At 42.5% G+C, this 72,089-nt stretch overlaps 1 protein-coding gene across 1 annotated transcript; it reads left to right on the top strand.

The window, feature by feature from the left end:
• Positions 1 to 17,155: 17,155 nt before the first annotated feature.
• LOC146606979 (NACHT, LRR and PYD domains-containing protein 12-like) lies at positions 17,156 to 59,081 on the top strand. Its single transcript, XM_085349143.1, has 10 exons — positions 17,156 to 17,198; positions 24,379 to 24,660; positions 27,188 to 28,958; positions 29,038 to 29,211; positions 35,616 to 35,816; positions 43,577 to 43,771; positions 51,762 to 51,938; positions 54,046 to 54,243; positions 56,351 to 56,527; positions 58,892 to 59,081. The coding sequence occupies exons 2-10, from the start codon at positions 24,387 to 24,389 to the stop codon at positions 59,079 to 59,081; spliced, it is 3,357 nt and encodes a 1,118-aa protein (XP_085205269.1). The 5' UTR covers positions 17,156 to 17,198; positions 24,379 to 24,386.
• Positions 59,082 to 72,089: the final 13,008 nt, after the last annotated feature.

Below are 72,089 nucleotides of genomic sequence, written 5' to 3'. Positions count from 1 at the left end.
CAGTCTGTTTGCATCCGTTGGTGCTGCTGCTCAAAGTTCTGTCCATACTGGTTCTGGCCCCAATTGAGGCAGTGCTTTTCTCCAGTGTCCTGCAACTTCTCCCTGTTCCACTCCTCCTTAACTTGACCCTTTTTCTTCTGTAGCTCCTTCAGGGCTTGCTCCTGCTGTTGGAGCTTCTTCGTCAGGTTTGGCGACCTCCTGCTCCAGCAAGCTCCGGCCTGATTCCAAGTCCTGTGTCTGGGACTCCAAGCCTGATGGGTTCGATTATCAGCCAGCTCCTCCTGAGCCATGGTCAGTTTCTGCTCTGATGCCTTGAGCTCTTACTGAGGGCAGAAACCTCAGAATCTTTTCCGTCCACTTCAGATTGAAGTCCATCGATGTTTTCCTTGCTTTGCTCCACGGCCTTTTGTGGCTCTGCTGTTCGGCTCTTCTCAGAGGTCAGCTCCTGGCCAAGCCCCGACACCTGTGCCTTCAGCTTATTTTCTCCTGGTGTTTTGTCCATTCTGAGGTGCCTCCTGACCTCAGTTACTCCTCCTGTCTCTGGCACGCCCTTTTTGCTGCCCGACGATCATTGTTGGTCCGTCACTGTCCTGCACAGTTTTAATGCAGAGTGGTTAAGGTCAGCATTGTTTTGCTCGGCCTCACTTTTCATCTGGGCTTAATGGGCGTCTCATCACAGCTCTGTCAGCTGAAGCTGTCTTTTTCCATATGGCAAGAGTGTGAAGAGTGTGTGAGAGGGGTGTGTCCGATCAGGCACAATGCTGTTGGCTTTGCGAATGCCTCGTTTTCCAAATCCAGATGTTTATTTGTCACGTACACAGCAACAGAGAGAACAGTCTGTTGTTGGGATGGCTGAGGTCCTTCACGATCTTCCTGGTCTTGGTCCAGCACCGCCTGCTGTAGATTGAGTGCAGGTCAGGGTGCTCAGAGCGGATGGTGCGCTCAGCTGATTGCACAACCCTCTGTAGAGCTTGTCTGTCCGGCATGGTGCTGTTCCTGAACCAGACAGTGATACAGCTGCTCAGGATGCTCTCGATAGTTCCTCTATAGAAGGTGGTCAGAATCGGTGGTGGGAGCCGGGCCTTTCTCAGTCTTCTCAGAAAGAAGAGACGCTGACGGAAATCTCCCCGTGTAGTGAAACGGGCCTTGGATTTAACGCTCTCCGTCTCCGCTGCATGAGATCGTTTTCCTGCAGCACTGTTGACATTTTCAAGTTGTTGTTGTGGGTCCAGCTGCTTTAGCATTTGGTCAGGGTCACATCAAAGATGGTAGAGGAGAGAGCAAAGATGGTAGAGGGGAGAGCAGGAGTCCAGGGTCAGCTTCGGCTTTCAGGGCCGACAAAGCAGCCTGTAATCAAGCATAAAGAGAAAAAACAAAACAAAAACAAAACAAAAACAGATGAACAGGAAAATGATGTTATTTTGGCTGCGTTATTCAGAGAGGGGAGAAACAACGGGACCAGGCCCTGTGTCAGCCTTCTCTCCCCCTTTTTTGTTTTTTCTCACCATATAATCCACTCATGACCCACCAAGCTGACAGGACATCACAGGTACATGTTAAAATTCTTAAGATCGTGTTTAAAAGCACAAAAATTGGAATTTTCTTTCATCTGGTAATCACTTGTATTAATCAATCAGCAGAAAACATGTCACAATTTGACTTTTCTAACCACTAAATTTGTCGTGTTATCACTGGTTGGTCAGACCAGTGCCTTTTTTTTTTTTTGAAGTTAAGTTGTTGTCCTGCAACCCAGAGAGTTTATTTGTTAGTAGTGGATAAACTTTATTATTTAACGGCGGGTGTATGTTAAGTTTCACTGCTTTAAACTTGCTGGAAAATCTTCACGTGTTCATGAGTGTAAGCTGTTTCTTCATTGCGTGTATGTGCGTTTGTAGGTGGGCTAATTTAACGTTTTTTCCTCAAACAAGGCATTTCTCTAACATGTGCCTCTCTCTCACATTACTCTGCTTGTGTGTGTTTTTGTTTCACCTTTTGTTGTGATGCTCCGGAAGCCTTCCCAACCTCCACAAGTCTGTTGGCCCCAATTTTATGTGTTAAAGCTTTTCTTAATTTCTCCTTTAATTCTCTGCTAGCTGCTGTCTTTTCCACAGCTGCTGATTCTTGCTGAGTGTGGTTTCCATTACTATAATTTGCTTCGGCCGCTGTGCTTGTGGGGGCAGTTGGTCCAGGCCCGTAGCCACCTGTATCAACACACTGAGAGATTTATTTAATATCATTTTCCTCACAATCTTACTCTGCCGGCTGACGTGCCGGTCTTAATCATGCTCGATTTGTCTCTTCTATATCAAAACCCAGCCGAACATCAAACATTCAGCGTAGTCATTCAAAACCTTATCTGTAGTATTATAATCAGCAAAATCAGCGTTTTAATTACAGGCATGTATCATTATTTGCAAATCATAATTATAAAACTCAAAAACACGCTAAACAGCAACAAAAGTCCTCTGTGCGCTCCACAGCTCATTTGCATGTTCACACACAGTCTAAAAATAGCTCGCAGCGCTGCAGTGCGCTGTCGTCACACACAGGGTCACACAAAGCTCAGACAAAACTCTTTTATTTTATATTACAAAGACGTCTTATATTTACAACCACTGACAGGCCTGACAGATTCAGCGCCTAACAATTTCGACAAATTTAAGTTAACGGGTCCAACCGAAGAAAGTCCAACTTTTTTGTAATCAATCAAACAGTATCTGTTACTTCTGGAACAGTTTCTGACCTAATTTCTAAAGAGCACCTACACAATTTCGACAAATTTAACCATAACGGGTCCAACCGAAGAAAGTCCAACTTTTTTGTAATCAATTAACCAGTATCAGACTCTAACTTTATCTGGCCTAATCCCTAAGGTCCCTAACTCAATTTAACAGTATTCAAAAAAGCACATCACACCGTTCCAAACGGTGAGGAGACTCTAACTCCTAGCTTATTTCAGGATGCCCTGTACCCCACAGATAAGCCAAACTGAACTGACCCTGTTCGCCGACAGGTCAAGACCGCGCGTCCACGGCCAGGAGGGAGCGTAACCTCCGGGCTATGCGCTTCTTAGCGGACTCTAACCGCCGTTCTATAATAATTTATAACAATTTGAAACACCAGTCAACGCCCTAAAACAAGAGTATGACTAAGGCAAGTGCCACCTAGAGGTCAATGGGGACTCGAACCCACAAACTGACCACTCAGGTCCACTCTATAACCAATTTGGACTCTAACCAACAAAATGACCAATTCCCTATCAAACTACTTGAGACTCTAACTCAATTCCTTGGGACTCGAACCCAGCATTTCTTTCAATTCCTTTTTCAACTTCATTAAAGACTCTTAGCCGACTTTAACTGCATAACACACACGGATCCTCATCAAAATCAAAACAGACCCTCTACCAGTAATTTCAGTGAGTAGACTTTCATTTAGTCATATCCAATTTGGCACACTTTGGAAATAATTCAACAGGTAGTGCCTTACCTTTAGATAAGCCGGCTTATGCCCACTCACATAAGACCACTGGCTCGTGCCTGTCCGTTCGACAACCTCGGACCGTCCAAACTTTTAAATTCCACCCCAATACCACAGGACGAGCCCCCAAAATGTTATGGTTCAAAATATTGGGGATGGAGACAAGAGAAAAAACCACAATAACAACACTGGTCCGGTCGGGTTGAGTCAAACGATGATTTTAATGATCACACGCGTGGGAGATGGACACTGATGCAGACAGCCTCAGATCTCAAAATGGTGGAGCATTGCTCAAACTCTTATAGCCTCTGGTGCCTCCACCTTATCATAAAAAGCCTAAACATTCACATGCTTTCTCTCACACAGCGCCTAAGCTACGACCTTGGCTCCCCGTCTATCTGCTCCTGCTGAGATGGGGCAGAAAACTCCAGTATATTCTGTTCTCTTCTAATCAGACAAATAAGACAATAACTTTCTGCGAACAGTATTTCTTATAACTCAGCAGTATAATGCATCATAAAACAATATCATTCATTCACAACAAGTCAGCAGTTTAATGTAATGCAAATCAGTTTAACTAATGCAATAGTTATCAGCTTCTTCTAATTCAGGAGAATAATGCCAACTAAAACTACATAATAATTCACCATCTTTAATTAGGGGTCTAACATGGCATAAAATAATATTATAATCTAATACGTGTTACGTCATCAAACCGCTTCATCCAATCACTCAGATACTTACAAAGTTTTGACTGCATTACCTTTAAAATTTGTACGAAGATGAGCATAAAATGAATAAAACTGACATGCTTGCATTTGTTGTGTAGTGCAACAGGTGTATGTGGCTGAGGGATTCCCATGATGCAATGCGTATTTCTTCTTCAGTCACCTTTCCTACTCACTGTGTGTTAATGCAGCTCTCTGCATTGAATCATACCTGTTATTAACCTCTGTCTCTCTTCCACAGCGTGTCTTTATCCTGTCTTCCTTCTCTCATCCCAACCAGTCGCAGCAGATGGCCCCGCCCCTCCCTGAGTCTGGTTCTGCTGGAGGGATTTTCCTTCCCACTGTCTCCAGACTGCTCACTCATAGGGAGTCATATGATTGTTGGGCTTTTTCTCTGTATGTATTATTGTAGGGTCTGCCTTATAATATTGTTGTGATTTGTCGCTGAGAAAATAAAATTGAATTGAAAATTGAATTGTGAAGGCCACACCAGAAGCCACACAATTGGGAAGTCAGTAACGTCAGACACCAGCATCTTTATTTTAATTTTAATGCACATTTCCACAAACATAAATAACGACACATGTCCCATAAACAATTTCTGGTTAATGTTTTACTGGTGCTGGAGGTCTGTTGGACTGCTGAGGGTAACTGGAGAGAAAATGATGTGTTGTTTTCACTGGACGTTAAGGTGTCTGGGAAGGGATCTCAGACCATTTACATCCTGGGCCATCTGACCTCAGGAAATCACATGATAAGGTGGGGCCAGGTTTCACAATGAGCTCACCCGAAACCCTGGCTGATTAGGACCCACATCCGCTTTCACATCTTGGCTCGTGTGATTAGGTAGAGGATCATCAGGGGTCCTTTGTCCCTCTTTGGGGCGAAACTCCCACTGGTTTTAAATCTGGGACTCCCCACCATTGACCCTTAGAACTGAAGAAGCTTCTCGGATGAGAGGTGAAACGTCTTCAAGCAACTCAAGAAGTCCAGACGCTTTTCCTTCCAAGCTCCTTAGACTACGATGACCTGGATGACTGAGAACCTTCACAGACTTAAGTATTAAATTAATAGTTGGTTTTCATTCTTTGTTTTTAGATATTTTTTTTCTATTCGTATCCCCTCGTGTATTTAACTGGCCAGTTCAGTCCAATTTACTTTGGGAAATATTTAATCTGAGGTAGGGTTGCACCGATACCGGTATCTGGTATCGGCCTCGATACCACATTTTCTAAAGTACTCGTGAAAAGTTCCCCGATACCGAGGACCGATACCACGGTCTGAGCCCTGTCTATGTTTGAGCGGCATGTAAGGGGTTAATCACAGGCGCCGAGTGCCTGCCCCACAGGCCCCGGCTGCATCTCAGAGCTGGGAGAAAGCGAGGCGAGACAAGTCAGCCGTGTGGAACTATTTCAAAGTGAACGAAGACACGAAAACAAAGGCGGACTGCAAATTGTGCTCATCGAAATTGTCCAGAGGAGGCTCAAAAGGTAGCGCATTTAACACAAGTAATTTAATCAAGCACCTAAAATCCCAACACGACAACGAGTACAAAGAGTTTGCCCACGCTTATTTACCCACGCTTATTAGCACAGAGGAGCATAGCTGATGCTAAAGCAGTGGGACGGAAAATAGTTGGGCATTTTAAACATTCCGCCTTAGCCTACTCCCGCCTCGAGGACATTCAGGGACAGCTCAACCAGCCAATAAAGAGACTGCAGCAGGACATACAGACACGCTGGAACAGCACGTATTACATGACATCAGTCCTATTTTTCCACATATTAATACATTTATGAATTTTGTGCAGGTATAAAGATCGCTTCTTCTCCAACAACACTGCTCCAGAGGCCAAGCTGCACCTGAAGCAGGAGCTTCTAGAGGTGAGGCAGAGGGGAGTCGGGCAGAAGCTGCAGAACCTCCTACTAAACTGTTCCTCAAGGCCCAGGCTGCCGCTGGCAGCAGGTGCTGCCATTGAGCTCGACACATACCTCGGAGAGGCCCCAAGCCCTCGTGAAGACAGTCCTCTGAAGTACTGGGGTGTCAACAAAATCAGGTTCCCCACTTTGGCTAAAATAGCCTGTAAATAGCTCTCAGCCCCATGTAGCAGTGTGGACAGTGAAAGGCTTTTTAGCTCAGTGTCACACATTATAGATGAAAACAGAAACAGTCTGACTGCTGATGATGCAGAAAAGCTACTTTTCTTAAAAAACCCTGCCACTCACTGTTTCTCTCCATTTAGTGAGTCATCTTAGACTCGATGTTAATACCTACCTCAGTTGCACTGACTGCCACAGTTCTATGTCAGTGGATGTTGTTAGTTTATTCACATATTGTGCACTAAATGGCAAAGATGTTTATTAATGCCCCTTGTGTTGTCCAAAGCGGCAGAGTTTAAAATAAACTGAAAAATACTTGAGTTGCACTGTCACTGTTTACATTTTTTTATAATTATTTATTCGGTAATATGTTGCATACAACATGCTTTTATTTTAAATAAATGTTCTTAATTCCAAACCAGTCCCTTGTTTTTTTGTTGTTAAATTATAGGACTAAAGCTGTTACCTGTAAATTTAAATCATGTTTTTATTAAGTACTCGGTATCGGCGAGTACTGAAATGCAAGTACTCGTACTCGTTTCCAAAAAAGTGGTATCGGTGCATCCCTTATCTGAGGTAAACATTTTGCTTTTCATTTGACCCCTGACCTGTCTGCTGTAATGCAGGAGGCAGGTTTATGACCTATACTGCAGCCAGACACCACAGGAAGCCTTCCTCCATGTTTTCTTTACAGTAATTGATTCAGCCAGTTTAAGTCTCCTTTGTTTTTGTGCATTAGATCACTGTGTGGGTTGTGTTGAGTGCTTATGTATTTGTAAGTAGCCATTATGACTTGACTAGTGGTGTTTATCTCTTTTAAGGGTCTAGTATCATCAGTTAATTAGTTTTTACACTTTGCAGGCACTTTGCTGTAAATACAACAACACTGCTGAAAACTCTAATTTAAATAATTACTACTGATGCACCTATCAAATAAACTAACATTTGCACAGGTGTTGAAATGCTGGACTCTTCCTCTCCTAAATCTGTGGCAGAGAAAAAATGTTGCAGGAGTGTTTTTTTTACATGATATGTAAGAAAAATAAGAAAAAGAAAGAAACCCTGTGATTTTAATGTGAATACATTACTGACATCTTATCCAAACACACATTGTGCACACCACTTTATCCCCTATTACAACTGCAGCTTTTATTAGTGCATGTTCACGGGACTTCTGATTCTATAGGGTCTTGACAAAAGTCTCTGCAATCAATTGATTACAATCAAGTGATTCAATTGAAACATGGAAATCAGCATTTCACCATTTTATACTATACATACATGTTTTGCTTTCAAGACTGGACAGGAGTGGCATGTGGGCGGCATTGTAGAGTGTGTTGACAGGAGGAAAACTTACACGCTCAGTAAATCACCCCCGTCACTACCTAAACCTCAAAGTCTCTAAACAGGAAGTGCATCTGCATGAAAGCTTCTGTTTTATATGCAGACAGATGACCTTTTGATGTAAAACCTTTCTCTGTATCTAGAGAAACACTTTAACTATATATTCAACTATATAGTTTAACATTTGGTCCGTAACTATCATTTAAAAACAATAAAAAGGTTTAAAAGAATATACATAGGCGGCTATAAAGACTGCAGGTCAAACATCGTGCAGATACAGAAGGACCTCCTGGGGTCCAAAATGTCGCACTATTACAGAGCAATGCTTGCAATAGTCTTGCATGGTTAGCCAGTTAGACAGATGCAAATGTTAAAGTGCTAAAACAGACATGTAAATAAAATACAACATCATGTTAGCAGCTTTTTGGTATTAATGTCTCTTAAAGCTCTCCATGACCTAGCTGCATCTTAACTCTCTGAGCTGCCACAGTCTTATAAACCCACCCGCTGTCTCAGGTCAGCTGATCAGCTGTTCCTGAATGTTCCCAGGACTGAGCGTAAACTTAGAGGACATCGTGCTTTTGCTGCAGCATCTCTGAAACTGTGACACGATCTGCCTTTAGAGATTAGACAGGCTTCTTCTCTGCCTGTTCTTAAATCACTCCTGAAAACTCATCTCTTCACCCTGACCTTTGACACCTTGTAAGATGTTGGTTTTTAGTTTGAGTTTTTTAGTTTATTTTTGCTGTTTTATCTTGTTTTGAAATATAGGGCTGTTTACATTTTTTATGTATTATGTGTTTTATTTTTTTACTGTTATGTTTTATTCTATTGTTCTTAACTCATTTACTGTACAGCACTTTGGTTTTGTCCTGGGTTTTTTAAAGTGCTTTCTCAATAAAGATGGATTGGATTGGACTGGAAGATAAACACTTTAGTTTGCAGTACTGTGGTGAGTTCACAGTAAAGCACTGTGTTGGACTGGCGCACAGTGATTGTGGCGTTCATGGTCAGTGTTAGGTTACCTCAAGTACAGTGGATTCATTTGCATTTAAGCTGATGATGCTTCGATTAAGTCATCAAATTTCACCTTTATATCAGCTCTATAAGCCAATTCTCAGGATACTGTTAGTGTAGGAAATGGAAAGACAACCAAGATATCTGTGAAACGTCTGCTTACATCTTGAATTCAGCTCCGGCGTATGTGGTAAGTTGTTAATGAGTGACTTTAATTTATTATTTGTTCACATGTGGCTATACACTCTACTGAGAATAAGCATACTGTCACGATATGAGTGGATCTTCAAAATAGACATCGAAATAGGTCATGGAGAAAATAAGTAGAAAAAGTAAAGATCTTATTAGGAATAATACTTTTTGGATAATTATAACCATCATAAGCAACCGAATCATCTCAACACGTATTTGCTCAAAAATGTATTTATTACCACAAACATGTATTTAATTATCAACAAAAGGAAAATCAACAGTTTCTAGAACTCCAACAGGGGCAGGACTTGGAGGTACTGGGATTTCAGGAGGCAGCAGAATGGTACACTGGTCAGTGTCATTATTATTGACCTGTGATGGTGGATGGCCTTGGAGGGAGCTGAGAGGTAACTCAGACCTCTTGTCTTCAGGACACGTAAAGCAAACATACTCCTTCTCAGCAGCTGGAGACTTAGAGACATCCCAACTCATCAGTCTCATGCGTTTGGGCATCAAATGTTCCTCTTCATCCTCCACAGAAAAAGCAGTAGAATATCTGCGCTTTCTGCAGAGACCTACCTCTGCAGTGGGTGGAGGTCTCGGAGGAAGAGGAACATCGCTAGGACACATGAAAAATGTCACTTCACCATCCAGGGATGAACGATCATTTTTCAAATCTGGATTAATGATCTTGTCTGTGTCCTTTGCATGAAAGCTGGCATCAGCAGGTGGAGGATTTGAAGAAACTGGTACATCAGAACTCATCAGTCTCATGCGTTTGGGCATCAAATGTTCCTCTTCATCCTCCACAGAAAAAGCAGTAGAATATCTGCGCTTTCTGCAGAGACCTAACTCTGCAGTGGGTGGAGGTCTCGGAGGCAGAGGAACATCAGTAGGACACATGAAAAATGTCACGTCATCATCCAGGGATGAACCATCGTTTTTCAAATCTGGATGCATGATCTTGTCTGTGTCCTTTGCATGAAAGCTGGCATCAGCAGGTGGAGGATTTGAAGAAACTGGTACATCAGAACTCATCAGCCTCATGCGTTTGGGCATCAAATGTTCCTCTTCATCCTCCACAGAAAAAGCAGTAGAATACCTGCGCTTTCTGCAGAGACCTACCTCTGCAGTGGGTGGAGGTCTCGGAGGCAGAGGAACATCGCTAGGACACATGAAAAATGTCACGTCATCATCCAGGGATGAACGATCATTTTTCAAATCTGGATGCATGATCTTGTCTGTGTCCTTCGAATGAAAGCTGGCATCAGCAGGTGGTGGACTTAGGAGCTCACATGCAGGTGCGCTGATAGGTCGGAACATGAAAGCGGGAACTTCATTGTCCAGAGCACAACGGTCTGCACTGGATGAGCGTGGGAGCTTCTCCTTTGCCTGTGGAGGAGGCAGACTTTGACTTTGTGTTGCAGAGGAACATTTAAGTCATCTGACGTTTTGCTCTGTTACATATTATTATTGTTGTTGTTGGATTTTTCTTTAAAAATTCACACGATTTAATGTTTAGAAACAGACACAGTGAAGGGTAACTTACCACAGCTCGAGCCATTTTAGGCGTCTGTCAAGGCAAAGATGCAGGATTTGGTTTCTCTGTGTAAGATTACAGGACAGTTGTCAGTTTCAGTTTCAAGTCAGTTGGATAAATTCATATCAAACTTCTCAAACTGTATCATTAAAGCATTGTTTAGGTGGACAAATATGAAAGATATGAAGATAAAAACAGTAACAGCTGGCAATCAAGGGAAAACAACCTTACGAAAAAGGTCTTAATCATTGTTGTTTTAAAGTAAATCTTTCAGTCCTTACTTCAGTGATTGTTTGAAGTCTCTGTGCTTGTTGTCAGTCGCAGATTTGTGTAAAATATTTGCAGTTTGTGAATAAAGTTTGCAGGAGCTCCAAAGTTTGTCTGTTCAATACCAAAGTAATGAGGAGACTGAGTGCAGGTTTGGAATCCTCAGTGACAGAAGAATGCAGCAATGTTTGAATTTGAATTTGTTATTGTTTTATTAACAACAACTACCAGGATCATACCATAGCAACACAGTGATGCCCAATCAAATGCCAGGTACAAGGGATAGCCCACATACACATCCAACAGCACAGTAAAGCAATGGGCACCAATGCCACCAGTCAGGCCTTAAAAATACCTGAGTTATATAACAGCACACTGACAGTGTCTCATCCAAAAATATAAAATGTATAAATACAGTTAATATCATTTTCATTTAAATTTTATTTAATTCTCTTCATATAGTGCCAAACAGATGTCTCAAGTCGTCACTGTTACAACATAGATAAACATGAACATGAAATCCATTATTTAATTCTCTTCCATTCACTCCAGTTCAATTCAATAGCTATATAGATAGATAGACAGATACTGTATTATATACTATATTGATTCCAAATGGAGAATTAATGTGTTATATCACCAGGATAATGAATTCAAGTAGTACAATCTCCAATAAACAGACAACACAGTTCAAGTTCAAAGTGCAATATGTGCAGGATCCAGGCTTTATATTGTAAGATGCAAAATGTTTATATATACATAATATTGTTGAAAAAATAAAGAAAGTTAAAAATCAAAATAAGTTTATTGTCACTGTGGCTGATGTGATTGCAATATGAACCCGGAAGCAGACAAGGGAGAGATGGAACTGAATCTTAACAAAAAAACAAACCATTTATTAGGTTGAAAAACACGAACACAAAACAAGGCCCAGCAAACAGGAGCGGAAACTAAAACTAAAACCTATCCTGGGAATAACTCGGTATGACTATGACAACTATGACAAGAAAAACATGAACATGAATCCGAGGAGGTGCATGCGAGAAACTCTGATGAAAAAACATGAACATGAACATGGACCTAAACAGAATCAGGAGATAACCTGAAACCCGGAATAACGTGAACGGAGGAAAACGCACCAACACTGCCCAGAGGAAGACAGCAGACTTAAATACACAGAAGAGAAAGGAGGGAAGTGGAAACACAGCTGACACAAATGAACCTGACACCACAGGGGAAGCAAAATGAAACACACTGAACATGGAAACACAACCCTTTCATAATAAAAGACGAAACAAGGAGAGACGTGGACGTGTGATGGGCTGAGTTGCCAAATGGCTGGTAGGCTTTTAGCTAGGCTTTAGCTTCAGCCAAGTGGAAGCTAAATTGGCTAGTCATTCATATGTAAATTAGGTTGTTACCTGAGAATTCTGGAGGGGAGTGGGGGTGTGTGAATGATTGCTGATTTCTAACTGCCAACTGCCTCTTTGTTTGTCTGGGGGGGAGCTGCTAAAAGCGGTGAACTTCCTTTTGTGTTCGTCTTGATGCATTCTCAATCATCCAGGAAAATAAATCTCCAAAAGTCACCAACTTGGAGTGGTTAGTTTCCTGAGCCACAAGGAAACTTGTGTTTCAGTTTGCCATCTTAGGGAGAAGGAGGATCATCACAGTTTTGGTGGTTGTATAAACTAATAATTTGTTTTAATTAAAAAACTTTCCCTCTGTCATTTCCTGAGTGTTTCAAAATAAAAGTCCTCTCTTTCATGTTTTGAATGTGAGGCTGTTCCTGTGATGCCTTCAAATCTGTTTCAGTCTGCAGATTTTTACATTTCAGACCCAAAGTGACTCAAACATTTACTTAAAAGAGGTTTTTGTTCGTCTGGGTTTTCCTGCTCAGCAGCTCTAAACAGGCAAAAGCAGAAACACACAAACAGAAAGAAACAGGAAAATATGTGTTTCTGTGAACAATGCAGCAGCAAAATGAAAGACCAGGACTTATTTTTAATGATTGACCAGTGTTGGGTAAGTTACTTTAAATTAGTAACTTAGTTACATTACTAGTTACTTCTATCAAAAGTAACTCAGTTACTTCAAGTTACTCGTTACTTTCAAAGTAACTAGTTACTAGGGAAAGTAACTTTGGTTTTACTCAGAATTCTCTTGTTAATGTGTTGCTTCCATAACTTTGCCAGTCTTCTAGCTTGCTTACCTGCCACAAGTGCACTGTGCCACCTACCAATAGAAAGGAAAAGATAATGTGCATATTTCCACGAGAGAAATCCCACGCCTGGACCGCCGTTGACCGCCACCATGATTCTAGCCTACGTCACAGCATCATGTGCGCCTTTTACATCCAACACAAAAACTGCAGTCGTGGTGCTGTCGATTGTACTCAGAACTCGGAAATTCTGCCTTCTGAATAGGAAGATGTAGGTAACACCAGACTGCAGATGAGCTGCATACAGGGCTGGACTGGGACAAAAAAATCAGCCTGGGCATTGTGACTAGAGACCGGCCCACCATTATAGCAAAAATCCTAAAGCCTTTGAATGAAAACAAACGCTGCTGTGACAGTGATGCTCACTGTCTTGATGGTATATATGTATCAATCTATCAATCGTTTGTTGTAAGATTCAGATAATTATTTTTTAAAAGCGAGACATTTTAAACGAGAATAAGAAAGAAAAGTATTTCTTTGTGCCCCCCTCTCCCTTTTAATGCCCTACCTGGCCCCCCTGCCAACACTTTGCTAGACCCGCCCCTGCACAGTTACCAGCTGTCAGCTACATAAAAAAGGATGCTGGTGTTATTTGTCTCTCAGAAACAGTTCATAACTTCCCTTCAACTCATTCATGTCACCTAAAAGGTAAACCTGTTTCTCCATCACAGCTCTGATGATTCAGTAAGGACATCTCCTGGTTTCATCTTCATGTTTCCCTCTCACCAGATAACCAAACCGACATCATGACCAGCAGCTTTTTTGCAGCTGTGGCTCCAGCAAACATCAGCTGATACTAGAAATTAATATTAAATAAATTCTAACAACAGCTGATCAAGCTTAAACGTGCTGCTGTTGTTTAACGTGAACTCCGCTGGTTTCCTCTTTCTGATGCAAAGTGGGCGATAAACAAACAACAGAGACGATCAGCTGATCATTGATCAGTTTTCATGATTGAAGTAGAAACGGGAGAGGGAGGGGGAGAGAATGAGAGAAGAAGAGGCAGCTGTGCAGCAAAGACACAGAATAAATCCAGCTTTGTGCCTTTTTCATTGTAGCTGAATTACGGGACTAACTGTTCCTTTTCACCTCAATAAGAAATGCGTAATATTTTCTCTGAATACCAGATGAGACGGTTGGCAATTCTAATAACTTATGAACAAAATAAAGTTCAACATCATTAACTTCATAGCACCCACCCAGCTGTATAGAAACTCTGTCATGCTAGCTAGTATGCAGTACGGAAAAAGTCAGAATAACAAAAATAAACTCCACCTAAACTTGGTTCATATCTGACCCAGAGAGACTGCAGGTCATAACTTCTTACCTGAAGTTCAGTTCACACTTGGACCGGCGGCCGCCTCGGGTCTCTTTTCCTTCTGCATCCCCCTTTCCCTCCTCCACCTGCTGGCTTCCACCACTTGCTAATGTTACTGAATCTGTGGAAGCTCCGCGACAGCCACCACACGAAGTAACGAGTAACGAGCCTATCTAAATCCCAGTAACGACTAACGCGTTCCTGATTTTAGCATAATAACTAGTTACCGTGCTCGTTACCACAATAATAACGTAGTTACTGTAACGTGTTACTTAATAACGCGTTAGTCCCAACACTGTGATTGACAAAAACATTAAATGATCATGTTTATTTTCACATAAATGTTCCATCGGTCCTTCTTTTACAATAAGTTTAGAAATGAAAAATACTAATAACACACCAGGAAAAAGCCAACAGCACGAGTCCTGAAAGGCTTAAAGAGAAAATAAACGCACAAAGAATGAAACAAAAAGGCACAAAACCTCAAAACAAGAGTGAATTAAATCTGAGCGACACACAAAGATGCTAAAAGCCCCAAACATGAACCTGTGAGGTCATTAATACCTGTGTGTGTGCATGTTTACATGTCTTTGTGGGGACCAAAATGCCCGTCCCCACAAGTTTGAAGACATTTGTGAGACTCAGAATGTGGTTTTAGTGTCAGGGACAGTCAGGTCAGGGTTAGGCATTCAGTCTTAATGGTTAGAGTAAAAGGCTGAGGAGAGCATGATGTCAAATAGATGTCCCCACAAGGATATGAAAACACAACCGTGTGTGTGTGTTACTGTGAATTTGTGAAACAAGTGAAGATTTCAGAATCAGTGAGAAATGTTTCACTTCCTGTTGGTGAAGAAGAGCAGACTCCTCTTCAGCCACAGAAATGAAGAAGCTTTTATTTTGTCAGCCTGACAAACACGAGCTCAGCCACGAGCAGAGGCGACCCTGCAGAGGTGAAGGTCACAGTCAGAATCAGCGCCAGAGAACCACACAAGGACGGCCTCATTGGTCACGGCTGAGTTCATTATGTGATGGTAACAAGCTGATTATTACAGAACAGGAAACACACGTCTGCTCATCAAACACCAGCTGCTGCTGCTTTTATCAGTCTGACAACAAAACCTCACAAGAAAGAAGTTTTTGTGAGTTTGCAGCGTTCCTCTAAACTGAAAACTAAAACAGACTGAAAATGGGAACACGCACCCACACTCGAGAGTCAGGCAGCTTAAATGTGTTTGTCTTCATCTGTAGTTACGTTTCATTGGCTGGAAATGTGCTAACTGGAATCATTCATGAGTCCAGATGAACAAAAACAAGTGTTTACTGCTCCACGCTGCACGAATCTGAATCAAAATCACTCAGACGCGCCCACGTAGGCATTCCACTAAAACCATGTGACCACCTTCACCTTTAAACCTGTCGTGAATATAATTTTAGATTCTTCACTTTATTTTGAAAGAACAGATTTGCAGGAAGTGCGGCTGCTGCAGAAACTCTTCACTTTTCACTGGCTTTAATCTTGAAGGTTTCTCCAGATGTGGAACTTTCATGCTAAACATTCAACATCTGACGACCGTCTCCGTGTAAAACACTGACAAACTCAAACTTTATACGGTAACTGACAGATTTATTCCTCCATTTTCAGGCATTTCACAATGAACTTGGATTAGTTTGATGATTTTATTCACGTTGGTGAATAAAACCAGCAAAGAGGCTGATTCCTGCAGAGGAGGAGGCAGAGTGGAGGAATCTGCAGGTTCTGTCTCTAACACACAACCAGAGCTTCAATCATAACGAGCACATAATAAAACCATGATCCCCCCTGATCGACTCTTTTAGCCTGTTTCCTCTGGATCGAACAGGATCTAACAAACGCCAGCTTCTGCTGGGACACTGGTCATCATGGGAGGAAAAAGATGGCTGCCATGTTGCTGTTTCCTGTCTTACACCAGCGTTATACTTCCTGTATCTGTGGGTCTGAGTTTTTAATCAGAGGATGAACTTAAAGCTTTCAGTCTGCTCTACAACCCACCACCTATCCACACGTCTGCTAAGTGGACTGGAAATCAGTAAAACTTCTACCAGACTTTAGTAAATATTGCATTAAGATGAGCAGACAGATTTTAATCTCAGCATCGTGCACACAGATTTTTCAGGACACTGGAAGAGTTCCTGCCGTGGATTTAGATGTTAGTGTTGTGTGGATGATCCCATTCTGTGATCTTTGTGTTACTAACACTGATGCTTTTACACTTTAGGACCCTCGAGACCTCTGCTGCTCAGCCGTCCTGATCGCTGCCTCCACTTTAACCAGAGGCTGTAACCTCTGATCATTTCACCTGCACCGGCAGTAAAACTCTTCTCCAGAACCAAACGTGCCATAAACCCGTCACAGCTTCATCATCAGCTCAGTCTCAGCAACATGCAGACGACCGAGCAGCAGAAACTCTGCAGGGAACGTCTGAAGTCTGTTCTTCAGTTTTCCCAGCTCACTGTTTATTGAACATGAGACAGAAAAATAACTTCACCTTTAATGTGAAACTTTTATCGCCTGTGACATGTTTGCAGGAAGTTTTCATGCTGTGATTTAGTGTCACAGCCATAAATATCACACAAGGTAAAAACTACAAGTCCCAGCATCCTCTGTGTTTAGGGAGGAGCAGTGAAACAATGTACATTTCAAATTCCTTTAATTTTAAATATGTTTATATTGTCTATCCTGTAAAATAGTCAGATGTCTATTCATATTAATGTACAGAATTCACCTGCTTGCTGCTACTACTGTACATTCACCCAATATATATATATATAATGTTCTTCCTCTACCCCCCCCAATTTTTGCACATGTCGAGGAGCGTGTCAGGCTACATTTCACTGTGTGTTATACTTATATAACTATGCATGTGGCAAATAAAGAACCTTGAACCTTGAACCTTGAAAGTGAAAGTGTTGATCCTCCGTTCAGAGCAGCAGGAGGAGGAAGGTGGAGCTGAGGCAGGTGAGTGTTAACATGAATATGTTTCTTCTTATGACATAAAATAATTCCACGCTGTTCGTGTCTGTGGATGAAACGTGAGGCCGGTCGGCTCCTCTGAGCGCTGGTTTCCTGTAAGTAGAGAGGAAGTGAGTTTAGCTGAGAGAGCAGGAGGAGAGTGAGAGCTGTGCTGAGGCAGGTGAGTGTTAACACCGCTCTGACATTACTGTGTCTCTGTGGCGGGAACAACAGGCTCCGTCAGTGGAGGCAAAAATAATAAGACTTTGGTTTTTCAAAGGAAACTACTTTATGTTGGGAGAAGCCGCGCGCTCATTGGATAACGACTTGTCAATCTCAAGTTATTAGCCAATGAGCGCGCAGGTTCACAGTAAGACCCGCCCTTATCTCGACATTTTTAAAAACTAAACGTCCTACCGAGGACCCGGCCTTCGCGGTCTACGTGGGCTGGGTCCTCAGAAGGTCGGGTATGCCGGAAGTAAACAGCTGGGGAAATTGGACGGTCTAGCCTTCTGATTAGCGTCACCGCTGTCTCGGTGGAGTTTAATAAACTCAGCCGTCTGCTCCTTGCTATCTGCAATATAACAGGACACTGGAGTAAATTCTCGACCGTCTCATACTTCTGTTTAATCCGTTTTCTGTTTGATGTTTATTCAGCTGTGTGAAAACCAAGGAGGAACCCACCCGGGGGATTAATAAAGTTTTATTTTATCTAACCTAATCTAATAACTTTAATCTCAGCCAAACCGATTTACTCACGAACAAACCAAACACTGAAAAAAGCCAAACACTAACATTTTTAGGTTGTCTAAGTCACGTTTAACCTGAGTAGCGAAAGTCCGCGGTGATCTGAAAATGATGTGCCGGGAGTTGTGCCGTTCTCGGCGGCTTCAGTGACCCTCGAGCTCCCGGCTGGCTATAGAGCTGGTGGGTAGCAGACGTCTCCGAAAACGTCGAAGCACTTTTGCAAATATGCGGTATCTTGATAAACCGAGCAGATATTTGATGTTTACACAGCTACTTTCTCGCCTGAAAATATGTTAAAAGTTTATTTTGTGACCCAGAAAGATTAGTATGAGTAATTTTAAAACTTAGTAGCGGCCGCCAAATTGAGGAACTGGATTTGGTGGTCATGAAAATGGCATTAAACAAGTCCCCAGGGACAGATGGACTCACTACTAATTTTTATCAATTCTTCTGGAAGGACCTAAGAACTTTGTTGTTTGATGCATTAAAGGAATCGATAGAGAAAAAAAGAACTGATGCCGAGCATGAAACAAGCGCTGATAACCCTGATCCCTAAATCGGGTAAGGATAAAAGAATTTTAGACAATTTAAGACCCATCACCTTAAACACTGACTATAAGATCCTGTCTGGAGCTGTAGCTGAGAGGCTAAAGAAAGGCATCTCAAACATTATCAGTGAAACGCAATCAGGTTTTTTGAAAGGAAGACTAATTCATAACAATATTGGGCTGGTTTTGGACCTCCTTGAGTACAGTGAAATAATCCAAGATGTCACGGTCCTGAGTCTGTGGACTCAGTGTTTTTCTGTTTGTATTAGTTATCTTTGATTTCATGATGTGTTTTGATTCTCTTAGGTTTGATTTTTGTCGCTAGTATTCCTAACTCCCTAGGTCCTTGGCATTTCTTGTGTTCTCCTTCTTAGGTCGTGGTTCTGTGTTACTTCTGTTAGTATACAGTCATCTCTGTCAGTGTGTTTCTTGTTCTATCACTGTATCCCCTAGTTTAGTCCACGTCTGTTCAGTTTCCTGTTTTACTTTGAAAGTCTGTGTACTATGTCAATGTGTTGAGTTTTGCCGCCCCTTGTCTTGTCATGTCTGATGAGTCCCAGCTGTGTTCTCCTCCTGTTTCACATTCCCTAATCACCTCAGTATGTATTTAAGCCCTGTGTTTTTCTCTGCCAGTTGTTGCGTCCTCCACGTTTGTTGTGTGTGTATTCGTTGTCGTCTACCTTCATCATCTCCAGTCTAGTTAGTTTAAGTTGTTGTTTATGTATCGCCAAGGGTGACTCACCAGCAAATAAAGCTGTCGTTTAAGTTAATGTTTTGTCTCCGAGTCCTGCACGTGGGTCCAGCCACTGACAGCCACACAACTCATCGTGACACAAGAGAGAGGATACATCCTGTTCTTAGATTTTTACAAAGCATTTGACTCAGTTGAACATACGTTCATATTAAAAACTCTGCAGTCTTTTGGTTTTGGAGAGGAATTTATCAATGTTATAGAGATGCTATATAATGACATTAACAGCTCTGTTTTGCTAGAACATGGTACATGTTCAAGGTTTGAGGTTAATAGAGGGATAAGGCAGGGATGTAGCAGCTCACCACTTCTGTTCATCATGGTTGCTGAGTTATCTATTTTGATTAAAAACAGTCACATTGAGGGGTTAACTGTGATGGGTGAACAGATAATAATCAGTCAGCTCGCAGATGATACCACCCTGTTTCTAAAAAATGAGGACCAGATTCCTTTAGCCTTACAGGTGATCAACCACTTCTCCAAAGCTTCTGGCCTACAGCTGAATATTAATGAATAAGAAATTCTAGCTCTGCATGAGTGTCCCCTGCAAGCAATAAATAATATACAGATCAAAAAAGAGGTTAAGTATCTGGGCATTGTAATTTGCAAGGATAAGACATCAACAGAAAATAAGAATATCTGTGCCAATATAGAAAAGTGTAAGTCAATTTTAAACAGGTGGCTGCAAAGGGACATAACTCTGTTTGGGAGAATCTTGCTAACCAAAATGGACAGTCTGTCCAGACTAATCTATCCAGCCTTTTCTCTGCCCATATCTCCAAAACTAATTAAATCTATAAATAATCTTAATTTTAGGTTCATATGGAGGAACAAATGTCATTATATAAAGAAAAATGATATGATTAAGAATTATGAAGAGGGTGGGGCTAATGCCATTGACTTTGATGTTATGAATGGTGTACTAAAACTGAAATGGTTAAGATCTTTCATTAGGAACAAAAATTCCTTTTGGAACATTATTCCCAATGTGATTTTTGGCAAAATGGGTGGAATAGACTTTTTGTTACGTTGTGACTTTGATTGCAGTTCGTTACCTGTTAAACTTTCAGCTTTCCATCAGCAGGTCCTTCTCTACTGGAAGATCTTAAGGGATTTGGGCTGTAGCTCATTTTATGGATGATAATGGGGTCTTATTAAAACATGATACGTTTTGTGAGAAATTTGATGTAAGATGTACTGCTAAGAGATATAAATCCCTAGTGAAAGCCATCCCAGTCCCTTTGAGATCAATGATAAAAGAAGACATTGTGCACTCTAAAATTTCTCCTGGACTGAGGCAGCTCTGCATAGCTGGAGTTGAATTTGGTGACAGCAGATTTACAAACAAGGTGATCAGGAATATTTTGATCAACGACATTTGCCCTAATCCGGTTAAAAGAAATTATATCCTTAAAGAATTTGAGACCATGGAGGTTAAGGCGATAAGAAAAAAGTATATTTCACTTCCTCTTTCCCCTAAAGTAAAAGAGGTTCACTTTAAAATCATTAATGAGGTTTATCCAACCAATGAATTCTTAAGACGGAAATTTAACTTAGATGTGAACGCCTGCACATTTTGTGAAAATGATATTGAAAGTCTGGATCACTTGTTTTTCTACTGTGAATCAGTGCACTCCTTCTGGACTGACATGTGGAGCTGGCTACAGTCCAGGAGAATTCAGTTACCACATTTGACGGTGACAGTAATAAAATTTGGAATACTTGCTGAGAATGCAGATTTTGACCTGTTGATTAGGACGATTTTGTTAATGGGAAAAATTTTTCTTCACAAATGCAGATACTTTAAAGCTAAACCATGTATAAACAGATGGCTGAATGACTTTAGACTCTGGGCTAAATCGCTGAAACTTGTGAATAACAAGAAAGCCCATAAACTTGTTGTTTTATTTAACGAGTTTAATCTATGTTAAAAAAAAAGAAACCTCCCTATTTTATAATCATGACTGCCATTTTTTGCTCATGGTATTTTTTGCCTTTGGTTCAAATCCTTCAAAATACATACAAAATCAGTATTGATACTGACGTAAATTAATAGAAATAGAGATGGACCGATACGTAATATCGCATCAGTCCATCTCCATTTCCCTTTCTGGATTAAGGAAGGTTGTAAAAGCAGCTCGATGTACAACCTGTTCTTTGGATCCTCTACCAGCCTGGGCTATAAAGGAACTGTGGTCAGCATTAGGACCCTACAACCTGTTTCTTTTAAATACTTCATTGAGTCTTTCCTGAATGTTTTAAATCAGCTGTGGTAGTACCAATCTTGAAAAAGCCTGGACTGGATGTTGACATGGTCGCAAATAGGGCAGGGTATCGTCACTGAATTCTAGAATCGATTTGATTCCGATTCACAAGGTCCTGAATCAATTCGATCCACGATTCGATTCAATTCGATTTGAATCTGGGAAATTTTGCCTCAGACAGTCAGAAATATTATAATTCAGATCAGTACATTTACATATTTTTGTATCTATAAAAAGGAAGCTGACACTCGCAAGACTTTATCAAAGGTGTGAGCATCACAGCAGAGGCCTTTGTGTCAAAGTAGCTGAAGATAAAACAGAAAAACATGAAGGTGGTTTTATAAAAATATTCTACAGTAGATCAAAAACGAAAGAAAACCATTAATCGACATATGAACATTACCTCTGAAGTTACAGCGGTTTTATGACAGACACAGCGTTTTGCAATTTGCATAATTTTAAAAAGTTTAAATTTGTTCAGAAGCCTGTTGAACGGCAGAAATGAGGTTTTCTTTTCGGAAGTAAGTAAAAGGAAAAAAACAGCGGCCGACAGCGCTGTAAACAACGGTAGACTTGTGCGTAACAAGCAAGCGAATAATGCAGAAAACAGATTTTTAGACAGGAAACTGTGTGTGAGAGAGAGAGAGAGAGAGAGAGAGAGAGAGAGAGAGAGCTGTGCATGACGTGTGATTTTATCCTGGTGGAAGCAAAACAGCAAAAGTCAGAGTGAGTTCATGACGATGTTTATGTGAAGCGTAGTTTGGATCTTCTTTTGCTGCTGGTTCAGTCAATATTGTTTGGAGAGAGATAAAACTAACAGCTTTAGAATCAGCGTAAAAAGGACGTAAACACAAAGCTCGGAGCCGCCGAAACATCAGAATCAGCGAGCTGTCGGCTTTCAGCCCCGACCGTGTCCGTGCCATCGGGTGAGAAAGGCGACATCTCACTGATTCTGATGTGTCGGCGGCTCTGAGCTTTGTGTTTACGTCTTTGTGCAGAATTCGTGTTCCTGCTCTCATTTACTGTTTCAGCTGTTTGGTGGTTGTTAAAGTTTTGTGAGGTTTAACCTGAGATTCTGGCGTTGGTGCAAAATGCAGCTGCTCGCATTTTAACAAGAACTGGGAAATTTGAGCACATTACCCCTGTTCTGAGATCTCTTCACTGGCTACCTTGTCAGGTTCGAGCAGATTTTAAGGTCCTGCTGCTCACCTACAAGGCTTTAAACGGATTGGCACCTTCATACCTCTCCGACCTTTTACACCTTTATGTTCCATCTCGTGCTCTCCGATCTCAGGACTCTGGTCTTCCAAAAGTTCTTAGAGCCAGAAAAAAGTCAATTGGAGAGCTTTTTCTTTTCATGCCCCGTTTCTGTGGAACAACCTCCCACAAGATATTCGGCAGGCTGCTCTGTGGAGGTTTTTAAAACCAAGTTGAAGACACATTTGTTCACCCGATCCTACATGTCTTAATTCTATGGCTTTTAGTTTTTACATTTTTATTGTTTTTAACTTGTATTGTGTCTTTTACCTGTATTGCTATGTATCGCTTTTATTTTATTAATCTCTTTAGTTGTACAGCACTTTGTTTGAAAGCGCTTTATAAATAAATTATTATTATTATTATTATTACAAGGTCCACGTTTACGGGAACATCTGCTACAGATATGGGAGAATATTTGATTTCTATTGTAGACAGAAGCCACGGGTGTGTTCAGTCAGACGTTTAGAATAAACTTTGGTCTATAAATGTGTTTCATGATTTATTTTTAACTCCAACTGCTTATTTGTACTATGCTTTCATTTCAGAGTGCAATGAGAAATAAAAAGGATATTTTCAATAAAACTGTCACGATCCTGGGTCTGTGACTCAGTGTTTTCTGTTTTGTATTGTTAATCTTTGATTTCATGATGTATCTTTGTTTATTCTTACGTTTTGGTTCTGTGTTTTGTTGTACCTCTAAGTTCAGTCTTTGTATTTCCTGCTTTGTTGTGAAGGTCCGTGTCTCATGTCAGTGTGTTTAGTTTGCGTTTCCTCTGTCTCGTCTTGTCAATCACTCCCAGCTGTGTCCTCCTTCTGTGTCTCATTCCCTCGTTATCCCTCTGTGTATTTAAACCTTGTGTTTGCCTCTGTTAGTTGCTGGTTTGTCTGTGTATCTGTCAGGGTCCTGGGTCTCCTGATCTAGTGGTTTCAGTTCTTTGTGATTTTTGTGTTATGCCAGTTTAGTTTGTGAGTTATTCTATGCTTCCTAGGTTTTGATTCCCTGCCCCCCTTGTTTCTCTGTGCACTCTGTTCTGTGTTTAGTCTTCTCTGTCCATTTGTTCCGCCCTGTGTTGTTGCCTTCTGTGTCTCCCTCTGTGTAACTGTCTATATAGTGATGTGTTGTGGTGCTTTGCTCCCACCCCTTGTGTTCCGTGTTTTCGTCTTCCCTTCGTGTACTTCTTCATATTCGTGTACTATTAGTTTTTAGGTTTTTGCTTAGTTTCCATGCTCACCTTCGCCATTTCTGTTTGTATCACCATGTGATGAATAAACTCACTTGCATCTGAGCTGCCTGCATAAAGGGTCCTTTGATAATTTACACACGGCTCGCAAACCGTGACAAAAACACTGGAAAAATTGGGCTGTTCTAAAACGTTTGACGGGTAGTGTATATATTTAGTTTATATATTTTCTTTATTTATAATAGTTTGTTTTATATTGTAGCAAAGTGTTACTTGGATACTTCTCTATGTGCTTCTTCATGTGCAATTTTGTTGCATTCTGAGCCTAAGAAATTTATTGTGATGAACTGCTGTTAGAATCAAGTTAAATTCTGATAAATCAGACAATTACCTCTCCAGCTGTTGTTACAGTCTTTGTTTATCGGGTCCTTACAGGGTAAAAGATGACGACACCTAAAGAAATCCTTCTGGGGACTTTGAAGGATTTGGGACGTGATGACTTTGAAGAATTTAAGTGGCATCTGAAGAACGGGTCTGTAGAAGGTTTACCAGCAATCCCAGTGAGTAAACTGGAGAATGCAGAGAGGACGGACATAGTGGATCTGATGTTTGATACCTACTCTATCAACACTTTTGAAGTTGCTAAAAATCTTTTGGGGAGGATAAACAGGAATGATCTGTTGGAGAATTTAAATAAAACCATCCCAGAACCCACAGGTAAGTCAGGGAATGACTAAACAAAAAATACATAAACAATAAAAACATTAGTTAACATTACACAGGTGCCATTAAAATCCATATAAATAATAAATCCAAAACACTTGCCAACACTTTCAGGAGTGAGAGACTGCAGAAAGCCAACAGTTTGTTTTATGCATCTGCACAAATAACCTCCTGTGTACACATGAATATCTGCTCTTTGGGTTGGTTTGATTAAAATGGGACCAGCAGCAGGTTTTCTGCCCATTTTACAGATTTATATTGTCAGATTGGTTTTAGAGCTGTTTTATCAACATAAATGAGGCGACAACAACAGTTTGGGACACGTCACAAATATGATCAAAGTGCTTTTTCTTAAATCTATTTACCAGTTGAAGGTAAAGTTAAAAAAAATGGCTGCCATTTCTTTCTGCTGTTTGGAGACCCAAACAAAAAAATGCCCACACAGTAAATGCTTTTTATTATGGTTGATAAACAGGACACTAAGGTGATTGGTCAAAGGTTGGAGGAAAGCCACAGTTCTCCTTATATGACTAAAATCCACCATTTCAGCTCATGTTTTTTCTTCTGCAGCTTTCTTGGAGATTCCACTTCAGCCTTCTGCTGGCAACGCTCCCGTTACCAAGCTTCCCTTAGGTAGTGTCATTAGAAGACATAGCATACATTTACACTGCTATGCAGATGACACCCAGCTCCATCTGTCCATGAAGTCAGATAACACACACCAATGAGTTAAACTGCAGGAACGTCTTAAAGACATAAAGACCTGGATGGCCGCTAACTTTCTGCTTCTTAATACAGATAAAACTGAGGTTATTGTACTCGGCCCTGAAAATCTTAGAAATATGGTATCTAAGCAGATTCTTACTCTGGATGGCATTACCTTGGCCTCCAGTAACGCTGTGAGGAACCTTGGAGTCATTTTTGACCAGGACATGTCCTTCAACGCACATATTAAACAAACATGTAAGACTGCTTTCTTCCATTTGTGCAACATCTCTAAAGTTAGAAATATCCTGTCTCAGAGTGACACTGAAGAACTAGTTCATGCATTTATTACTTCCAGGCTGGACGACTGTAATTCATTATTATCAGGAAGTCCAAAAAACTCGCTGAAAAGCCTTCAGCTAATCCAAAATGCTGCAGCAAGAGTCCTGACAGGGACTAGAAAGAGAGAGCAGATTTCTCCTGTTTTGGCTTCCCTTCATTGGCTTCCTGTTAAATCCAGAATTCAAAATCCTGCTCCTCACATACAAGGTCTTAAATAATCAGGCCCCATCTTATCTTAATGACCTTGTAGTACCATATGACCCTGTTAGAGTACTTCGCTCTCGCTCTGCAGGCCTACTTGTTGTTCACAGGGTATTTAAAAGTAGAATGGGAGGCAGAGCCTTCAGTTTTCAGGACCCAAAAAGATAGTTGGGGTTTTTTCTGTTGTATTATTGTAGGTTCTTTATCTTACAATATAAAGCACATTGGGGTGACTGTTGTTGTTATTTGGAGGAATTAATAAAAAAAACTTTTATACTTGAAATTCTTTCATTTATTCTACATATTTATTCATTACTGGCTCCATAGTGTTGTTTATGTAATATGTGAAATGTTGCTAGTATTGATTTGGTGCTGTATAAATAAACATAATTAAATCAAATGTGTCTCTATAAAACCTGCCCTCAGTTATAACCCAAGTGTCAGGGCTCAATGGCTCATGAAAAGGAATGGAGTCAAGCACAGAACCAAAAAACGGAGGCTGAGTGACTTTTAACAGAAATGTATTTTACTAGATTTCTTGACGGAGAAAGCTGAATCACGGCTAAATTCAACAGCAAGCGAGGTATTATGAGAAGTGCAGAGCTGAGGCCAGAACATAAGCTGAGGCAGGTCAAAGGAACAACAGGGGCAGAAACGGGCGAATAGAAACTATCCAGGATCACTGGAACAAAGGAGATAATAATCAGAGTGGTCCACAGTGTAGTGAATGAGTCCAAGATTTAAAAACTAAGAGGTGTTACGTGGCTGCAGGTGGAGATCAGCTGGAGGAGGAGATGAATTAAATCTGGGTACAGAGTGAGATGTGGGTGCACAGGGAGGCAGGCAGCTGAGGATGGCAGTTTGCAAGAGTGAGTTTTCCCAGCAGTGGCAGGCCAGAATCCTGAGGCGTGACTTATGGCGAGAGTTGGAAGATATATCCAGGTGCCGACTAGGGAACAGGAAAAGAGGGTTACGCGAAACAAGCTGAGGAGCACAAGACAAAATGTGAGGCAGAGAACTGACTGTGGTAAGCAGACAATCTGGAGAAGGTTCATTGTGAGTGCTGCTCATAGATACTGCCGGAGTAATTGGCAACAGGTGAGGAGCACGGAGGAGTGAGGAGGGCTCCACCCAGGCGAGGAGAGCTGATGCTGTGGAAAGTTACTCAGACTCACCCGGATCATGACACCAAGAGTCCAGTGAACTGAACACATAACCACAGTAACCAGAATGCAGTTTTCTCATTTGTGTCATTTGCTGTTTATTCATGCAGAGATTCTCACTGAGTGTCAGCTCAAACTCAAGTCAGACCTGAAGCAGAAGTTCCAGTGTGTGCTCGAGGGGATTTCTACAACAGAAAACCCGACCCTCCTGAGTCAGATCTACACAGAGCTCTATATCACAGGGGGAGGGACTGCAGAGGTCAATGATGAACATGAGGTCAGACAGATTGAAACAGCATCCAGGAAACCAGACAGACCAGAAACAACCATCAGACAAGAAGACATCTTTAAACTCCCACCTGGAAGAGATAAACCAATCAGAACAGTGCTGACAATGGGAGTGGCTGGCATTGGGAAAACAGTCCTAACACAGAAGTTCACTCTGGACTGGGCTGAAGACAAAGCCAACCAGGACATCCAGTTCATGTTTCCATTCACTTTCAGAGAGCTGAATCTGCTGAAAGAGGAAAAGTTCAGCTTGGTGGAACTTGTTCATCACATCTTTACTGAAACCAAAAAAGCAGGAATCTACATCTTTGAAGACTTCCAGGTTGTGTTCATCTTTGATGGTCTGGATGAGTGTCGACCTCCTCTGGACTTCCACAAAACTACAATCCTGACTGACCCTAGAAAGTCCACCTCAGTGGATGTGCTGCTGATAAACCTCATCAGGGGGAAACTGCTTCCCTCTGCTCGCCTCTGGATAACCACACGACCTGCAGCAGCCAATCAGATCCCTCCTGACTGTGTTGGCGTGGTGACAGAGGTCAGAGGGTTCACTGACCCACAGAAGGAGGAGTACTTCAGGAAGAGATTCAGAGATGAGGAGCAGGCCAGCAGCATCATCTCCCACATCAAGACATCACGAAGCCTCCACATCATGTGCTACATCCCAGTCTTCTGCTGGATCACTGCTACAGTTCTGGAGTTTGTCATGAAGAACAAAGAGAGCAAAGATCTGCCTAAGACTCTCACAGAGCTCTACCTACGTCTTGTGCTATTTCACCTAAAAACGAAGGACATCAAGTATGATGGAGGAGCTGAGACAGAGTCGTGCAGGAAGATCATTGAGTCTCTGGGAAAACTGGCCTTTGATCAGCTGCAGAAAGGAAACCTGATCTTCTATAAATCAGACCTGACAGAGTGTGGCATCGATATCAGAGCAGCCTCAGTGTACTCAGGAGTGTTCACACAGATCTTTAAAGCTGATGAGTGCCACATGTTCAACAACGTTGTTTACTGTTTCATCCATCTGAGCATTCAGGAGTTCTTTGCTGCTCTTCATGTCTATCTGACCTTCATCAACTCTGGAGTCAACCTGCTTAAGAAACAATCTCCTCTCTTTAAAATCTTCCAGAAAACACTTACTGTAAAAGACTTCTACCAGAGTGCTGTGGACAAAGCCTTAGAGAGTCCAAATGGACACCTGGACTTGTTCCTCCGCTTCCTCCTGGGTCTTTCACTGCAGACCAATCAGGATCTCCTATGCATGCTGACACAGACAGGAAGTAGCTCACAGACCAATCAGGAAACAGTCCAGTACATCAAGAAGAAGCTCAGTGGGAAACTGTCTGCAGAGAAAAGCATCAACCTGTTCCACTGTCTGAATGAACTGGATGATCGTTCTCTAGTGGAGGAGATCCAACAGTCCCTGAGTTCAGGACGTCTCTCCACAGATCAACTGTCTCCTGCTCAGTGGTCGGCTCTGGTCTTCATCTTACTGTCATCAGATCTGGATGAGTTCGACCTGGAGAAATACTCCCGTTCAGAGGAGGCATTTTTGAAGCTGCTGCCAGTGGTCAAAGCATCCAAGAAAGTGTTGTAAGTGAATCTATGAACAAATATGTTTAATAATGCTAGATGAATAAAAGAATATGTCTTCATTGTTATTCTTCCTCAGGCTGAGAGATTGTAAACTCTCAAAAAGAAGCTTTGAAGCTTTGTCTGAAATTCTCAGCTCCCCATCCAATCATCTGAGAGAGCTGGACCTGAGCTCGAACTACCTGCAGGATTCAGAATTGGATTTGCTGTGTGTTGGACTAAAGAGTCCTGACTGTAAACTTGAAACTCTCGGGTAAGGATACAGACGTTTTGACACTTTTTGACTCTTAAATCTGTAAGTTTATCTTGATGTGGACGTTCAAAGTCAGCACAATTTTCCTTTTAAGTTCCTGAGTTTATATTTTTGACTGTCAGGTTGTCTGGACAGATGTTTTTATTTTATTTTATTTTTTTACTTGTCCCTAAAGTCAGAACTAAACCCACATGTAGATGACTTTCTGTTACTGGAGCAGCCTTCCTGAAGACAGCAGTGTGTTTTCATGCTTTTAAAGCCAAACTCACCTTTCAGACCTGGCTTTCATTTATTATCTATTTTTGTTTGTTTATTATATATTTATTTCTACTGTTTAACTACTGCTCACATCTTTTATCCTCCTTTTTAATTGTTCCTTTCTTTTTACCCAGTGTTTCTATATTGCACTTTGTATTTGTCATCTATATTTATCATGCACTACTTTGCTCATTTATTGTTTGGTTTTAATGTTATTAAATTTCGGTTCTTTTGGTATTTGTTATGGCCAAAAAGACACGGCTCAAAAGTGGTCTTTTTACTTTTTAAGTTATTAAATTTGTAACTGTAGTGATTTGTGTGTGTGACAGAGAGGCACTGCCAGGGATTTTTGACACAAGTTGTTCTTGTAAAATCAGTCTGTGAAGGTTCTCAGACATCCAGGTCATCGTAGTCTAAGGAGCTTGGAAAGAAAAGCGTCTGGACTTCTTTAAGTTTCCTTGAAGATGTTTCACCTCTTATGAGAGAAGCGTCTTCAGTTCTAAGGGTCAAATGGTGGAGTGGGGCAGTCAGTGAAAGGGCAATGGTAGTGTCTCAGGGTTTGTATGTTTGGGGGGTTCAGAGGGAAAAGATGAATGCAGGTCTGGAGTTGGTGTGTGAGAGCAGGGAGTGAATCTGATCAAACATGAGTGTCATGAAGCCTGTTTGCAGTTGTTTGCACTGTTTTCCACTCTGGATGTTGTTTCTGTTCAGCTGTGAGTAGAAAAGGCTCCATTCTACAAGCTGTTTGTGTTAGTTGTTCAATAGAAACATTATTTGGTGCTGATGTTGCACTTCTTTTATTCACAACCAGAGTTTTTGAAGTCTGCATAAAAATGATTTAAATGACTTTTGAATATTACTTTAAATACTTTAGATTTAAAGTTCTGAAAAAAGTTTAAATACGAAGATCAGTATTGTCTAATGTTTTGGCTGCAGTGTGTTTTTGCAGACAGGTATAACAGAACAGCTTTAGTGTTTAGATTGTTTAAACTTGAGTATGAACTTATACAAAATGCAGCAAGAGATTAAAAAAAAAAGTGGCATCGTTCCATCTCTGCTTTGATTAGAGACACAGCTCTAATCAAAGAGGTGGTCCGCTTGCCTCCGCCCCAGAGAGAAGGGTTACATCTCCTGGGTTTAGGTGTTTTCCAATTTGTCATCATTTTGAAAAGTTTACATTTCTTCAGTGTTGAGCAGCAGAAATGAGACTTTCCTGTCAGAGGTCATTTTTGAAAAAATGAGGTAAATCAACCATGAAAACCATGAATCAACATGTGAACATGAGCTGATGCTGCTGAAGTGAAGCAAAGTTACAGAGGTTTGATTACAGACACAGCTGAGAGTTTGTAATCTGTCATCATTTTAAAAAGTTTCCATGGAACAGCAGAAATGAGGCTTTACTGTCAGAGGCCGACAGCACTGAACACAACAGCAGACTGGTGGCTAATAAACAGTGAATGATGCAGAAACAGATGTTTGAAGCTGTTCTTGGAGTACACTGAGAGAGAGAGAGCTGTGCAGGCAGGAACAGCCAAAGTCAGAGAGAATTCATGAGCATATTGATCAAACGTGAAGCAGAGTTTGGATCTTCTTTTGCTGCTGCTTCACTCAGTTTTGGTTGGAGACAGATGAAACCTGCAGCTTCAGGATCTGTGAGCTGTCCACTTTCAGCCCCGACGGCGTGTCCGTGTACGTGCCGTCGAGTGAACGATCCACGCTCTGTGTTTCCATCTTTGTGTGTTTAGCTGCTCTCATTTACTGTTTTAGCTGTTTGCTGCTTGTTGAAATAGTTTGTGAGCTTTAACCTGAGATTCTGGCAAAATACATTTATATTAAACATCGATTCAGGATTGAATGAATCAACATCGTTTTATTCAAATTAAAACCATTCAAATGGGAACATGAATTTTTTACATCCGCCTCTAATGCTGGGTAATGTCAGCTGGTCCATGTGCAGCTGGCTGTGAGGCTCAGGGAGCGTCTACAAAGTGCAACACTGAAAGAACATCATCCATAAATATTGAGTAAGAACTGGACTCTCATACAGCGAGACTCAAATGCCTTTAAACATCAGCTTATCCTGCTGATCCAAGTCCAACACTGAGTTTGTAAAAACATGTTTGTCAATCATTTTGTTTGGTTTCTGAGGAAAAAGATTCAATAACTTGCTGCTAATACACAACATTTCATCATATTTCCTCATAACCCTCTTTTGTCTGACCATTTGATCCCATTTGAATTTGCAATAAAGGATCCACAGAGTTTGGTGACAATAATGACAGTAGATGTTTGTGTGAAAGTGCTGGAAGCAAATGAGTGTGTGATGTTCTTTCAGTGTTGCACTTTGTAGACGCTCCCTGAGCACTGGTCTCACAGCCAGCTGCACATAGAGACCAGTGTTGTTAGTCCAGGTCAGAAGATGACTTGTTGGAATGAAAATGAGCTTGTAGTTTGTCTGCTTTAATAATGTGACTGGAAAAAGGTGTTGGACTTCAAATATGTCCATTTCTGTCACACTTCACCTTTAAAAGTGAAGCCATGTGGTTCCTGGAAGGAAAAACACGACTTTTTCAAGTCTTTGTCCTGTTTTTATGAGAAATGTACGACTTTAATGTTCTTTTTTTTTTTAACTAATTTTTTATTATAATTTACAACATTGCAACTTGTACTTGTCAGTGTTCACAAGTAGGACAGTTACAGGAACCGCAATGCAGAAATGTAGATTAAAATAAGAACTGCAATTAGGAAGCACAAAACAAAACTGGGAAGCAAAACAAAACCCAAGCAAGCAAACAAACAAACAGACAACAACAAAAACAAAAAGAAAACAAAATCTTTATGTAATATTAAATAACATGTGACAAACTTAGCCGTAAATGAACAAAACGAAAGAGACCTATGCTAAATTATTGAAACAGTAAAGCATGTATGGGTCGCCAACCCTCAGTAAACAATTCTCTCTGAATCCGCAGAGCAGATGTTATTTCCTCCATCTGGTAAATTTCTCTTGCTTTATCAATCCACATATTATATGAAGGTGGGTCAAGATTCAGCCATTTAATAGTGATACACTTTAGTGCTGCTGCAAGATTCTTAAGAGATACGTTTTATTGTTTCCCGCAAAACCCTTTGGTAAGACTCCTAAAATGACTAACTGTTGGTCTTTTGTTAATGGTTGTTGGAAAACTGTACTGAGAACTTTAAATATGTCATTCCAAAGTGAGCAGATTTTTGGGCATGACCAGAATATATGTGAGTGGGTTCCTAAAGAAGTACCACAATTTCGCCAGCAGGTGTCAGGATTTGTAGGCTTCATTTTGGCAATTATCTCTGGGGTTCTAAAATATCTCATGACCACCTTCCATTTAAATTCTCTCCACAGCCCAGAATTAGTCACCAGATGGGCTTCACCGAACACCTCTTCCCAGGTGTCCTCTGAGATTTGAGTGCCAGTCTCAGCTTCCCACCTTGCCTTAATATCCAAAGTTGCATTTGTATTGAAACTCATAAATGCGTTATAAAAATGACTGATTAATTTTGGGGAGGAATTACTTTGAAATGTTTTTAGAAATATTTCCTCAATGGCTGAGGGCTCCAAAACTTGCCTCCATTCTTTATGTTTTGTCAAAAAGCTTCTTAGCTGCAGAAATCTAAAAAAGTCAGAAGAAGGAAGCCGAAACTGACCTCAACTGTTCAAATGAGCTCAGGTGCCCATTCCTCACAACATGACAAAGTTTATGAAGCCCGCTATTTGACCATGCTCTGAAGCCAGAGTCTTCCACAATAGGAGAAAAACCCTGCAGGGAGGAGAGCCTTGATAACATTGAAATTTCTTTTGGAAGACCAAATGATTGTTTGATTCTACGGCAAATCTTTAGTGTGACCCTCGTCCGTTCCCCCATATGCACATTTTTAATTGAAATGTTAGAAAAAAGCAGGGATTCCAATGATCTTTCGCACATTGTCTTCTCAATGTTTAGCCACTGAGTTTCAGACAAATCCCGCACCCATACAGTCAGGGGTCTCATCTGAGCTGCCCAGAAATAATATTTCAGGTTTGGAACAGCCAATCCCCCCTGCAGGTTTGACAGTGTTAATGTTTGGAACTTGATCATCCCTCATGTGTATTTAGTCTCTGTGTCGCGTCATCTGTGTTCCCACCCTCCATATTTTCATGCCCAGTCTTTTGTATTCTTAGCCATAGCTTTCCGTGTCTTCATGATTTATTATAGTATTAGTTCCCCAGTTTAGTTCTCTTCACTGTGATTCTGCCTTGTTTGATGTCTTCAGCCGAAATAAAGGCTCGCTTTTCGTTCAAAACTGAGTTTCATGTCTGCGCCAATGTCTGCGCCTGAGTCCTCCACACACTCTCCATACGGTCAGCCACTGCGACCGTGACACTAAACTACATGCTGTGTACAGCCACTCTCCTGAGCCTGTATTATATACACAGCGGTTACAATGACAAACTGAATACAATCTCATATCTACAAAAAAAGCTGAGTCAAAGTTGCAGCTACGCTTATGAACATGGAGAAAAAACAGGTGAGTTATCAGCTCACCAGCTACGACTAAGAACAGCTAACCAACTATCCTTGAGATCTACAATGATTTCAATAAGGTGTTTGATATTCCCTCCTTGGGAGAAGATGCGATCGCTAGTCTGGAGGAACCTGTCTCTAATGTTGGAATTGAAACGGCCGTACGGAGCATGCAGTCTGGAAAATCTGCTGCCCCGACGGGTATCCATCTGATTTTTTCATAAAGTTTTCTGACCGACTGAATTCACTGTTAAAATCAACTTTTGAAGAATCCTTCCTCTCACAGTCGTTGCCTCCAACAATGCATCAAGCAGTGATGTGTTTAATTGTAAAACAGGAAAAAGACCATTTAGATTGTCGTTCATGTCGTTTAATATCTTTGTTCAACACAGACACCAAGATCCTGGCTCAAGTGTTGGCCCGTCGCTTACACAAGTATTTGTCCTCCATTATTTCACCAGACGGGCTTTATTAGGCACTCTTTTTTGAACATTAGAGCTCTATTAAATATCATTTATACCCATGTTAAAGGTGATACATTGGAAACTGTAATTTGGCTTGACGCAGAAAAGGCGTTGGATCAAGTGAGATGGGATTTTTTTTTATACGCTTAAAAAATGTGTCTTTAATTTTGTATCTTGGATAAAAGTATTGTATTGCTCCCCTCTAACAGCCGTCCAGACTAACAATAATCTGCCCCCCAGGACAGGGATGCCCTCTGTCTCCTTTTTGCCATTGAACCGCTAGCTGTTGCTCTGAGACAATGTGTTGGTGTTGAGGGAAAACATCGAGGGGGTATCGAACATGAAGTCTCTCTTTATGCCGACGACATGATTTTATTTATTTCCAACCCATCGAACAGCCTCCGCAAACTTTTGGATAGACTTACAATAATAATAATAATACAATTTATTTATAGGCGCCTTTAAGAGCCTCAAGGTCACCTTAATGCATACTTAAGGAATTTGGGACAATTTCTGGATATAAAGTGAATTTTGGGAAGAGCGAGGAAAAGTCTATCTGTACGACAACTGGGGAGTTTTGTGTATTTTAGCCCCTTTTAAACCCAGCTATAAGAAGTTTAAGTACTCGGGCATCTGGGTGACAAGAAAACCACAAAGACTTGTATAAAACTATCTTCCTTTATTGTCGAAGCTTAAAGAGGATTTTGGAAAATGTGAGTTTTGCCCCTTTATATTTATGGTGGGGATGCAGAACAAGGAGCAAAGATGAATGTGATGCTGAATCAGCAGAAGACTTGGACTCATTTGATTCCAGCTTTGATATCATTGATTTCAATATGTCTATTTCTGTCACACTTCACCTTTAAAAGTGAAGCCATGTGGTTCCTGGAAGGAAAAACACGACTTTTTCAAGTCTTTGTCCTGTTTTTATGAGAAATGTACGACTTTAATGTGAAACATTCAGAGTTTTTTCTCTTGTCGTGTTTGTTTGAAGCTGCTTCCTGTTGGCTTCAGCTGTTTGGAGTTTCCATTTTCTAAACTTCTACATTCTGAACCTTCTTCAGCTCTGAACAGATGATGAAACACTGAATGATTTCAAGCACTTTGTCTAATAAACTTACATCTTTCATTCTTTATACAGATTGAAGAGCTGTGATTTGTCAGAGATCAGCTGTGATTATCTGGCAGCAGCACTGAAGTCCAACCCCTCCCATCTGAGACAGCTGGACCTGAGTAATGACTCCTCCTGGTTTTCGACCAACAACAACAACCTTCAGGATTCAGGAGTGAAGCATCTGTGTGGTTTCCTGGAGAGTCCAGGATGTAAACTTGAAACTCTGAGGTCAGTCAGCATGTTTTAGTTGTGCTGAGATGAATATGATGTGAAAGTTGTGCTGACACTAAACTGCAGACATCAGGCTGATATTATACTGATCCACACTGAGGATCTTCATGGTAAAGTCTGTTTTCTTCTTCTCTGGTTTAGTCCATTGACTGCAGCAGAACAATGTTCACATTTCAAACAGTGATACTCAACGTATGGCCCGCGGCCCACACGCGGCCTGCCCACCTTTCCTGATTCAGAGAGAGGGGACCCTGATTAACTGTGTAGCTTCTTCCTCACAGTTCTAAGTATCAGACACAACAATGAATAATCCACAGCTGACTGTCTTTAGCAGGTCAAAGGTCACGGCACACAGCAGACAGTCAGAAATATTCTAACTCTGATCATTTATCAGTTGTGACACTGTGAGACTTGATCAGAGGTGTGATCATCACAGCAGAGGCCTTTGTGTCAAAGTCACTGAGGATCAAACAGAAACACATGAAGCAGATTTTCCTCTTCTGGCTTTTTATAGCAGATAACCTTCAAAATATTCTGCAGTCGATCAAAAACTGAAGCAAACCATGAAGCAACATGTGAACATGAGCTGATGCTGCTGAAGTGAAGCAAAGTTACAGAGGTTTGATTACAGACACAGCTGAGAGTTTGTAATCTGTCATCATTTTAAAAAGTTTCCATGGAACAGCAGAAATGAGGCTTTACTGTCAGAGGCCGACAGCACTGAACACAACAGCAGACTGGTGGCTAATAAACAGTGAATGATGCAGAAACAGATGTTTGAAGCTGTTCTTGGAGTACACTGAGAGAGAGAGAGCTGTGCAGGCAGGAACAGCCAAAGTCAGAGAGAATTCATGAGCATATTGATCAAACGTGAAGCAGAGTTTGGATCTTCTTTTGCTGCTGCTTCACTCAGTTTTGGTTGGAGACAGATGAAACCTGCAGCTTCAGGATCTGTGAGCTGTCCACTTTCAGCCCCGACGGCGTGTCCGTGTACGTGCCGTCGAGTGAACGATCCACGCTCTGTGTTTCCATCTTTGTGTGTTTAGCTGCTCTCATTTACTGTTTTAGCTGTTTGCTGCTTGTTGAAATAGTTTGTGAGCTTTAACCTGAGATTCTGGCAAAATACATTTATATTAAAAAATCGATTTCACGTTATCCAAGCCAGAATCGATTTTAATCGATAAATCGATTATAAAAACCCACCCCTTGTGCTGATGTTCCCTCCTTGAATGCACAACAAGTACGGTGCTGGTCTTTCTCGGGTGGACCAGAGACAGATTGAAGTCTTTCAGGCTTTAGTGCCGACTTCCCTGACAGAGGCTGGACTCCATGGTCTGCACAGGAGGCTTCTACACTGTGTGGAGGTGACTCCTGGACTTGAAGACAGGCTGCAGGTACATGTGTGATGAAGAGGAGCTACAGCAGTGTGATGGAGCTGCAGGTGTGAAGGAAGTCCTGCTGTCCTGTCCCACCCTCATCTTTGCTTCCTCTGTCTTCTCTGGACTTGTCCTCCTGTTTCAGAAACAGCACTGCTTCATGCCGAGGGTGGACGGGAGCGTTGGCTCTGATTCTTTTACCGTCCACCACAAGGAGACACTGATGCTGACCTCCTGATTCATCTGCATGTGTTCTGCTTCACACTGCTCACCTCCACCAAAGACTTCACAAACATCTTCTTTCTTTGAGTCCAGTTTGTCCCACAAACACTTCCAAATCTCCTCCTCTGAGATTCTGCAGCTTCTTGCAGTGTGACTCAGCTGACTTCTGACAGACCACAGACTGGCACAGCATCCACATGTGTCTCCTTTCAAACAGGCTCTTGATGTTTCCTCCCACATCATTCTGGCCTCTCAGTCTCCTTTGTTCTCCAGCTCTGTAGCTCCAGCTGGTGAAGCTTCAGTTTTCCATGTTGGTAACAGTAAACTACAGCCTCTGCTGTCAGCTGGGTAACTAAACAGAGCTGCAGCACGTCTCTGCGGTGGTGCTACATCCAGCCTGCAGACGGCCGTCTACATGTTGTAGTGGTTTACAGTCACCAGGGGGCGCTGTCCCAGCCATGCAGGCAGTGGGCTGCTCTGCTTGTGCTGTTGTTGGTGAAGCTGAAGTGAAAGCGAGAGTTAAAACACTGAACAGTGTCCACTGAGCTTCTCATGCTATTCTCATGCTCAAAGAAGTTTAACAGGAAGGACGACTCGTCCATCAGGCGTCCAGCTGTCCGTGACCGTGTCCACAGCAGAGTGTGACCGAGGCTTCATGCTAACACGCACACATGAAGCTAAAACCACCACGAGCAGCAGCTCAGTGGATTTGGAGGACAAATGTCTGCAGCTTCTCACAGGCAGTATGCAGAATGTGGATCTCCACAAAGACTGTGGAGAGCTCGTCCCACACTCTAAATCCACACTTGTCTGCACAAAACTTCTCACACGTTCCCGTCACAAGTGTCTTCTAAGTGAAGCTACCAGGTTCAGGTCCAGCTTGTTTATCTGGAGCTGCAGGAGATGATCCATCCTCACAAAGCAACACAGCAGATATGCAAACACACAACACAACCAAAGGATTCTCTCTGCATGTCTGTGGCTGATGCTGCTGGAACGAAGCTGTTTGAAACCTTGTTGTTCTGCACTTTGGGACCAGAAGAGGAAACTGAAGCTCTGTGCAGAGGGTCCAATGGAAGCAGCCAAGCGCTGTAAGTGTCTGCTGTACAGGGATGCTGGTTCAGCTGTGGCTCAGTTTCACAGTGTGACTCAATAAAAGCAGCAGGAAATCAAAGCTTGATGCTTTCATCAGTGTGGAAATAAGAAAGTTTCCTGTGACAGACGCTGGAGCTCTTTCACTCTCAGCTTCACAGTTTCAGCTTCAAACTTCTTCCAACATGTTTCTAACACGGCCACATTCCACCTTAATGGAGCTGATATCTTGTGCATCAGCACATTTTCTAAAGGCAGCGATCACATCTTTAGTTTTGGATGTTTAACTGCAGATTGTTTATGTGTTTATAGCACATTAATTACAACAGCAGCGTTGACCACAGTGCTGTACAAGAATCCAAAATAACGATTAAAATAACTCCTAATATTAATATCACACATCAAATATCAAATAACTCTCATGCTGTATTAAAAGCCAGTGAATACAAATGTGTTTTCAGAGCAGATTTACAGAGACTGACAGCAGGAGCTGGGGCTGTTCGATAGAACGATGTATATATGATGACCATATGAAAACGTCTATCGTTTCATATCACGCTCTTTGTTTCCTGCTTATGTGTTTGTGTTTTCCAGATAAAGCTTTCAAAATAAATCTGAAGATCCTGTTGAGAGTTTTCAAAATAAACACAATACATTACTGCGGTCGCTCGTTTATCGAGTTACGTTCTAAAAATAAGTCTCAGAATGAAGTAGCAGCTTTATGTTTTACAAGTATTATAGAAGTTTTAAGGCAGTTAAACCCTCACTGCACACTTTCTACACTTTTCTCAGACAGGCATGAACATTTTCACACTTTTCTCTCTTGTTTAAACAAAGTTCAAACCTTCATAGAAAAATAAGTTCATTATTAAAGAGTGAAAGCAAAGTGTTTCTGAAACGTGTCAAATCAGCCTTTGCTGGCATTAAATGAGCTTGGTTCTGTGTGAGGAGCACTCGTCCATGGCCTGGGCTCCTCGCTGTCAGGTAAAGTTTCATAAAGCTTTTGAGTTTTTCTGCAGATAATGTTGGTGTCCAGCACGATGTTCTTTTTCCTGCGGTCACTGAGCCACAAAGCCAAAGCTGACTCCATCCTTACGATGTTCTTGTTGTGGACAGTTACAACCTTTTTGCCTCCTTGTTGAAACTATGATGGTCAGCATCTTCCTCTGCCTTTGGCTGCTACCACAGGTGCAAAACGTCTCGTCATCATTGTTGTTTGTTGGGACAAAACGTACAAACATACAGTGCAGCACTGCAGAGTCACACTGCTGTAAATTTGAACACATTCTGTACTGTACAGGAGACACGGCACGAGATTGGCTGTAGACCATTGTCAGCCAATCAGGACGCAGAACACAATGCGCTGTAAAAAACAAAAGCATGCAAAATTGCACAAAAAAGATCAGCGAAACAGCGAGGCCGCCAAAGGTGAACTGTGTTACAGCGAGGGACCAGCGTATATGTGGTTGTTGGGACGATAAATGTCTTTGAGCTTGTGTCAGAAGACGAGCTGCAGCTTTCTGGACCAGCTGCAGTCTTGCCAGGCAGGTCCCACTAACTCCAACATATAAGGAGTTACAATAATCCAGCTGGGACGTCATGAAAACGTGGATCGCCCGTTCAAGGTTTTTAAAAGATATAAATGATCTCACCTTAGATAAAAGCCTCAGTTTGAAGAAAGACCGCTGTACAACTGAGCTCAGCTGTTTTTCAAATTGCCGTCAAATATAAGCCCCAAATGTAATAATGCGATTTAATAAAAGAGCTGAACCAGTCTAATAGAGCGCCCTTGATGCCGCCATGCTCCAATGGTGAGGTCAAGATGCTGTGGTCAAGGCAGCGGTCAGATCCAAAAGCACAGCGGAGTCTCCTGATCAGTGGCTGATAAAAGATCATTAAGAACTTTCCAAAGTGCAGTTTCAGTGCTGTGAAGAGCTTAAAAACCAGACTGAAACCTTTACAACAGATTGCAGCTGAACAAATATAATCTTTTACAAAATCTTCGACAGGAAGGGAAGCTTTGAAATAGGCCTGAAGTTTGAGCGGACAGAGGATCCAGATCAGGTTTTTAGTACAGGCTGTACAACAGCATGTTTAAAACAGGCTGTACAACACCTGAACTAAGACTGCTGTTAAAAATCGCTAAGATGTCGGAACCGACAACCTTTAAAATCTTTTTAAACACGTGTTGGAACAACATCATTTGGACAAGATGATGTCTTTATAGCATCACATCGTTCCTCCACCTGATCAAACCACACAGGCTCAAACTGATCAAAAACAGCTGAGCAGGTGAATATTTTAGCCCCGGTGCGATCTCGGGCGAGAGTATCGATGATGGCCAAAGGGCAGCGTCCAGCTCTACGGCCGCTGAAGAGCAGACTCAACAGACGCGCGTGATGTGGATCCTACTGCTCTAAAATTGGAGCTTCTTCAATCCATTAAAGAGGACATTAGTACACTGTTAAAAGAAGAAGTCAGAAATGCATTGAAAGAAGATTTTGACAATATTAGGGCTGACGTGCAAGGACTGAGAAATGAGATCGCTAACAGCATGGCGGCGACGTGCGGCGAAGTTGATGGAGTAAAGGTTACAGTGAAAGAAGCTGAGGATGGGCTGTCAATGTGGAGCGATGAGGTGACCACCCTGCAGTCTACAGTAGAGAGTATGAAGGAGGAGCTGTCTGACCTGAAGGATAAATGTGATGAAGGCAGGAAGCGGAGAGCTAACATCCACATCATAGGGATCCCAGAGGGCCTGGACTCGAGCTCCTCCACGGCCGTATCCGTGCTACTACGTGAAGTGCTGGGTATGGATAAAGACGTTATTGTCGACCGCTCACACAGGAGCCCTATCCTGAGAAAGCCAGCTGGTAACCCGCACGCCGTCATAGCCGAGCGTCACTACTACCAGGATTGTGTGGCTACGCCGTGCCAGGGCCCAAGCCCCGCTTGAGTTTAACGGACAACCTATTGCAATATTACGACTGGGCGATATGACCCAAAGTTCATATCTCGATATTCTTTAGCTGGATGGCGATATACGATATATATCTCGATATTTTTGAAGCCAGAAAGTACGAACAAAAAGAGAGTTCTTAGTCAAAGCTGTGTCCCAAATCTCACACAGGCACATTTATTAACATACAGCGTAGATGTACATGAAACAATTACTCAGAAATAAATGATCAGCATTTATTAAATAATAATGCTCCATAAATAAAAGAAAACTGTTGTTTTTGTGCATAACAAAAAGCTCACAATCGTGCAGTCAAAATGTAAACAGACGCTGAGCATAATAACAAGCAGCTGCTCTGTTCCCAGGTTCTACTGCGTGACTGACAGCCTGGAGTTTGAAACCCTCTTTGTAACCGTGTCTCTTACAGGTGCCATTTATGGTCCTTATACACACTCAATACAGTAATATTACGTTGAAGCAGAGTACGTATCACTCCGCGAGGCTCCTCGTAGCTGTAATGCTCCAACAATCCATCAAGCGGTGCGACCTCGTAGCTGAGCAAAGTCGTACCAAAACATCTTTTGAAAGGTTTCTGAGCGCCGTGTAGCACATAAAATCGGTTCGAGGTCAGTAAGCACAACCAGAATTCATCCATAAGGCGCACTGTCGATTTATGAGAAAATTACAGGATTTTAAGTGCAGAAAACATAGTTTATGGTTTTCCTTTGATCTTAGCAAATATCTACGCCTCTAATTGGGACGATCACAGATTTTTCACTAATGTCTTTGCGCGGCTCCCCAATATGTCATCACACAATATCATCTTTGAGGGAGACCTAAACTGCTCATTATCTGCTATGGACCACAGTTCACACAAAAGTACACTTAGTCCAAACTCAGCATGCGTCATTCAGAGCTTTCTTGATAATTATGGGCTGGCTGATGTATGGAGATTTCATAATCCTGCTTCACATCAATACTCTTTTTTTTTTCTAATGTCCATAAAACATATATTTGTATAGAAAAACGTCTCCCTTTAGTTACAGAATGTGATTATAAGACTCTGGTGATTTCTCCTCTTGTTTTTTCAATGTGTATTCCTGATGCCTGCTCCAACTATCAGCCATGGAGATTCAACTCAGTGTTGTTAGCAGATGAAGAGTTTGTCAGTTACAAAAGGTCTCAAAGAGATTTTTTTTCTATCAATCAGACCCCAGAGATGTCATCATCAGTCATTTGGGAATCTCTAAAAGCATCTGAGAGGCCAAATAATTTCATTTTGTGCCAAACAAAGTGCAACACTGAAAGAACATCATCCATAAATATTGAGTAAGAACTGGACTCTCATACAGCGAGACTCAAATGCCTTTAAACATCAGCTTATCCTGCTGATCCAAGTCCAACACTGAGTTTGTAAAAACATGTTTGTCAATCATTTTGTTTGGTTTCTGAGGAAAATGATTCAATAAGTTGCTGCTAATACACAACATTTCATCATATTTCCTCATAACCCTCTTTTGTCTGACCATTTGATCCCATTTGAATTTGCAATAAAGGATCCACAGAGTTTGGTGACAATAATGACAGTAGATGTTTGTGTGAAAGTGCTGGAAGCAAATGAGTGTGTGATGTTCTTTCAGTGTTGCACTTTGTAGACGCTCCCTGAGCACTGGTCTCACAGCCAGCTGCACATAGAGACCAGTGTTGTTAGTCCAGGTCAGAAGATGACTTGTTGGAATGAAAATGAGCTTGTAGTTTGTCTGCTTTAATAATGTGACTGGAAAAAGGTGTTGGACTTCAAATATGTCCATTTCTGTCACACTTCACCTTTAAAAGTGAAGCCATGTGGTTCCTGGAAGGAAAAACACGACTTTTTCAAGTCTTTGTCCTGTTTTTATGAGAAATGTTCGACTTTAATGTGAAACATTCAGAGTTTTTTCTCTTGTTGTGTTTGTTTGAAGCTGCTTCCTGTTGGCTTCAGCTGTTTGGAGTTTCCATTTTCTAAACTTCTACATTCTGAACCTTCTTCAGCTCTGAACAGATGATGAAACACTGAATGATTTCAAGCACTTTGTCTAATAAACTTACATCTTTCATTCTTTATACAGATTGGAGAACTGTGGTTTGTCAGATATCAGCTGTGATTATCTGGCAGCAGCACTGAAGTCCAACCCCTCCCATCTGAGAGAGCTGGACCTGAGTAATGACTCCTCTTCTTCAACTAAGAACAACGTGCAGGATCCAGGAGTGAAGCATCTGTGTGGTTTCCTGGAGAGTCCAGGATGTAAACTTGAAACTCTGAGGTCAGTCAGCATGTTTTAGTTGTGCTGAGATGAATATGATGTGAAAGTTGTGCTGACACTAAACTGCAGACATCAGGCTGATATTATACTGATCCACACTGAGGATCTTCATGGTAAAGTCTGTTTTCTTCTTCTCTGGTTTAGTCCATTGACTGCAGCAGAACAATGTTCACATTTCAAACAGTGATACTCAACGTATGGCCCGCGGCCCACACGCGGCCTGCCCACCTTTACTGATTCAGAGAGCTGTGTTTGTGTGGGCGGGGCTCAGACAGCTCCGCCCACTCAGTTTGTTCCCTCCTGATTCATCTGCATGTGTTCTGCTTCACACTGCTCACCTCCACCAAAGACTTCACAAACATCTTCTTTCTTTGAGTCCAGTTTGTCCCACAAACACTTCCAAATCTCCTCCTCTGAGATTCTGCAGCTTCTTGCAGTGTGACTCAGCTGACTTCTGACAGACCACAGACTGGCACAGCATCCACATGTGTCTCCTTTCAAACAGGCTCTTGATGTTTCCTCCCACATCATTCTGGCCTCTCAGTCTCCTTTGTTCTCCAGCTCTGTAGCTCCATCTGATGAAGCTTCAGTTTTCCATGTTGGTAACAGTAAACTACAGCCTCTGCTGTCAGCTGGGTAACTAAACAGAGCTGCAGCACGTCTCTGCGGTGGTGCTACATCCAGCCTGCAGACGGCCGTCTACATGTTGTAGTGGTTTACACTCACGCGACGTGCGGCGAAGTTGATGGAGTAAAGGTTACAGTGAAAGAAGCTGAGGATGGGCTGTCAATGTGGAGCGATGAGGTGACCACCCTGCAGTCTACAGTAGAGAGTATGAAGGAGGAGCTGTCTGACCTGAAGGATAAATGTGATGAAGGCAGGAAGCGGAGAGCTAACATCCACATCATAGGGATCCCAGAGGGCCTGGACTCGAGCTCCTCCACGGCCGTATCCGTGCTACTACGTGAAGTGCTGGGTATGGATAAAGACGTTATTGTCGACCGCTCACACAGGAGCCCTATCCTGAGAAAGCCAGCTGGTAACCCGCACGCCGTCATAGCCGAGCATCACTACTACCAGGATTGTGTGGCTACGCCGTGCCAGGGCCCAAGCCCCGCTTGAGTTTAACGGACAACCTATTGCAATATTACGACTGGGCGATATGACCCTAAATTCATATCTCGATATTCTTTAGCTGGGTGGCGATATACGATATATATCTCGATATTTTTAAAGCCAGAAAGTACGAACAAAAAGAGAGTTCTTAGTCAAAGCTGTGTCCCAAATCTCACACAGGCACACTTATTAACATACAGCGTAGATGTACATGAAATAATTACTCAGAAATAAATGATCAGCATTTATTAAATAATAATGCTCCATAAATAAAAGAAAACAATGTTGTTTTTGTGCATAACAAAAAGCTCACAATCGTGCAGTCAAAATGTAAACAGACGCTGAGCATAATAACAAGCAGCTGCTCTGTTCCCAGGTTCTACTGCGTGACTGACAGCCTGGAGTTTGAAACCCTCTTTGTAACCGTGTCTCTTACAGGTGCCATTTATGGTCCTTATACACACTCAATACAGTAATATTACGTTGAAGCAGAGTACGTATCACTCCGCGAGGCTCCTCGTAGCTGTAATGCTCCAACAATCCATCAAGCGGTGCGGCCTCGTAGCTGAGCAAAGTCGTACCAAAACATCTTTTGAAAGGTTTCTGAGCGCCGTGTACCACATAAAATCGGTTCGAGGTCAGTAAGCACAACCAGAATTCATCCATGAGGCGCACTGTCGATTTATGAGAAAATTACAGGATTTTAAGTGCAGAAAATATAGTTTATGGTTTTCCTTTGATCTTAGCAAATATCTACGCCTCTAATTGGGACGATCACAGAGTTTTCACTAATGTCTTTGCGCGGCTCCCCAATATGTCATCACACAATATCATCTTTGAGGGAGACCTAAACTGCTCATTATCTGCTATGGACCACAGTTCACACAAAAGTACACTTAGTCCAAAGTCAGCATGCGTCATTCAGAGCTTTCTTGATCATTATGGGCTGGCTGATGTATGGAGATTTCATAATCCTGCTTCACATCAATACTCTTTTTTTTTCTAATGTCCATAAAACATATATTTGTATAGAAAAACGTCTCCCTTTAGTTACAGAATGTGATTATAAGACTCTGGTGATTTCTCCTCTTGTTTTTTCAATGTGTATTCCTGATGCCTGCTCCAACTATCAGCCATGGAGATTCAACTCAGTGTTGTTAGCAGATGAAGAGTTTGTCAGTTACAAAAGGTCTCAAAGACATTTTTTTTCTATCAATCAGACCCCAGAGATGTCATCATCAGTCATTTGGGAATCTCTAAAAGCATCTGAGAGGCCAAATAATTTCATTTTGTGCCAAACAGAATAGAATAGAATAGAATTAGAATAGAATTCAACTTTATTGTCATTGCACATGCACAGGTACAGGGCAACGAAATGCAGTTTGCATCCATCCAGAAGTGCTTTAGTGACATAGATATATTACAATATATATTAGCAATAATATAGATATGTGAGTATATTACAGAAATGGGTCTATTATGGTATGTTATAATGTACACGGTATGAAGTATGTTGTGAATATTCTATAACTATAAGTATGTACAGGCTGTAGTGAGTACGAGCTATGTACAGAATATGAACAGGATATAAATATGAAAAACTATACAGAATATGAAATAAATAACTTTACAGAAATCTGAGATATACAGCTATACAGAAATGGGAACTATGCAAGTTGTAAACAGTTGTAGGATTAAAGATTATCGAATGTACAGAATGATTATTTACACAGAGCTAGTGCAGTTAAGATAAGTGAGATATGTAGATAGTTTCTACAGAGGCTATATAAAGTGCTGGTGGTTGTGAGTGGTGATTCAGTCCATGTTATTATTGTGTGTTTGAGGGTACAGTTGTCCATTGTGGGTGTGTGTATGTTCAGTCCATGAGTTTAACGTGGGTCAGATGTCAGGAGGCAGAGTTCAGGAGTCTGACAGCTGTGGGGAAGAAGCTGTTCCGGTACCTGGTGGTCTTAGTCCGGAGGCTCCTGTAGCGCCTCCCGGAGGGCAGGAGGGTGAAGAGTCCATGTGATGGGTGACTGGGGTCTTTGATGATTTTCCCAGCCCTTTTCAGACACCGCTTCCTGTAGATGTCCTTTATGGCAGGAAGTGGTGCTCCGGCGATGTGCTGGGCAGTTTTCACGACCCTCTGCAACGCCTTCCGGTCCGAGGCAGAGCAGTTCCCGTACCAGACTATTATACAGTTGGTCAGGATGCTCTCGATGGTGCAACGATAGAAGTTCACCAGGATGTCTGAGGACAGGTGGTTCTTCCTCAGAGTCCTCAAGAAGAAGAGGCGCTGGTGAGCCTTCTTGACCAGCTTGGAGCAGTTGGTCGTCCAGATGAGATCCTCGGAGATGTGGACTCCCAGGAACTTGAAGCTGCTCACACGCTCCACAGCTGTCCCCTTAATGTGGATGGGTGGATGTGGGTCAGCATTCCTCCTGTAGTCCACGATGAGCTCCTTGGTCTTCTCAGTGTTAAGCAGCAGGTTGTTTCTGTCGCACCACTCAGCCAGACGATCCACCTCCTCCCTGTAGGCGGCCTCATCGTTGTCACTGATGAGGCCAATCACCGTGGTGTCATCTGCAAACTTAATGATGGTGTTGGAACCATCAGCAGGTCTGCAGTCGTGGGTGAAGAGGGAGTAGAGGAAAGGGCTCATCACACAGCCTTGTGGTACACCGGTGTTCATTGTGATGGTAGATGAGCAGTGGTTATCCAGCCGGACATGTTGGGGGCGGTTGGAATAAAATAGGGACCGAGCGCCTCTCTCAGTTAGCTGATGAAATGACTAAACTACATGCTGTGTACAGCCACTCTCCTGAGCCTGTATTATATACACAGTGGTTACAATGACAAACTGAATACAATCTCATATCTACAAAACAAGCTTAGTCAAAGTTGCAGCTACGCTTATGAACATGGAGAAAAAACAGGCGAGTTATCAGCTCACCAGCTACGACTAAGAACAGCTAACCAACTATCCTTGAGATCTACAATGACCAGGGAAAAAGGTCTACAGACAACCAAACTATCCTTGAGAGCCACAATGATTTCAATAAGGTGTTTGATATTCCCTCCTTGGGAGAAGATGCGATCGCTAGTCTGGAGGAACCTGTCTCTAATGTTGGAATTGAAACGGCCGTACAGAGCATGCAGTCTGGAAAATCTGCTGCCCCGACGGGTATCCATCTGATTTTTTCATAAAGTTTTCTGACCGACTGAATTCACTGTTAAAATCAACTTTTGAAGAATCCTTCCTCTCACAGTCGTTGCCTCCAACAATGCATCAAGCAGTGATGTGTTTAATTGTAAAACAGGAAAAAGACCATTTAGATTGTCGTTCATGTCGTTTAATATCTTTGTTCAACACAGACACCAAGATCCTGGCTCAAGTGTTGGCCCGTCGCTTACACAAGTATTTGTCCTCCATTATTTCACCAGACGGGCTTTATTAGGCACTCTTTTTTGAACATTAGAGCTCTATTAAATATCATTTATACCCATGTTAAAGGTGATACATTGGAAACTGTAATTTGGCTTGACGCAGAAAAGGCGTTGGATCGGGTGAGATGGGATTTTTTTTTTATACGCTTAAAAAATGTGTCTTTAATTTTGTATCTTGGATAAAAGTATTGTATTGCTCCCCTCTAACAGCCGTCCAGACTAACAATAACCTGCCCTCCAGGACAGGGATGCCCTCTGTCTCCTTTTTGCCATTGAACCGCTAGCTGTTGCTCTGAGACAATGTGTTGGTGTTGAGGGAAAACATCGAGGGGGTATCGAACATGAAGTCTCTCTTTATGCCGACGACAGGATTTTATTTATTTCCAACCCATCGAACAGCCTCCACAAACTTTTGGATAGACTTACAATAATAATAATAATACGTTTTATTTATAGGCGCTTTTAAGAGCCTCAAGGTCACCTTAATGCATACTTAAGGAATTTGGGACAATTTCTGGATATAAAGTGAATTTTGGAAAGAGCGAGGCAAAGTCTATCTGTACGACAACTGGGGAGTTTTGTGTATTTTAGCCCCTTTTAAACCCAGCTATAACAAGTTTAAGTACTCGGGCATCTGGGTGACAAGAAAACCACAAAGACTTGTATAAAACTATCTTCCTTTATTGTTGAAGCTTAAAGAGGATTTTGGAAAATGTGAGTTTTGCCTCTTTATATTTATGGTGGGGATGCAGAACAAGGAGCAAAGATGAATGTGATGCTGAATCAGCAGAAGACTTGGACTCATTTGATTCCAGCTTTGATATCATTGATTTCAATATGTCCATTTCTGTCACACTTCACCTTTAAAAGTGAAGCCATGTGGTTCCTGGAAGGAAAAACACGACTTTTTCAAGTCTTTGTCCTGTTTTTATGAGAAATGTACGACTTTAATGTGAAACATTCAGAGTTTTTTCTCTTGTTGTGTTTGTTTGAAGCTGCTTCCTGTTGGCTTCAGCTGTTTGGAGTTTCCATTTTCTAAACTTCTACATTCTGAACCTTCTTCAGCTCTGAACAGATGATGAAACACTGAATGATTTCAAGCACTTTGTCTAATAAACTTACATTTTTCATTCTTTATACAGATTGATGGACTGTGATTTGTCAGAGATCAGCTGTGATTATCTGGCAGCAGCACTGAAGTCCAACCCCTCGTATCCCACAGAGGTGGACCTGAGTGGAACCTACAGCAACCTGCAGGATCCAGGAGTGAAGCATCTGTGTGATTTGCTGGAGAATCCACGATGTCGATTTGAAACTCTGAGGTCAGTCAGCATGTTTTAGTTGTGCTGAGATGAATATGATGTGAAAGTTGTGCTAAACTAAACTGCAGACATCAGGCTGATATTATACTGATCCACACTGAGGATCTTCATGGTAAAGTATGTTTTCTTCTTCTCTGGTTTAGTCCATTGACTGCAGCAGAACAATGTTCACATTTCAAACAGTGATACTCAACGTATGGCCCGCGGCCCACACGCGGCCTGCCCACCTTTCCTGATTCAGAGAGAGGGGACCCTGATTAACTGTGTAGCTTCTTCCTCACAGTTCTAAGTATCAGACACAACAATGAATAATCCACAGCTGACTGTCTTTAGCAGGTCAAGGTCACGGCACACAGCAGACAGTCAGAAATATTCTAACTCTGATCATTTATCAGTTGTGACACTGTGAGACTTGATCAGAGGTGTGATCATCACAGCAGAGGCCTTTGTGTCAAAGTCACTGAGGATCAAACAGAAACACATGAAGCAGATTTTCCTCTTCTGGCTTTTTATAGCAGATAACCTTCAAAATATTCTGCAGTCGATCAAAAACTGAAGCAAACCATGAAGCAACATGTGAACATGAGCTGATGCTGCTGAAGTGAAGCAAAGTTACAGAGGTTTGATTACAGACACAGCTGAGAGTTTGTAATCTGTCATCATTTTAAAAAGTTTCCATGGAACAGCAGAAATGAGGCTTTACTGTCAGAGGCCGACAGCACTGAACACAACAGCAGACTGGTGGCTAATAAACAGTGAATGATGCAGAAACAGATGTTTGAAGCTGTTCTTGGAGTACACTGAGAGAGAGAGAGCTGTGCAGGCAGGAACAGCCAAAGTCAGAGAGAATTCATGAGCATATTGATCAAACGTGAAGCAGAGTTTGGATCTTCTTTTGCTGCTGCTTCACTCAGTTTTGGTTGGAGACAGATGAAACCTGCAGCTTCAGGATCTGTGAGCTGTCCACTTTCAGCCCCAACGGCGTGTCCGTGTACGTGCCGTCGAGTGAACGATCCACGCTCTGTGTTTCCATCTTTGTGTGTTTAGCTGCTCTCATTTACTGTTTTATCTGTTTGCTGCTTGTTGAAATAGTTTGTGAGCTTTAAGCTGAGATTCTGGCAAAATACATTTATATTAAACATCGATTCAGGATTGAATGAATCAACATCGTTTTATTCAAATTAAAACCATTTAAATGGGAACATGAATTTTTTACAGCCGCCTCTAATGCTGGGTAATGTCAGCTGGTCCATGTGCAGCTGGCTGTGAGGCTCAGGGAGTGTCTACAAAGTGCAACACTGAAAGAACATCATCCATAAATATTGAGTAAGAACTGGACTCTCATACAGCGAGACTCAAATGCCTTTAAACATCAGCTTATCCTGCTGATCCAAGTCCAACACTGAGTTTGTAAAAACATGTTTGTCAATCATTTTGTTTGGTTTCTGAGGAAAAAGATTCAATAACTTGCTGCTAATACACAACATTTCATCATATTTCCTCATAACCCTCTTTTGTCTGACCATTTGATCCCATTTGAATTTGCAATAAAGGATCCACAGAGTTTGGTGACAATAATGACAGTAGATGTTTGTGTGAAAGTGCTGGAAGCAAATGAGTGTGTGATGTTCTTTCAGTGTTGCACTTTGTAGACGCTCCCTGAGCACTGGTCTCACAGCCAGCTGCACATAGAGACCAGTGTTGTTAGTCCAGGTCAGAAGATGACTTGTTGGAATGAAAATGAGCTTGTAGTTTGTCTGCTTTAATAATGTGACTGGAAAAAGGTGTTGGACTTCAAATATGTCCATTTCTGTCACACTTCACCTTTAAAAGTGAAGCCATGTGGTTCCTGGAAGGAAAAACACGACTTTTTCAAGTCTTTGTCCTGTTTTTATGAGAAATGTACGACTTTAATGTGAAACATTCAGAGTTTTTTCTCTTGTTGTGTTTGTTTGAAGCTGCTTCCTGTTGGCTTCAGCTGTTTGGAGTTTCCATTTTCTAAACTTCTATATTCTGAACCTTCTTCAGCTCTGAACAGATGATGAAACACTGAATGATTTCAAGCTCTTTGTCTAATAAACTTACATCTTTCATTCTTTATACAGATTGAAGGACTGTGGTTTGTCAGAGATCAGCTGTGATTATCTGGCAGCAGCACTGAAGTCCAACCCCTCCCATCTGAGAGAGCTGGACCTGAGCTCCAACTACAACCTGCAGGATCCAGGAGTGAAGCATCTGTGTGGTTTCCTGGAGAGTCCAGGATGTAAACTTGAAACTCTGAGGTCAGTCAGCATGTTTTAGTTGTGCTGAGATGAATATGATGTGAAAGTTGTGCTGACACTAAACTGCAGACATCAGGCTGATATTATACTGATCCACACTGAGGATCTTCATGGTAAAGTCTGTTTTCTTCTTCTCTGGTTTAGTCCATTGACTGCAGCAGAACAATGTTCACATTTCAAACAGTGATACTCAACGTATGGCCCGCGGCCCACACGCGGCCTGCCCACCTTTCCTGATTCAGAGAGAGGGGACCCTGATTAACTGTGTAGCTTCTTCCTCACAGTTCTAAGTATCAGACACAACAATGAATAATCCACAGCTGACTGTCTTTAGCAGGTCAAAGGTCACGGCACACAGCAGACAGTCAGAAATATTCTAACTCTGATCATTTATCAGTTGTGACACTGTGAGACTTGATCAGAGGTGTGATCATCACAGCAGAGGCCTTTGTGTCAAAGTCACTGAGGATCAAACAGAAACACATGAAGCAGATTTTCCTCTTCTGGCTTTTTATAGCAGATAACCTTCAAAATATTCTGCAGTCGATCAAAAACTGAAGCAAACCATGAAGCAACATGTGAACATGAGCTGATGCTGCTGAAGTGAAGCAAAGTTACAGAGGTTTGATTACAGACACAGCTGAGAGTTTGTAATCTGTCATCATTTTAAAAAGTTTCCATGGAACAGCAGAAATGAGGCTTTACTGTCAGAGGCCGACAGCACTGAACACAACAGCAGACTGGTGGCTAATAAACAGTGAATGATGCAGAAACAGATGTTTGAAGCTGTTCTTGGAGTACACTGAGAGAGAGAGAGCTGTGCAGGCAGGAACAGCCAAAGTCAGAGAGAATTCATGAGCATATTGATCAAACGTGAAGCAGAGTTTGGATCTCCTTTTGCTGCTGCTTCACTCAGTTTTGGTTGGAGACAGATGAAACCTGCAGCTTCAGGATCTGTGAGCTGTCCACTTTCAGGCCCGACGGCGTGTCCGTGTACGTGCCGTCGAGTGAACGATCCACGCTCTGTGTTTCCATCTTTGTGTGTTTAGCTGCTCTCATTTACTGTTTTATCTGTTTGCTGCTTGTTGAAATAGTTTGTGAGCTTTAACCTGAGATTCTGGCAAAATACATTTATATTAAACATCGATTCAGGATTGAATGAATCAACATCGTTTTATTTGAATTAAAACCATTTAAATGGGAACAGGAATTTTTTACAGCCACCTCTAATGCTGGGTAATGTCAGCTGGTCCATGTGTAGCTGGCTGTGAGGCTCAGGGAGCGTCTACAAAGTGCAACACTGAAAGAACATCATCCATAAATATTGAGTAAGAACTGGACTCTCATACAGCGAGACTCAAATGCCTTTAAACATCAGCTTATCCTGCTGATCCAAGTCCAACACTGAGTTTGTAAAAACATGTTTGTCAATCATTTTGTTTGGTTTCTGAGGAAAATGATTCAATAACTTGCTGCTAATACACAACATTTCATCATATTTCCTCATAACCCTCTTTTGTCTGACCATTTGATCCCATTTGAATTTGCAATAAAGGATCCACAGAGTTTGGTGACAATAATGACAGTAGATGTTTGTGTGAAAGTGCTGGAAGCAAATGAGTGTGTGATGTTCTTTCAGTGTTGCACTTTGTAGACGCTCCCTGAGCACTGGTCTCACAGCCAGCTGCACATAGAGACCAGTGTTGTTAGTCCAGGTCAGAAGATGACTTGTTGGAATGAAAATGAGCTTGTAGTTTGTCTGCTTTAATAATGTGACTGAAAAAAGGTGTTGGACTTCAAATATGTCCATTTCTGTCACACTTCACCTTTAAAAGTGAAGCCATGTGGTTCCTGGAAGGAAAAACACGACTTTTTCAAGTCTTTGTCCTGTTTTTATGAGAAATGTACGACTTTAATGTGAAACATTCAGAGTTTTTTCTCTTGTTGTGTTTGTTTGAAGCTGCTTCCTGTTGGCTTCAGCTGTTTGGAGTTTCCATTTTCTAAACTTCTACATTCTGAACCTTCTTCAGCTCTGAACAGATGATGAAACACTGAATGATTTCAAGCACTTTGTCTAATAAACTTACATCTTTCATTCTTTATACAGATTGAAGAGCTGTGGTTTGTCAGAGATCAGCTGTGATTATCTGGCAGCAGCACTGAAGTCCAACCCCTCCCATCTGAGAGAGCTGGACCTGAGTAATGACTACTCCTGGTTTTCGACCAACAACAACCTGCAGGATACAGGAGTGAAGCATCTGTGTGGTTTCCTGGAGAGTCCAGGATGTAAACTTGAAACTCTGAGGTCAGTCAGCATGTTTTAGTTGTGCTGAGATGAATATGATGTGAAAGTTGTGCTGACACTAAACTGCAGACATCAGGCTGATATTATACTGATCCACACTGAGGATCTTCATGGTAAAGTCTGTTTTCTTCTTCTCTGGTTTAGTCCATTGACTGCAGCAGAACAATGTTCACATTTCAAACAGTGATACTCAACATATGGCCCGCGGCCCACACGCGGCCTGCCCACCTTTCCTGATTCAGAGAGAGGGGACCCTGATTAACTGTGTAGCTTCTTCCTCACAGTTCTAAGTATCAGACACAACAATGAATAATCCACAGCTGACTGTCTTTAGCAGGTCAAAGGTCACAGCACACAGCAGACAGTCAGAAATATTCTAACTCTGATCATTTATCAGTTGTGACACTGTGAGACTTGATCAGAGGTGTGATCATCACAGCAGAGGCCTTTGTGTCAAAGTCACTGAGGATCAAACAGAAACACATGAAGCAGATTTTCCTCTTCTGGCTTTTTATAGCAGATAACCTTCAAAATATTCTGCAGTCGATCAAAAACTGAAGCAAACCATGAAGCAACATGTGAACATGAGCTGATGCTGCTGAAGTGAAGCAAAGTTACAGAGGTTTGATTACAGACACAGCTGAGAGTTTGTAATCTGTCATCATTTTAAAAAGTTTCCATGGAACAGCAGAAATGAGGCTTTACTGTCAGAGGCCGACAGCACTGAACACAACAGCAGACTGGTGGCTAATAAACAGTGAATGATGCAGAAACAGATGTTTGAAGCTGTTCTTGGAGTACACTGAGAGAGAGAGAGCTGTGCAGGCAGGAACAGCCAAAGTCAGAGAGAATTCATGAGCATATTGATCAAACGTGAAGCAGAGTTTGGATCTTCTTTTGCTGCTGCTTCACTCAGTTTTGGTTGGAGACAGATGAAACCTGCAGCTTCAGGATCTGTGAGCTGTCCACTTTCAGGCCCGACGGCGTGTCCGTGTACGTGCCGTCGAGTGAACGATCCACGCTCTGTGTTTCCATCTTTGTGTGTTTAGCTGCTCTCATTTACTGTTTTATCTGTTTGCTGCTTGTTGAAATAGTTTGTGAGCTTTAACCTGAGATTCTGGCAAAATACATTTATATTAAACATCGATTCAGGATTGAATGAATCAACATCGTTTTATTCAAATTAAAACCATTTAAATGGGAACATGAATTTTTTACAGCCGCCTCTAATGCTGGGTAATGTCAGCTGGTCCATGTGCAGCTGGCTGTGAGGCTCAGGGAGCGTCTACAAAGTGCAACACTGAAAGAACATCATCCATAAATATTGAGTAAGAACTGGACTCTCATACAGTGAGACTCAAATGCCTTTAAACATCAGCTTATCCTGCTGATCCAAGTCCAACACTGAGTTTGTAAAAACATGTTTGTCAATCATTTTGTTTGGTTTCTGAGGAAAAAGATTCAATAAGTTGCTGCTAATACACAACATTTCATCATATTTCCTCATAACCCTCTTTTGTCTGACCATTTGATCCCATTTGAATTTGCAATAAAGGATCCACAGAGTTTGGTGACAATAATGACAGTAGATGTTTGTGTGAAAGTGCTGGAAGCAAATGAGTGTGTGATGTTCTTTCAGTGTTGCACTTTGTAGACGCTCCCTGAGCACTGGTCTCACAGCCAGCTGCACATAGAGACCAGTGTTGTTAGTCCAGGTCAGAAGATGACTTGTTGGAATGAAAATGAGCTTGTAGTTTGTCTGCTTTAATAATGTGACTGGAAAAAGGTGTTGGACTTCAAATATGTCCATTTCTTTCACACTTCACCTTTAAAAGTGAAGCCATGTGGTTCCTGGAAGGAAAAACACGACTTTTTCAAGTCTTTGTCCTGTTTTTATGAGAAATGTACGACTTTAATGTGAAACATTCAGAGTTTTTTCTCTTGTTGTGTTTGTTTGAAGCTGCTTCCTGTTGGCTTCAGCTGTTTGGAGTTTCCATTTTCTAAACTTCTACATTCTGAACCTTCTTCAGCTCTGAACAGATGATGAAACACTGAATGATTTCAAGCACTTTGTCTAATAAACTTACATCTTTCATTCTTTATACAGATTGAAGAGCTGTGGTTTGTCAGAGATCAGCTGTGATTATCTGGCAGCAGCACTGAAGTCCAACCCCTCCCATCTGAGAGAGCTGGACCTGAGCTCCAACAACAACCTGCAGGATCCAGGAGTGAAGCATCTGTGTGGTTTCCTGGAGAGTCCAGGATGTAAACTTGAAACTCTGGGGTCAGTCAGCATGTTTTAGTTGTGCTGAGATGAATATGATGTGAAAGTTGTGCTGACACTAAACTGCAGACATCAGGCTGATATTATACTGATCCACACTGAGGATCTTCATGGTAAAGTCTGTTTTCTTCTTCTCTGGTTTAGTCCATTGACTGCAGCAGACCAATGTTCACATTTCAAACCTTCAAAGAAGAAGAAAAATCCTCCACTGGAAAATTCACTGTGAAACTCTCAAACTCTTCATTGCACCTTAAAGTCTGTGTGACACTGAAATCCAAAGCAAAATGTGCGTTTGCTTTACAGACAGCAGTCCAACACAAACATACACACATCATCCAAAACACAGTCCAACATCCAAATCTCCTCCACTGCCAGCATGAATGATGGGAAAGAGAAGGAGGAACACTCTGACATTCAGGGTTAGAATGAGTTTCATCAAGCAGACTGTGAAGATCAAAGCTGCATTAGAAAGCTTACATGAATGAATGAGTGGACAGAAGTGGACAGAGATCATCTGAAGCACTTCAAAGGCTTTAAATCAGCACATTTCTCTTTATTCTTTATCAACTCTGTTAGTTTCTCTCAGTTTTCTGTGGAATGAAGCTAACAGCAGGCTAATAAGATGCTGACCAATAGGTTTCTATTAAAGGTTGTAATTTGTATATGAAAAAGTGCTTTGGCTCAGCAGGGATCAGCTTACAGGTAGAATACAGCTGCTGGATGGGATTAGCATGTCATAGCTATCTACCAAACTGCTAACTGGGGGATTTCAGGCCATCTATGGATCATTTTTTCTAACTGTTTATTCAGCTTAGGCTCACAGGGCTGCAGCCTGTGCCCTAGCTGTCATAGGGCAAGAGGCGTGGTCCACCTGCACAGGTGAGCAGTCCATCACAGGGCCAACAGAGAGCGACAGAGAAGCACTCCCTCACATCCACACCTACAGCCAATTTAGAAGCACCAATGCATTTCATTGGACTGTGGGAGAACATCCAACCTCCACAGAAAGGCCCAGCTGACCAACAAGCTTCAACCTACAACCTTCTTGCTCTAAGGCACTAGTGCTAACCACTTTTGCCCATTTCAGCCCAAATCCTGCATCTTCCTGTTTCTGACTCCAGGCCAGCTCCACTAACACTTTCTCATCAGACACTGCCACCTAGTGGAGGAAGTCTTAGTTCCATTTGAAGCTTCAGATTACAGTTAGTTCCTTTACAAAGAGGTGGAGGTGGTGGGGCCACAGCACCATCATCACTGAGTGCCATAGGACACTTAACCTTTGTTTCCATATGCTGGGAACTTGCTGTTGTTCCAAGGAGGACTGGAAAATGTGTGAAAATCTCCCAGTCAGTTCCTCACAGCACACTTCAATCATTTCCCTCCCACAGCATCAGGACCAGGGCTTTTTCTCTCTTTGGTCCCACTAAGAGATTTCCACACAAACACCTCATCAGTGGGACTCTCAGAGCTACCAGCCCTTTGCTACAATCACAAAGCTCTTCATTGAAATCAATGATATCAAAGCTGGAATCAAATGAGTCCAAGTCTTCTGCTGATTCAGCATCACATTCATCTTTGCTCCTTGTTCTGCATCCCCACCATGGACTTCATTCCTTTCCAAGCCAGCCTTGAGTGTCCTTTATTCAGCTCATCCTCTGCTTTACTTTTACACCTGATTTTAGCTGCTTTATCTCTCTTTCAACAGGTTTCTGTGCCTCAATGTTTTTCTTCTCTCCCTCATAACAAGACAGCTTCTTCTGCCTGAGAACATGTTGGAGTGATTTACTAATCCAGGGCTGCTTATTGGGGAAAATACTTCCTGTTTCCAAAGTAATCCCCATTTTTCCCAGAAAGAAATGTCAGTAGAAATTGATGATCTAAGTGAGAACATGAGCCTTTCAAAAGTCCCAGTGGGTGCAGTCAAAGCAGTCCCTCAGTCCCAGTATAGAGTCTTTGGTCCAGACTGGAACAGCTGTGTGCCCAGTTTGAGCTCTCTTCAGTGCTGTGACCTGACAGACCCAGAGGGGCCATCACATCACATTTAGAAGCTCCCCTGATGGAGCCACAACACATGTCCAATACTTAGTCTGTCTTGTTGGACCAACTGGAAGAAATGATTCAAGGACTTAGTCACAGAACAGAGATTCAAATCTCCAAAATCCAACTGGCTGCATCAGGACATATAGTCTGAAACTCTGCACAGTTTCCTGTTTGAAGCTGCTTCCTGTTGGCTTCAGCTGTTTGGAGTTTCCATTTTCTAAACTTCTACATTCTGAACCTTCTTCAGCTCTGAACAGATGATGAAACACTGAATGATTTCAAGCACTTTGTCTAATAAACTTACATCTTTCATTCTTTATACAGATTGATGAGCTGTGGTTTGTCAGAGATCAGCTGTGATTATCTGGCAGCAGCACTGAAGTCCAACCCCTCCCATCTGAGAGAGCTGAACCTGAGATACAACGACAAGCTGCAGGATCCAGATGTGAAGCAGCTGTCTGATCTTCAGCAGAGTCCAGACTACAGACTGGAGACTCTGAGGTCAGTAGAGTGATGGAGTGAGTGGGTGGTGCTGTCAGCAGTATTGTACTAAACACAGTCAGTATGAAACAAAGATCCAGTGTTTCCTGTAAAGCTGCAGCTTCTCAGTGAAGCTGTGAGAGGAGAACGGTGACAGGCTTCAGGATTGGACACAAACACTTCCTGTTTCTCACCTTTATGGTCACCATAGTAACGGCTGACACGCTCTGATCAAACACTGTCAACAGCCAATCAGCTCTCTGAACAAAGCAGCACGCAGACCAATGACTGCATTGATTTCCAAGTTTAAAGCAGTGAAGAACACAGTCTGTAGGTGAGGAAGAATTTAGTGAGAGCAGATGTTTGGATGGAATTCCTCCAGTTAACAGCTGGAACCGTCCATCTGGATTGTTGGGCTTGTTGTTGGGGTTCCTACAGAGCTCAGAGTGGACACACCAAGGTTCTTCTAATGAATGAAAGTCCAAACTCAAACTAGGAGGGAAAAACATTTTCAGCAACTTCAATAAAAATCCAAAGATTAGAAAAAGTGAAGCAACAATGAGTCCTAGTACAGTCCCAGCACTGACGTCCCTGCTGCTCTTTATACTGGATGTGCTGCATCACTGACTGACAGCTGATGAAGAGTCTCTGGAAACACTCGTTTATCTCCTCTGCTCTTCCTCCTTCTCTCTGCAGGTGGCAACCATGGCATTAAACAGGACGGTGTGTGTGCTGAGAGAGGAGCAGCTGTGTCCAGATGATCCAGAGAGGTTGAAGCAGCAGCAGCTTGTGTGTAGAGACGCTCTGACTGGGCCATGTTACTGGGAGGTGGAGAGGAGAGCTTCATCCAGCAGTGACTGACAGAGGAATGAAGTGCAGATGACTGTCAGTGCTGCAGAGTGAACTGCTCTGAGAACAGCTCCACTGTCAGACACAATGTAGAGTCCAGCATCAGCCCTGTGTGTCCCTCTGGATCTGACAGAGGATCATCAGTGTATCTGGACTGCTCTGCTGCTGCTCTGTCCTTCTACAGTCTCTGCACAGTCTCTGTCTCACTCTGGAAAGATTTTACAACTTGTTGTAATTACAGAACGTTAATATAATATTCAAACATGTGATCTTCTCTTTATTTCTGAATCTTTACCAAATAAAGAAAAACCAAACTAACAAACAAGCTGTCGTGTCCTTTTTCACCACATCTGTGAATCTTTTCTGTGTTTTTCCTCTTTTCCTCCTTCCTGCAGCTCCATCTTCATCATTCTGTGTCCAGTATATGTGAACACGTCCAAAGCATCTGAGCCTCATGTTACCCGTTTGTGTGAGTTACGCCTGTCGTTGTGTTGTGGTGTATAAATAAGGGGCAGGAGACAGCGCTGGATCTCTGAGTTCTTTACTCTCAATTTCTGCAACATCTGCAATATATAGAAATGCAAACCTGTGAGCTGTGTGTGTAGGGTAATTTCCAATAAACCAAGTTCAAAAAAGAAGAGTCTATGGCTGTTCCTGGTTTCCAAAAGAAATGCTTCCAGTTGCATTATGATTTGAAGACTGTTTATTTATTACAAACGGAAGATGTAACAATGAACTCCTTCCTAAAAAGCATGAAAGTTCCAAAAAATAGCAGTTATCCAGAACTAGCTGTGCACACGGTCAGAAAACCGTGAGACTCCTAACCTCTCTGTCCATGCTCCTCCCCTTCCCTCTCACACAGGGTTTCATGCTACTATTGCACTTACATAATTAAAGTGAGAGGTACCCCCTTTTAGGTTCCAATCCCAAAACGGTGACTTAAAATTACTTTATGTAAACACATATATTTTCACATTTATTAATCCTAAAAAGATGACTTATGTAATGAATCTATGAATAATAAAACAAACATGAACTCAATCGTAAATAAAAATATAAAGCAGACGTCTGGCGCTTACATTACCGGCCCCTAATTGTTCTAATAATGTATTGCCTTAGAACAATTACCACATTTTTAACTTTACAAACTTAATATGAACCATGTTAGACACATCCAATGTTTAAACACATGACAAAATATTATTTATAGACAAATGAATTGTCCAATACTTTGCCAATCAGCTTTGCAAAGTATATTAAGGCTGGTTTCTGTCCATTTTCAAAAGAACAGATGAAAAAGAATAAGAAAGAAAAGAAGGAAAGAGAGAAAGAAGGAAAGAGCCAGAGGTTGCTAGCACATGGCTCATCGTAGGGGCTTAGTCTTTACCACTAGCCCATTCAGATTCCACAAGCAGACAAATCTTGGTGATGGGTCTGTCCAAAACATTAGTCTTTGTCTTTATCCGTACTCGGCGAACGAGACCCTTCTTGTCTGGAACTGTTTTGATGATCTTTCCCATAATCCATGAGTTTCGTGGTGCACAGTCGTCCACAAGAAGAACGACATCTCCTTCTGCAAAGTTTCTTGATGCTGTGGCCCACCGCTGACGTTCCTGAAGTTGAGGTAGGTATTCTTTAGTCCATCTCTTCCAAAATAGATTGGACATATATTGCACCTGTTTCCATCTACGTCGTGAGTAGAGGTCATTCGGGTCAAACAATCCTGGAGGCAATGAAGGTTTTGTTTTCAACAACAAAAGATGATTAGGTGTCAGAGCCTCCAAATCATTTGGGTCGCTTGATGCCCTGGTGATTGGTCGGCTGTTGATGATCGACTCTGCCTCACATAAGACTGTATGAAGGCATTCTTCTTCCAGAACTTGTTCTCTCACAGTAGAATTCAGCACTTTTCGTATTGATCTTATCAACCTCTCCCATGCTCCGCCATGATGTGAAGCAGTGGGAGGGTTAAATGTCCACTTAATTCCATGCTGTTGAAATAGATGCTGAAACGGTGAAGTGTTCCAGTCAGTGACTGCTTCCTTCAGCTCACGATTGGCAGCAACAAAATTCGTCCCATTATCTGAGCGAATCTCCTTCACTTGTCCTCTCCGTGCTATGAAGCGCCGGATTGCATTTATGCACGAATCTGTGTCTAATGATGAGGCCAGCTCTATGTGTACTGCACGAACCGCTAAACAAGTGAATATAACACCGTATCTTTTTAAGATGGTTCTTCCACGTCTTACTTCGAATGGGCCGAAGTAGTCTACACCAACCCGGGTGAAGGGTGGATCATCTGGCAACACTCGCTCTTGTGGAAGATCAGCCATCAGTTGTTTCCCAACTCTCCCATGCAAGCGACGACATGTCACACACTTTGCGATGATCTTTCTAATGGCTGTGTTGGCACTTGGGATCCAAAACTTCTGTCGCAATTCAGAGAGCATGTGATTGCGCCCTCCATGCCCAGTTTCTTCATGTATCTGTTGGAGGACTAAGTCAGAAATGTGAAAGTCTCTAGACAAGATAATAGGCTGCTTAGCGATTTCCGGCATAGCTGCCCAGCTCAATCTTCCACCAACTCTCAACAGATCTTCCTGTAGTACAGGGTTCAGTTTGTATAAGTGGCTATTGCGCTTCACACTTTGTCCCTTGTGAAGAGCTGAAACCTCTTCCGAGAATTTCTCCTTTTGGCAAAATCTGATTATATCGAGCTCTGCTTGATTCAGGTCTTCCACTGAAATTTGTGTAGGCTTAAAGCTTGTCCTGAAACTGTCAATCTGACTTTGCCTCAGCTGTCGATCATTGTCAAGGCTATTCTCCACACTGGTTACGCATAGCTCTTTACGTTTTTGACAGAGACTCCAAAGTAAGGCTTTAAGTTTCAGGAACCACGTCACCACTCTTTTCAACTTTGTCCATGATGAGAAGTAATTTATCAGTCTCTTGAATGGAGCAACATTTTCTTCCACCTCTATTTTGTTTACTGTGGCTCTCTTGATCTCAGGATCACCAGAAGTGATTTCCGAACAATTCAGTGCAGTGTTAGGCCAAAACTCTACTGGATTGCGAAGAAAATCTGGCCCAGACACCCACGTTCTGTTCTTCATAAATTCATCTACTCTTTGCCCTCTTGAGGCGCAGTCAGCAGGATTCTTGTCTGTGCTGATGTGTTTCCACTGTTCCACATCAGAGCCTTTCAGAATAGCTGCAACTCTGTTTGCCACAAACGTACGAAAACGCGTGGTCTCATTCCGGAGATACTGGAGCACCACCGTACTGTCTGTCCAAAAAACTGATTCTGCAAGATTCAGTTGTAGCTCTCTTCTCAGGACACTATCCATCCTAATGGCTACTGTAGCAGCAGTCAATTCCAGGCGGGGTATGGTAGGAGGCCTGAGAGGCGCCATTCTGGACTTGCCCATCATAAATGCACATTGTGTCTCATTGCTCGTGTTACGCATGAGTAGGTAGCTGACTGAGCCATATGCATCCTCACTTGCGTCTGCAAAGTGATGTAGTTGTGCAAATACATCATTTCCAAAATCTTTGGGCTTGAAACATCTTGCAACTGAGAAGTGTTCCAAAGCAGGAAGGCTAGTTAACCAGTCAGTCCACCGCCTCTTTATGTGCTCAGGTAAGTCGTCATCCCACCCGATCTTCAATCTGCACAATTCCTGCAGGATAATCTTTGCTGGCAAGACTGCTGGCGCCAAAATGCCTAATGGGTCATACACTGATCCAATGACAGAAAGAAGTCCTCTTCTTGTGAATGGGCGATCTTTGATGTTGATCTTAAATCTGAATGTGTCTGACTCAACACACCAATTGAGACCAAGGGCCCTCTCAAGTGGAAGTTTGCCATGATCCAGGTCCAGGCTTTTCATTTCTGCTGCCAGTTCAGACTTTGGGATGGAGTCAAGCACCTTCCTTCGGTTGCTCACCCATTTGTTGAGACGGAAGCCTCCGTTGGCACAGATTTTCATTAGATCTTGACACATTGATATAGCTGCCTCCTCCGTAGCGACAGACTTGAGACAGTCATCAACGTAAAAGTTCTGCAATACTGTTTGAACAACTTCAGCTCTGAACTGCCTACTCTGGTCTTCAGCACACTTCCTCAAAGCGAAATTGGCACAACTGGGTGAGGATGTGGCCCCAAACAAATGCACAGTCATCTTGTGCTCAGTCAAAGCTTGATTGCAGTCGCCACCTGTCCACCAGAGGAACCTAAGTAAGTCAGAGTCACCGTCGGGCACCTTCACCTGGTGAAACATTGCTTCAACGTCTGCCATAATTGCAACAGGTTCCTGTCTAAATCGTATTACAACACCAATGAGACTGCTGGTCAAATCTGGACCCTGAAGAAGTTGATCATTCAGGGATGTGCCCTGATAGGATGCTGCACAGTCGAACACAACTCTTAATTTCTGTTTCACAGGGTGGTACACGGCGTGATGGGGTATATACCACACTTTTCCTTCTTTGTGCGCCAGTTCTCCATTTGACAGTTGTACTGCATAGCCCTTTTTAAGAAGGTCTTCCATGAAGTCTGTGTACTCTTGTCGGAAGCAGTCATTCCTGAGAAATTTAAGCCTCAAGTTACGTGCTCGTTGTTCAGCGACTGAGCGATTATTTGGCATGTTGACCAATCTGTTCTTCAGAGGTAGACATATTGTATAGTGGCCATCCATCAGTTTTGCAGATTCCATGGCCATGTCCATAAACTGATGGTCCTCTCTTGACATTTCCACTTCATCATGTTTTCCTCCCTCTGGAAAATCCACCATGAACTGTTGAAGCCACAGGTTCTCTAAACGGCTCACTGATATGCGGTTTGCATTAGCCTTGGCTGGGTTTCTCTTGTCTGCATGACAGCCAGTTTCTCTCAAAGGTCCATTCACAGTCCAACCTAGCTTGGTTCTTACAGCATACGGTCCATTACCTACACTGCTTACAACCTCCCATGGCTCCATTGCTTTAGGTACATTTGCTCCGATAAGCAATCCAATGTCAGTCTCAATTCGAGGCAGTTTTACTTCTTTAAGGTAAGGCCACTTTTCGAGATCCTTCTGTAGGGGTATGTTTTCTTTTCCTACAGGTATTGTCCTTTGTGTGAAGACATCTGGCAGATCAATAAAGTCGTCACCAGATAAACTACTGACCTCCAAGCCTGACACTACATGAGTACAGACAGGTTTCTCTTTATTCATAGTTTTCAGTAGTATGTCAGTTTTCCTTCCAGTGATCTTCAATTTGTCCATTAATGTCTCTGTACAGAATGTGGCAGAGCTTCCTGGGTCCAAGAAGGCGTAAGTCTGCACTACTACACTTCCCTTTTTGGCTTTGACCTGTACAGGAACTATTGCAAGTGTGCAGTCATCTTCCCCGGCCCCAGCTGGCCCACAATCCTCAGACTCTGCACAGACAAAGGCACTTAAGATCGTTTGACTTTCACTGTTCTTAGTTTTCTTCTCTGTGTCAGCGTCTGTGTCCCTTTTCTTGATATGCAACAATGTATGATGAGCAAGAGAACATACCTCACAGCTCACCTTTCTCTTACAAAGTTTGCTCATGTGACCTTGCTTCAAACAGCTAAAACACAGTCCTTTGCCTTTCAAAAATTCCAACTTTTCGTTGTGTGGCTTGCCCTTAAACTTACCACACAGGTCTATGATGTGCCCACCGTTACAGAACAGACATGCCTGTGGAGTGGGTTTCACATAATTTGTGTTTTCCATTGGCTTTGTGTCTTTCTCCTGAATGTCCAATGGTATGGCACTGGTGGTGAATGACTTCTTCATTACAACCCTTTTCTGATCCTTGTTACTGTTTTGTTTAATGGTGAATGGTTTAGCAGTGGTGCTATCCTTTATGTCACCAAAAACAGGGTGAAGTGCAATTTTGGCTTGTTTATTAATAAACTCCACCAAATCCTTGAACTTGACTCTTCTGTCGCCTCGCTCTTGCATACCACACACAACAGATCTCCACCTTTCACGTAACTTGTATGGAAGTTTTGCTACAATGGCTTTCAGGCTTGCGACGTTATCAAGTTCCTCCATGTAACTCACTTCAGCCATGGTGTTACAGCAAGCTGTCAGAAAGAGTGAAAACGCATTTAAAGCTTCTGCATCTTCTGGCTTGATAGGTGACCAGTTTGAGACCTTGTTCATGTAGGCTACAGCAACTTTGTAGTCATTTCCAAAATGCTCTTTAAGGAGCTGTTTAGCCTTGTGATAGCCTACATCTGGCTTCATATGAAGGCAGCTCTTTATTAGCTCTTTCGGCTGTCCATTAGTGAACTGCTCTAAGAAGTAGAGGCGATCCTTAGGACTTTCAGTGCGAGACTCTACTCCGTGCTCAAAGGCGCTTACAAATGTATTGTAATCTAGAGGATCACCACTGAAGGTAGGGATGTCTAAAGGTGGCAATGTCATCATTTTTTGTTGTTTCACCATCAGCTCCGTTATATTATTCTGACATGTCATAACAGTACAGAGTGTTTCAACTGCTTGCTCATCTGCTGCAAAATCCACTCTAGACTGCTGCGTACCAATAGGGTGATTTTGTAAAGGCATGAATTCCCCATATCCATTTTCTGTGTTGGTGACTGGAGTTTGACTTACAGGTAATGGTATGAATCCAGAATCAATAGTTGTTGGGTATGCAGGACTCACATGTGACGAGCGCTCATTTTCAAAATTCTCTAATACCTTTAATTTACCATCAGAGGCGGCAATAGCAGTTTGCAGATCTAGCTGCTCTCTTTTTGCTTTCAACTCAGTTTCCTGTCGTTCAAGCTCTTGTTTTTGTTTGAGAGCAGTTGCTTGTGCGAGCAATGTGGCCCTCTCCATTTCAGCTTTGAGGCGTACTGAGGAAGCAGTGGACACTTGGCTCCCAACGGCTGACCTGCACCTCCTGCTTTTACTGCTTAATGCAGCGGACATCACAGAAACACTGTCGGAAGGCTGGATGTCTGCATCACACTGTCTAGCTTGTTCTGTGCGCTCCTCAGCTGCTTTAACCCACGTTTCCACATGTTGCATAAATCCACGAATACGACTAGCATTAGGTTCATACCAAGAACTTTGGTCCTTTTCAAATTCTTCCTCATGCATTAATACTCTCAAACTATCATTTATCTTACGCAGTTCTCCAAATGAATCTTGGTAGTCTAAACGCAATTTCTGCTTAACAGCATTCACGTTAGCATCATCTTCCATTAGCCGTTCGAGCTGATTAGCTTGGCTAGTTAAGTGGCCTAGCTTAGCCTTTCTAGACTGGGTCAACCTGTGCAGCTTTTCCTCGACAGCCTTTTCTGTCATTTTTGATTCTCTTTTTCCACACACTGGTTCTTCATCACTCTCATGCATTATGACAAATTTCCACAGTAGCAAAGCTTGTTTTCACTGCTTACCGTGATTCTTCCTCCAAGTAGGCTATTGCCTTCAATCCACAGTGCACGGCGTTGCTAAACATGATCCTTTTCAGTATTCCTTTTCCCAAAAAAGGAGCAAGAGGGTTTTCTGACTAAATGTAGGGTAATTTCCAATAAACCAAGTTCAAAAAAGAAGAGTCTATGGCTGACGCGTGTTCCTGGTTTCCAAAAGAAATGCTTCCAGTTGCATTATGATTTGAAGACTGTTTATTTATTACAAACGGAAGATGTAACAATGAACTCCTTCCTAAAAAGCATGAAAGTTCCAAAAAATAGCAGTTATCCAGAACTAGCTGTGCACACGGTCAGAAAACCGTGAGACTCCTAACCTCTCTGTCCATGCTCCTCCCCTTCCCTCTCACACAGGGTTTCATGCTACTATTGCACTTACATAATTAAAGTGAGAGGTACCCCCTTTTAGGTTCCAATCCCAAAACAGTGACTTAAAATTACTTTATGTAAACACATATATTTTCACATTTATTAATCCTAAAAAGATGACTTATGTAATGAATCTATGAATAATAAAACAAACATGAACTCAATCGTAAATAAAAATATAAAGCAGACGTCTGGCGCTTACAGTGTGTGTTGTGCGTCTGCTCGGCCACCTCTCCTCCGGCCATGCTGGAAGCAGCTGTGCATTTGACAGTTTTATCGACTCGACAATAATTGAACAAATTAAATGTTCAAAAATATCAACTTAAGCACTTCAAAGTCAACAAAAAGCTTAAAACAATGAAATAATATTTCACTGACAAAACAACAGCTCATAAGAACGATACACAAAATAATACAGAAACAAACAAATAAAAGTTATTAACCAGGATCCATGTTTTTGTCACAAACACTGAATCAGCTGATTCACTCTTTATGTTTCTGAGTTTGTTTTGTGATTATAGTTCTGGTTTCTGTTTCTGTGTCTTCACTGTGTCCCACGTCTCCTTACTTTGGACTGTCTGTCCTGTCACTGAAGGTGTCTGCCCAACAAGGACGTGGTGCTGAATGCATCCAGACCCCTGCTGACTGTCTTTGCAGCTTCGGTCAAAGGTACAGTGTCCACTGTGACCCTGAGAGCAGGACACAGCCAGAGGTGAGTCAGCAGTTACAAACTAAATGCTGCTGACATGAATCAAACTGCTGGATAACCCACTGCTCATGAAAATGGCACCTTTCTGTTGCTTTTTGAGATTACTGAGAATATTTGAATTGTGACTCAGATGGCAGATCCAGGCTCTCAGCCTCCAGCTGAAACTTCCAGTCCTCCCCCAGCCAGAAGCTCTGATGCTGGGCTGAGAGACTTTGATCCTTCCCTGGATCCAGAAATCCAGGAGGGAGAAGGAGAACAGGACCTCCTTCCTGATCTGGAGAGGCCTGAGGGAAAGAAAGATGGAGCAGACAGAGCTTTGAACAAATCCAAACCTCCTGAGCTTCACCTCCACAAAGGTGCAGACACTGATGCACAGATTCACATGTGACACCAGTTAGCCAAAGAGATGCGACTCAGACTGACTTCATCATGTTGGCAACGTGTCTGCATTGATAAATTCCAGTTATTGACAAATCAGAGAATAATTCCAGTCATTCAGAGACAGATTGTGATTGTTTGGAGGATGTAATCGTTTCCCTTCAGGGAGCGTGTTGGACGCTCAGTGTCCGGGTGATTAGCTGATGCAACTACTTAGAATCAGTTTGTGAATATGAAGAAAATCAGTGCAGTCACTGGACAAACTCTGATTCTTCCTAGTTTCACTCTTGTTTCAGTCCAGTGTGACTGAGGTGGTAAAAAATGATCTGACTTTTAGCCACACAGCTGTCTGCTAGAGAAAAAGCCTTTGTGCACAACTTTCTTAAAGGCAAACGGCACCATGTTCACTGCAGCTGCAGCAAACGCAGCAAAGAGTGAAAGTTGGACTGAGAATGTTGTGACTGTTTCATGAGAAAGAGCAGGAAAACAAGCATCACACACCCAGACACAGTGCTGGGATTAGAATTGTCATGGTCCTGGGCCATGTGGGCCCAGTATTCTTAGTTCTTTGTATTTTTGTATTTCGTTCCTTATTTTAGGCCATGTTTTCTGAGTTGCCCTCTTGTGTTGTTCCCTTAGTGTTTTCCATTCGTGGCTTTTGCCCCCTGTGTGCCCCTCTGTGTATCTGTGAGCCCTCGTCTCTCCTTATGTTTTATTCCATGTTTCCCCAGCCCACTATGCCCGTGCTCTCTCTCTCTCCTCCTGTTTGCACCTCTGTGTACTTCCTGTTTTACTTTGACAGTCTCCCGTCAGTGTTGTTTACTCCTGCCATGTCTTGTTATGTTTATCTGTGTCAGCTGTGTTCCCATGTGTGGCCACTTCCCCTGATCATCCCTCTTGTGTATTTAGTCTCTGTGTTTCATGTAGTCTGTGTCGCGTCGTCTGTGTTATCTCCCCTACCCCTTGTCATAGTTCCCCAGCCTCAACTAGTCCTAGTTTGTACCTTGTTTAGCCATAGTTTTCCCAGTCTATGTTCAGGTTTTCCCTCAGTTCCTTTGCTGCCTTGTTCCTTATGTTTTCGGCCCTAAATAAAGGCTCGCCTTCTGTTAAGTCCGGTTTTGTGTCCTCACCTCTGTTTGCTTTTGGGTCCTCCACTCACTCCACACGGTCTGCCCCGGCGGTCCGTGACAGTACGACGTGACCAGTATGGACCCAGCGACACAGAGAAGGGAGGTCGTTCAGACAGTGGAAGCGCTATGCTGTCAGTGGATGCAGCGTTCCGGGGAGGAGGATACGGAGGAGTTGCTTCACCCATTGCGGGTGAGCGTAACCGTGTTCCCCTGGCTGTGGGAGGCGCTACCCCCCCTGATTTCTGATTACCTCCGCACCATCCTCCAACCCCGTCCTCAGGAGCAGGCGCCCAGCGCACGGGCCGCGTCACCACCGTTCCGCTGTCACGCAACTTCCCCATCACCGCCTCCACCATCTTGCGGCTCCGGGGTGATTAAAGTTGGCTCACTGAGACTCGGACGCAACCTGGGGTCGCTACCATCCATTCCTTCGTACACGAGCCGCTCACCCTCGCCGTTTCGTTCGGACTTCGCTTCTCCAGCCTCCTTTCTGGCACGGATGTGGTCGGAGGATGAGGAGCCAGCCGTCACAGCTATCAATGTTGTGTCAACAGCCGCTGCTAGGAGGAAGCGGCGCCTTCGTCGCCGCCGCACGTCAGTGCAGCCAGAGTCCAGGGTGTCGTCAGAGCAGTCGCCTGGGCCGGAACCGCTGGCCGAAGCCGCCTCCGAGTCCGTGTCAGCAGTGATTTTCGGCTCTGAGGAGATGTCCCCACAAATCACTGCCCGGGACATCGCTGAACGGGAGCAGGTGGTTCTCGCGGAGCTGGAGGAGAAGCTCCGGTGGAAGCCGTGGCTGACCCCCGACTGTGAGCAAGTCTTTCGGGGAACGCGCCTCGCTCTTGGGGGCCCGCGGAGCTGCCAGGGCCTGCCCCGTTTCACTTCCCCTGCAACCGGAGCTTCCGTCACCGCGTCGCCTTCAGGGAAGAGGCGACGGCGACGTCACCGTGGCGCCGCGCGGCAGCTGGCGGTTGGGGAGGGTCTCGTTTCATCTCGTGCCCCTTCCGAAATGGAGGTGAGTGACTGTGCTTTTGCTCCACGTGTCTTTTCCATGGGCGAGATCATGCCCACTGCTGAACTGCTGCCTTGCGGGCTCAGCCATAAGAGAGGCGATCGTATCAAAGAGCCAGAGTCCGTGCAAATATCTGTTTTACCGGCCAAGACTAAAGAGACTGTAAATGGACCAGCTGATAGTAATACTACGAGCAGCAAGACTGAAATTGAACAGCTAGAGAGGCCCCCCAAGGGTTGTAGAGTGTCTCAACATGAATGTTTAGCGTTTCCATGTGTGACCTGTGTTAACCACCACTCAATCACTGATGATGAGTCTGGGGGCATTCTTGTTGCTGGAAATATGAGCAAAACTGAGCGTGACCCATTAAGTGGGGTTTCCAGGAATTGTGATGTAGAAGCTCTTCATGTGGCCGTACAAGCGCCAACAGAAACCCTGCCAGTGTCATGTAGCGAGGATGGCAGGGCTGTGTCTACCTGTTCTGAGGGAGCAGATAAGGAAATTCGATACCATGTTAATGATTTAGAGAAACCAGAGACTGTTTCCTGTGTGGCTTATATAACTGAGCCTTTTGACTCCCAGTTGAATGCGTCTGAGAATTGTGACCATGAACCCACTCTAGTTGGTGAGGACGCCACTGTGAATTCTAGGCATGGGAACTTAGACCCAGAAATTAACCCTCCTCCATTCCGTGAGGGCAGGGCACCTGTTTCCACCTCTGCCATGAGTAATTCAGTCCAGGACCTGAGACCAGGTGGCGAACTGATAAACAGTGAGTACATGGGCACGTTAGCCAAGAAGGTGTATTGTGTGTCAGAACATGCTCGGCCTGAGACAGTCATGACTCATGCTAGAGGGCCTATGGATAACCTGGACTGTGTTCTGGATGCTGTGAGAGATAAGGAAACTGTGTTTAGCTCCACAGCGAGGGCAGCCAAGGGCAGCAGAAGCCACGTTAATGGCTTAAAAGGACAAAGTTCTGTTTCAGGTGTTGCTCCCTCAGCCACGCCCCATGAAGCTAATGTTCCCAAAGCTGAGATTGAAGTGCAGTCTACTTTGGTTTTCTGTGACATGACGAATAACATTGTATGTGTTACTGATCGTGACACTGGAAACGTACCCCTAGGCAATATTTCCGCTGG

Source organism: Diplotaxodon limnothrissa, unplaced genomic scaffold (genome assembly GCF_057381915.1).
Source record: "Diplotaxodon limnothrissa isolate DT_005_m unplaced genomic scaffold, D_limnothrissa_male_GT1.1 unmapped_scaffold_1, whole genome shotgun sequence".
Lineage (NCBI taxonomy): Eukaryota > Metazoa > Chordata > Actinopteri > Cichliformes > Cichlidae > Diplotaxodon > Diplotaxodon limnothrissa.
Note: the sequence above shows the minus strand (reverse complement) of the source record. Positions and strands in the feature narration are given on the sequence as shown.

What these genes read in the sequence shown, in the direction of transcription:
- LOC146606979 (XM_085349143.1), top strand. Translation starts at nt 24,387, where the DNA reads ATGACGACACCTAAAGAAATCCTTCTGGGGACTTTGAAGGATTTGGGA. An exon ending in AAAGCATCCAAGAAAGTGTT is followed by an intron (nt 28,959 to 29,037) that starts GTAAGTGAATCT and finishes ATTCTTCCTCAG; the next exon opens with GCTGAGAGATTGTAAACTCT. An exon ending in TGTAAACTTGAAACTCTGAG is followed by an intron (nt 35,817 to 43,576) that starts GTCAGTCAGCAT and finishes TTCTTTATACAG; the next exon opens with ATTGGAGAACTGTGGTTTGT.